This window comes from Malania oleifera, chromosome 6, assembly GCF_029873635.1.
Source record: "Malania oleifera isolate guangnan ecotype guangnan chromosome 6, ASM2987363v1, whole genome shotgun sequence".
NCBI classification, from domain to species: domain Eukaryota; kingdom Viridiplantae; phylum Streptophyta; class Magnoliopsida; order Santalales; family Ximeniaceae; genus Malania; species Malania oleifera.
Genome location: NC_080422.1, coordinates 87899798 through 87971886, shown reverse-complemented (window position 1 = coordinate 87971886; position 72089 = coordinate 87899798). Strand labels below are relative to the sequence as shown.

General features: G+C 34.8%; 1 long non-coding RNA gene and 1 other non-coding gene across 2 annotated transcripts; both read left to right on the top strand.

The window, feature by feature from the left end:
• The first annotated feature begins 33272 nt into the window (after window positions 1-33272).
• Window positions 33273-59685, top strand: LOC131157728 (uncharacterized). The gene is made up of 3 exons (XR_009137310.1): window positions 33273-33368; window positions 58111-58187; window positions 59388-59685. It is a non-coding gene; the product is annotated as an uncharacterized LOC131157728 (long non-coding RNA).
• Window positions 57892-57998, top strand: LOC131159072 (small nucleolar RNA Z278). The gene has a single exon (XR_009137685.1). It is a non-coding gene; the product is annotated as a small nucleolar RNA Z278 (small nucleolar RNA).
• Window positions 59686-72089: the final 12404 nt, after the last annotated feature.

Sequence of the window (72089 nt, the reverse complement as noted above, 5' to 3'; positions counted from 1 at the left end):
AAATTATCTCGGCCAATTTAAATCAATTCAGAATTGCAAGTTCAACAGCATTTGATTCACATCAAAAAATTAATTTATTCACAAGTCTATCTAAGCATTCACAATATCCTCAAATCAATCTCAGCATCCAACAATACCTAACTGAATTTTAAATCATTCAAAGAGGATAAATATCAATATATAAGTACGAGAAATTAAAAGACAAGAGAAAAAAGAACACCGAGATTTTTTACAAGGTTCAAGGGCTTGCCTACATCCTTGCCTCAAGCAACCCATTGTGAGGATTTCCTTTACCCACTTTGTTAACCAGGTGAAACAACCCTATCTTCGTTCAAGGTGGACATGCCTCTCTAATGAGAACAATCCTCTCGCTAGGCAATGATTCTATCCTCGAACCGTTAAGTTACAATACAAGTAACAGTAGATTTTGGTACAGTAGAAACTCTCTCAAAAGATCGGATTTGTACACATTAAATGCACTAGGGTACTCTCAAAATAAATTTTATATGAAGCACAAGAGATTTCTAGGTTTTCTAGATTGGCAAACTATAAACTTGAAGTGTAAAAACCAGAAAAACGTTTAAGAAAAAGGGAACGATGTACAGTGGTAGGCTTGCCAAGGCTTGGGTCCTTAACTACAAAAAATAATATTTATACTACCTAACAATCCCAAGTTTAGTAGAAAGTGGGGAAGTTGGGTGTCAATCCACAGGTATTAAACCGTGCAGTTATAAACCTTCTCTTAATTAGTCTATTGTTGCCTCATGTAAAAGAAAGTGAAAATGATGGTATTTTGCAATGAGTGTTTTCTACCAACTACTGGAAAAAATATAAAATCTCAATTAACCCAACTCCTACAAAGTAATGCTTAGATATGAATCAACCGCTGGACATCATGCCTCTGACTATGCTTAACTAGCTATACATAAGAGTACTAACCCAAGAATCCTAGGCCAAGCGGGAGATGGTCATTCGAGGGCACAGGGTAGCAAAGGTGCACCAACCTTCTAGAGCACGATCGAGAACCAGAGTATACCCTATCTCAACAATCACACGAGCACTTCTGTGGTTCCATAGCCAACTACTTCTAACTAATTGAGGCTATAGTAGTGCTTATCTTTTCATGCAAGACTTCATCAACATCAAAGCAGTAAATCAAAGCATGTAAATTGAATGCATGTAAAGAAAAGCAAGAAAAATGGTTTCTTATTGCAAATGAATTCGTCTGTCACTGACGATTAGAAATACAAAAGAGAACCACAATAAGAATGTAAAGGAAAGCAAGTAAATCTACTCTATGGTGGTTCTCAATGGTGTTCTAGGTCTATCATTAACCCAGAATTGGCCAAAGAGGAACCCCAAGTTCATGTTCGTAGTGAATATTTATAGGCTCTAGGGTTTACAAGGTTTGATTTTCAGTTTAGGAAATTTTGTAGCAAATCTCACGCAGAAGATCATTGTTGTTGACCAAGTCGCTCCCATGCTTCCCTTGTTTGCGCCTTGGTCAAGACTCGCGGGAAATCAGGGGTTTGAATCTTCAGTACTTTTGACTAAGTCGTTCCATAGGGTCTTGCTAGTCGGGTTGATGGTCAAGACTTGTAGTATCTCAAACTTCAGTAAATCTCAGGAACTTGACTTAGTCGCCCCTCATGGTCACTCTAGTCGAACACTTCGTCGATACTCTCGGTAGTTTTGGCTTCAGCATGCTTCAGTATCTCGACTTGAGAGTCACTTGATCAAAGACTTGGTCGATCCTTGCAGCAATTCTTATTCAATCTGAAACCTTGGAGTCTACAGATGATAACTTAGTCGCCCTTTGTGTTGCACACCACTTGGTCGAACATAGTATTCTTTTCTCTTGGTGACCTGAGGCTTTAGGAACTTGGTTGAACATCTGAACTGAGCTTTGTGGACTCCAAATTCTATTTTAGCTTCTTATATGCCTAACTCCTTGGTTTTAACCTGTTTTCCTTGAAAATACCAATAAACCTTGCATAGCTCCAAACAATGATAAAAATGGGTGATTACATAATAAAGGATAAACAAAGGTAGATGAGGGTCTAAAATCATGCATTTTAGGGACACATCATACAGCAGCGTTTAAAAGATAAAATCAATGTTCTTTGATGCTATTTGGTTGCCTTAAAACATTTAGGATTAGCCTTTTATAGCTAGGTTTGAAATATGACCATTTAGGCATTTTTTTTGTTAACATTATCTTTCAAAAATAGAAATATTTTAGGCCATTCGCGAGATTTATCGCACCCTTCAGTCACCTGAACTCTTTAAAAATAGAGCATAAGAAAGTCGGTAGTAGGCCAATCGCCTGACCACGATGGTTTAGTTGTCTGATCTTATTCAGTCGACTGAACTAGGAGTTTAGTCGCCTAAACTGCTAGGAAATTTCAATTTTGAGCACCCTTCAGTATTGTGGGAATAACTTTCTCTAAAAAAAACTTCAAATAAGGCGATCTTGGTATCAAAAGAATTCTAAGTAAAAATGACACAACTTTTGTGTTGAACATTTTTGAAGATAGGAAGTCACTGATAGAGAAAATCGCACATCAATGCAGTTATATAAAAAAGAAGGGAATTCGGGAATCCTATTTTGGGGCTTTTCATTCCAAAAATAATTTTAACCTTTTTGAAATAACTTTTGACCTTATAAAAATATTTTCCAAATATTTTAAAAGGTATCTAGGTCCAATTTATTAACCTAAGAGCTTCATAAACAAACCTAAGTTTGAGAAGTACTTAAATGAGACTGATATTACATTATGCATGAAAGATTAACTAGGTCTTCATGTCTTGAAGCTTGATCTTCTTCCGAGTTCTAGCCATTCTTCATTTTGCTTGTTTTCTTAATGGATTTTAAGCTTAAATAAGGTCCATTGTGCTTGTAAGATATAATTCTTGTAAATTCACTTGAAAGCACAATTAGATACCTTGGTTTGTCATTATCAAAACGAGATTAAGCCCTATTATGCCAACAATCTCCCCCTTTTTGATGATGACAAATAAGGAGCAAAATGAGGTAGCCTTGATAAGGCTTCTCCTCACAATAAGCATAAATATAAAATAAGCAATGTAACATGATTCATTTAAGCTTAATTGTGATTTAAATTCTCCCCTTTGACAAAAAGTTGTTCGCCTTTCAACTTAGAATTCAAAAGGTATTTTTGCATTTTGCTAAAAAATTCTCCCCCATTTTGACATTAGCAAAAAGGTTCAATAGAGATCTGCATACAAGTATATTTTTACATTTTGGTAAAAAATTCTCCCCCTTTTAACATCAGCAAAATGTTCAACAGAAATCAGCATACAAGTATATTTCTACATTTTGCTCAATATATTCCCATTGAAAATTCATATATATATATATATATATATATATATATATATATATATATATATATACTTAGCTATTTTAGTTTTATCAACCAAGAATTTCTCATAGCCAAACAAAAGCAATTCACAATCAAAATTCATCATCCAATAATCCCAAGGATAAGTATTTATCAGCCAGCATGCATTCAGCAATCAGCATGCATAAGCATTAATCAGTACGAGCAGAACCATGCATGAATCAGAGCATCAACTGGCAGGCATATGCAAGTTTCAGCCAGCAAGGATTACAAATGGACAGCAAAAGCAAAACATAGGTTAGCCAATAACCAGTATGCAGTTCACAAGCAGTTAGCATTACTAGCATAGAACGCAAAGTGGTTGCAAACATACATGAATCATCATAGATGATTTTGCCAACATTCATCAAGTCATAAGTATAATCCATCAAGGATAACCATGGATATAGAATATATAACACTTAATACCAAGCTATATGTATAGTGTTCATCACTCCTTAATAACAATCCATATATATTGTTGACTTTATAGGTCATTCCTGGTTTTGATAATGACAAATACTCTTTGTATTTGATGGCTTTCAAGTTTGTGTGTAGGTTCTTATTGGCAAGTTCATATTTGATGGCACGTGAAAGCTTGAATCCTGAAGATCCTAAAGATTAGTTGATGTTGTAATTTATATTATCATTCAATTGGGGTCTATAATAGTAAATAGGAAAAGGGTCTGTAATATTTAATACATGTCATGCATATAGGAACTACAAGCTCAAGACCTTAAAATGACCTTAGGGCATGGTCGATTGACGACTAATTTTTGGGACTATCTCAACCTTAGGGCATGGTCGATCGACGACTAATTTTTGGGACTATCTCAAAACGGCCTTAGAAAAGACCCTAGGTCTTGCACAATTACTTAAGTAAGTCTCTAATTTCACTCTCTATATCAGGGGAAATTAAGTAGGAAAAATTTGGATCTTAATTGAAAATCATGAGAGAGGTCGGACGACTAAACCAAGCCGTATAAAAAGGCTCAGGTGACCGAACAAGTCAGCATGTTGACTTCATGTTTTGAGCACTCGAACTTATATTGAGCGTATCTCCCTCGGGCACCCGAACCTGTGTCAGGCTCCTTTTCAACTACTTGGGCACCCGAACGATCACGTTCAAAATGGGCTCGGGCAACCGAATTGGCTGGTTTGGTTAACCGAACTTAGAACTGGGCACCCAAACCTCGGACATTTGGCTATTGACTTTGGTTCAGCCACTCGAACATAATTTTGGGCACCCAAACCTTTTAAAATGATTTTCTGGCTAAGTCTAGTCGGGCGGCCAAACTTAAGTTCAGTCACCCGAATCTCTCAGGTAAAATTATTTTGTTAAAAGGTAAATGGGGTTAATTTTTTCTAAATATGTTTTAAACTTTTCTAATTATTCCCATTGGGTCCCCAACGGTCAAAAATCCTTCCTTGCCTATAAATAAATGTTCATTCGTAACAATTAGTAAGGATTAGCAAAATTGATTAGGGTCAAGCTCTCTCAAATTCAAAAATCCTTCTTTAGCCTATAATACTCCAAAACACTTATACACATCATCCTTCTTGATCTTGCAAGTGTTGTGAGTATATTTTGTGTGCTTGTGCTTCATTCATACTTGCTAATACTCTCATTAGATTATATTGATTGTTTTATTTCATTGAGAGTAAAAGCATCAAGTTCTTCCACTGATTTAACTTGATAAATCTTGTGTGGGAAGACTTGGTAGGTTGTGGTTCTTGCATAATCATTGCAAGTTACCTAAGCCTACATTTTTATGTGCAAAAATCATTTTCAAAGTTTGTTTTCAAACAACTCTTGTGCTTGCTACATTGAAGAAAATATTTTTGAATTTGTTTGAATAGTACTGCTAACATCTTTGAAACTCTAATCTGACATTGAGATTTAGTTTATCTGGTTTTAAAAGAATAGCTTGTTTGATACACTATTGTACTTGATTGTTTATAAACATAACCTTCAGTGTTGATTGCATACATAGAGCACTGAGCATATAGTTCTTACATCATTGAGGTGCATTGATTATATTGTACTTAATCGGTACATATCAGCTTGTGTAAGAAGCATTTGTTTGTACAAAAATTTTCATATTCGTTGTATTTCAGACATGGGCCTAAAGAGGGAGACTAACCCTGTTGAATAGTCCCGAATTGGTTTAGACTCGGTTAGGAAAGGTAGGTGCACCATCCTGGTAAGGTGTAGGTTGAGGTCAGTCCTGCTAATTGACCTGGTTGTAACTAGTGCCACTCCACCCATTAAATGAGTACTAGTGGAATCCTTAGGCTTGGGAGCTAAAGGCGGGGATGTAGGCAGTATTGGCTGAACCTCGATAACATATTATACGTGTACTTTATATTTTCGCAATCTATTTTCTGAACTTTCATTTGTAGCACATGTATGTTTTATGTTTAATTCATTATATGTTGTACATGTGTTGATTGGGTTTATGATTATAATAGAAAGACGCTAGGTTTGTGTAATACTGCTGTTGGTTAATTAGACCTAGGAGATAAATTTTTAAATACCCAATTCACCCCCCTCCCTTTTGGGAATACACCAAAGCTAACAATTGGTATCAGAGCCTCGTGGCATTGACTTAAACATTTTTGCTAAAAGATCGAGATGACTCGTATTGGTGTATCCCCATTCAAAGAGAGACAATCACCTACTAGTCCTCCATTATTTTGTGGTGTCAATTACACCACCTGGAAAATTAGAATGGCCATATTTTTAAAAATTGATGGACTAGAGAGTCTGACTTGTGACTGCTAAAGGAAGATGTGCATAAATAAATGAAAATGATTTTAACATGATTAATTCTAATGCCATGGATATATTATACTGTGCTTTAGAGTCTAATATTTTTCTTGAGATTTTGGCATGTGTAAGTGCAAGTGCAAAGGATATCTGGGATGAACTTGAAAGAAAATATGGAGAGACCCAGGAAAAAGATCACTCCTTCGGATGCTCCAAGTTCAAATAATTAGGAGGAGGTAAATCATGTGCATGTAGCATTTATAGTCAGTGAGGTATATGAATCTCACTCTATCTCTTTTGATGACCCCTATTGCGAATGCTGCTATATAACATGTACTGAATCTAAAGATAAATCGATTGATGATTACTGTGCTGAATGCTATGTTGTGTCACATGTTGAATCATCTATTGAACATAATGATAATTCTGTTAATATTTCATGTGATGATTCATCTTTTGATTCCTATAATATATTTTGTGATGAATCTTCAAATGTTTCTTGTGATGATGATGGTATGAATGCATGCAATGATTCATGTGTTATTCCGTTTGATAAATCCTGGGATGAATCATTTGATGAGATGTCTTCATGTGGAAAACTAGAAAAGACTTCATTTAAAATGCATAGAATTCTAGTTGAGATATCAAAGAAGAAAACATTTTTGAAAAATGAAAATGAAAAGGTGGCAAAGCACTTACATGATTTGAAAGAATATCAAGCCACCCTAGAAAGGAGAAAAATTAAGAAGGCCTTGAAAATCATTTGCTTAGAAAGAAAAATTAAAAATTATCCTAAAATATTTTTCAAATCCTCAAGTGAGAAAGATAACCTAAACAACCCCTTCAGACTTAAAAATAAAATTCTTTTCAAAAAGGTTTCAAGTTGTTTGCATAAAACCAATAGTCTGGCCTCATTGAGCAAAAATAGAATAAATAAGCACAATCTTTTATGTATATTCAATACCTGCTTATTTTGTAAAACTATGTGGCATGTATGGTTTAATTGTTTACTCAGAAGAGCCAGAGGCTTAGAAAAGGAAATGAAATGGATAATCAGCAAAGCAAACCTCGAAAGACTTGAGGAAAAACGGATTCAAATTGAATTTATCTTCTAGTTAATTTTTCATTGGTTTCTAGGTTTAGGGGTTGTGATGACTATAGGTTTAGAAAGTGGTATGTGCTTAAAATATCAAAACTTGGTACATGCATTCATTATATAATACCACTTTACTATGAATTATTAGAGAATCACACCAATGTGGAAATACATGTAATATATCAAATCTGAACCTAATACATATATATATATATATATATATATATATATATATATATATATATCATTTAATCCTAAACTCACTTGTTTGTCTTAAAAGCCTTAAATGCCTAATGAAATGTTTAGTCATCACTCTAGGCTTATAGCACTGTTGATCATAAATGACTAATATATATTGAGTGCTCATCATAAGACATCCCTTCTACACACTAGTTGTATCCTAGCTTCATAATTATAATTATATCTAAAGGATACATACCACTGTCCAAAGAGTTGTTTTTTCAAAATTCATACTCTCTTAGACGCTCTTTGCACATACCTAGACATCATTACTAAGCACGAAAATATTTTTGAAAATGTCCACTCATAATGAATGCTCTTCGAACTTAACATAAATTTTAATGCTTGAGAGTATTTAATCCTATGCCTCTCACACGTATCGAAATTCACATCAATAGAGGCAACATTGGCTTAGTTCACTTATAGAAATATCTATTGTGACTTTTTGGTCCTTTAAGCCTAAAGCATTCACGCCAAGATTAAACCATTGAAAATCTTATAAACTCTTAGCTAAAGAACTTAAACTATAAGAAAAGGCATAAAATGATTAAGTGCATGACTCAAGAGAAGCATCTTTCTTTGATTGGTATATTAACTAAATGCTTTCATAATCATACTACATGTTTGAATGCCTAAATGAATATCAATATTGCACTGAACTCATTCTATCCTCTGTTCTTTACTGTGCATATTCTTTGATGGATATATTATGTTTTATGAATTGTTGATTACTACTGGAAAGCATGCTTGTGTTGAAAGCCTCCTGCATGGCGAATGCAGTTGATGTGTTTTGCATGCTGGTAGTGGATATAGGTTCTCGTGTGCCTTGAACTGAGTTATAAATTGCTTAGTTGGACCTATCAAGTACAAGTTTTATGAGAAAATGTCCAATTTATAGATGGTATGCTGCCAAAATTTCGACATGACTTTTCCCAAAGTAAAACCTTGTACAAAGATGATTATAATGAAATTAATATTAAAATCTTTTTTAAAGGATGAGTGAAAACTGAGCATATTAAACTTCATCCTGGCGTAATCATCAAATGATTAGAAAGGCTTAGATCCATCCCTATAGAAAGAACATAAATGACTTATATGTTTTACGTTTAATTCATTATACGTTGTATATGTGTTGATTGGGTTTATGATTATAATAGAAAGACCCTAGGTTTGTGTAATACTGCTCATGGTTAATTAGACCTAGGAGATAAATTTTTAAATACCCAATTCACCCCCCCCCCCCCCTCTTTGGAATACACCAAAGCTAACATATATTCATAAAATCTTAAAGTTTCAGACCATATATGATGTTTATCATTTCATAAGAAACTCAATTAAATTTCTTCCCTTAAAATTAACCATTCTGCATTTTTGCTATATATGCTCCCAAAAAAAAAATTATAAGCATTAATACATTTTCAATTAAGCATATATCCAACCAGCATTTCAAAGCCAATATAGAAGCATAACTCAACCAGCGTGATTTTGCCACTAGAAACACACCAACACGCAACATAATTTTGCCAATATATAGATATCAATTAGAATAACATTCCCAATAAGCATTAATCACCACAACCATTCATATAATCATAGTAATCCATATATATTAAAAATTGAAGTCATACATATTAAAAAGAATGTTTTCAAAACAAAATATATTCATAAGTTCTCCCCCTAAACTTAAGCTATCCCTCAATCTAGTCTTCATCGATTGCATCTTCTTCTTTAAATTAAGCTCATTCTCCTCTTAAGATTAAGTTCTCGTTCTTTTTACATTTTGCTTTACTATCTCCCAATTTTTTTTTTTTATCTTAAATCATTTATTTTGCATATGAATAGCCAAATTTCAAATGGCTTTTCAAATTAGCTTTTAGTGCATAGGTTTCTTTGAATTCAATGCTTTCATCTTAATTGAAACCTTGTGCAATCCAACCTTGCTTGGTTGTAGCCAACAATGCCATTTTCATATTCATTTAGTTCCAATACTTATGTCATCAATAGGCCTAGGAACTAATCTCCAATATTGTCTTAACCCATTTCAACTTTGATTTGCACAAGATAAATATTTTGGGTTCTAAGGGCAGAATAATTATCTATGTTTTAGAGTGAAGAGCCAATATTTGCCCTATATAGAATTTTACCAAGTGTTTGATAAAAAGTTGAGGGTTGAATGGGGAGTATGGAATTTTGCCAAAAATAAGCCTAATATCTTCATGCTTGTGGATTAAGCATGAAAAGCACGTTATAATCATTTAGGCAATGAGCACTTAGGAGTGTCTGAATTTTTCTTGATTAATGCTTTTGTATTTAAAAATGACTAAGGAATTTTGATAGATCGAGTAAAGAAGAATCTTCTACTTTGAGTTAATGAAAATTTGAATTCCTTAGTATAAGCTTTCAATATGATCAAGGATTGAAAGCTTTTAAGGGATTTTGAATGGCTCACTTAATAATAAGTTCAGAAGAGTATTTATAGCATTTTTCTTTTTGAATCAACCATATCTTGTGAGTGTTCAAAACCAATTGCATCGCACTAGCACTTCATGGTTGAGTGTGGGTTTGTTAGATAAGCATGATTGTTCATTTAGAGAACCCATTAGCGTCTTGAGACGATGATAAGATGAATATCTTGTTTATTCAATATTTGGCACGCTAAATTATTGATTTTTCATTTTGATTGTCTTTCAATTTTGATTAATCATTCAGGAATCAAGATGAGTTTAGGATTTGATGGTACACACCACTAAAGCTATTATGATTTACTCCCCTAAATCTCAATTCTGTGCAATGGATAATATATGTTATGCTTTAGAAATTCAACCTTAAGCATACATAAATTATTTATAATTATTCAACTAAGGTAGACACCTTTGTCCATAGGAAGTGGATTTTCTAGGGCATGCTATCTCATCCCTTGAGTTATAGCCAATACTTTCATATATTAACTAATCACAATGATATACAAGTTAAGAGATCATATTGGATATATCCTTTGAATTTCTCATATTGGCATAATTCTCTAAAGTCCTTAATAATGTAGATGCATATATTATGATTTGATATCTTAATTGTTATCCACTATCAAGGCATTGCTATACCTTTTCATTTAGGTATGATTGAATCTATTTAACCCTAAATGGATATTCAATCCTAAGATCTAAGGAAGAGTTATTTTTCAAAGGTATGGTGTATTCCCAAGAGGGGGGTGAATTAGGTATTAAAAAATATTCCTTTGGTTAAATTCAAATTACATATAGTATTTCGCAACCTAGGGTCTTTCTAAGCAGTTACCAATTTCTCCGAATAAATAAATATGCAAATATTTAAGAACAGATATGACATTCACAACAAGTTAAATATTAGCATACAAGTGCAGAAATTAAATAGTGCAGGGAAAGAGAAAGCGTAACACAAAATTTGATATCGGAGTTCGGCCAATCCTTCCTATGTCCCCCCCCCCCCTTAAGCCAACAGCTCAAGGATTCACTAAGTGCTCACTTTAACTGGGCGCAGCGACACCACTTACAACTCTCCTAATGGGGCGGAGACTCCCCAACTCAATTACAGGACTGGGCCACAACCAATTCTATTTTATGAGGCAGAGACACCTCAACTCAATTATCAGGCTGAGCCAAACTGTACACACTTTACATGATGGTGCAAATCCTAACTCACCTAACCAGGTTCCAGCCAAACCAGGACTCCTTATAGGGCGAGTCTCCCTCTTCAGGCCACACCTAGAATACAAAGATATGAAATATTTTTTGTACAAACAAAATGCTTCTTAAAAAAGTAGGGATGTACATATTGAAGCACAATACACTCACATAAGTTATGAATTTAAGTTCAAGTACGTGTATTTTTCACTTAAAAAATATTTTTGTAATCTTTGAATAAAGTATATATATACTAAGCTCTTCAAAGATTTAAACCCGAACAAATATTTCTCCCAAAATATTTTTCAATAAAAGTAGAGGAAAACCTAGGACTAGGCGAAGATCAATACAAAAAGCTTTCCAAGCAATGAATATATCAATAGATATGTGCTCAAAGCCTTCTTGAATGATACTCAATATTTCTCCACGGAAAATGATTTACACAATATAAGTGTAGGAGATATTGAGATTTAGCATAAAATAAATTTTGTAATAAAGAACAAGATGAGCTTATGAATGTTCAAATGGAGATGCAAACAAACTCACGAGCTATAGAAAGTTTTCTGCCAAAAATATTTATCAAGACAAAATATGTGGGAGAAACTATAATCTTACTCTCAATAATGATTTTGAAAAGAAAAAAATGAATAAGAGTACATGATTTTTTATATGAAAAATATTTGCCCAAATGAATGCTCACTTAAAAAATTTTCAATATGATAAGTATAAGAGAGTATAAAAGAATAAAATTCAAAATTATTTTTAGAGGATTTTCAATTTAAGCATTAGTTAAAAAATGAGTTATGAAGGGGTATTTATAGACTTTTTGAAAATCTGAACATTTGGGGACATGGAGAATATTTTAAATTTGTTTAATCAAAAATTAATTGTGTTTAAGTGATGAAATTTTGAGCAACCCGAGAGGGTCGGTCAACTGAGCAATGTGTCGGTCGACTGGCCTCAATTAAAAATTTAAATTTTTGTGATGCTCGATCTATTGAGGAAGTGGTCGATTGGCTGAGTGAACAATGCCGATCGGCTTAGGCTTTTATGAACTGAAATGGCCGATTGGCTGAGGGTTCAAAACCAAGCCAAAATACATTGGTCGGTCAATCGAGGATTTCATGTGTTAATTTGGTCGGTCGACCAAGCTTCGTATTTCTTTGATTTTTGGCCTAAGGCATGGTCGATCGACTGACCTAGTTTTAACTAGTGAGGGTCAATCGATCGAGGTCATTTAACACCTAAGATTAGCCCTGATTTTGACCCCAAAGATATTTCAAAAACCTTTATTTGATTTTAGATTTTATAAAAAGGATTTTTTATTAAGTTTAGGTCCCTTATGGTCAGTCTATGGTCGTTTAAGCTTTTAAAATATCATGCAAGTCATGCATTATTACAGAACAAATATAAAAACTAAATGTATTACAATTTAAAATATATATATATATATATATATATATATATATATATGTCTTCTTCTTCTTCTTTACTCTTCTAATTCTTCATGGAATATGTCAAGTTGTATGTGTGTTAAGATCTGTCTTGACTTCCATTTACCAGTATCTTATGTCTGTGTTGAAATGTAAACCTATTCAAGCACTTAAAAAACACATAATGTAACGCCTCAACCTGGGTCTGCCAAGGAGCACTGTGTCTCTCCTCCTCCACCTAGACCAGACAATAGGGGGCGGGCCTTATCGGACTAATGGCTGGCCCCACAAATCAACACGTGTCCTTTTCAGCGTGTTTTGTCCTCACTCACACACTTCCTGAGAAAACTTCCCAAGATGTCACCCATTCCAAGATTGCTCCAAGCCAAACACGCTTAACTATGAAGTTCTTATAGGAAGGCTCCCGAAAAGAAAGGTGCACCTTGTTGATATGGCTAGTAACATCTAATCTTTTTAAGTCTTTCATCCATGAGGTATCACACATAAGATACTTGTGCATTGTTAGTATCAAAATAGAGATTGGACTCAAAAAGTCAACAATCTCCTCTTTTTTGATGATGATAAATACATGAGAGCAAAATGGGTTAAGCCTGAAAAGGCTCCCCCTAACAATATGCATAACTTAAAAGATAAGTAGTGTAGCTCAAGCATATCAAAAGACAGAAGACATTTTAAATAACCATGCATTTAGTTTTAGAATTAAAGCACATTAAAGCTCAGAAATTTACCCCATTTTAAAGTATTTTCCTTTAAAAGATTTTCCCTAAAAAAAATTCTCCCCTTTTTGGTATAAAGGCATTTATCATTTTGATTATAAAATTCTCCCCCTTTTAGTATCAGCAAAAGGGCTAAGCTAATTTTAAGAGAACCCCCCCCCCCCCTTCTTTTTGATGAATTTTACTATTGATTTGAAAAATTTGCAATAAAACACACACAACAATATGACTGGTCATGTAAGTTTAAAATGACATGACAAACATGGTTAGACCAGAATTATCCTCAAACCATTGTAGTTCAAACTATATATAAGACCCGCAAAAAAATAGAGTTCAGAACATGCGGCATATGATAGCAAAGAGTAGGTTTGAGCATGATTTTAGTCTAACTAGTTCGCATGTATTTTTATGTATAATCAATGAGCCAGTTGTGCAATATATATATATAATATGGTAAGATATAAAGAATTTTAGTTTTGAAAATATTTCTTGCCATAAGATAAATATCCCCTTCGAGATTTTAAAAGGTACCGGGGTTAATTCTTGTAGAAAAAGAAATTTAACATAAAGAAAAAGCAAGCAAAGTTTTTATGGATAAGCATTTAAGAGCAATTTGAAAAAACCAGAAAAATACAACCATATGAATCCTAAATAATAGAACATTCAATACCAGATTATATGGTAAGTTCAAAGACATTGTGGCTAATCAAAATATTTTATTTTAAGATATTCAAGAAAAACCATTCATGCTTTAAACACACAAGCCACGGAAAACTTTTAATTTGAAATCTAAGTTCAATATGTGGGTGAACACACAAGATACAAAATTTAAATTTAAAAGCTCCCCCTACGAAATTAAACACTTGCTTAGACGCTTTTAAGTGCTTATACTTATCAAGGATAAAACAAGTCAAGTAGTATAAGCAATCAGTATACTGGATAAAGATTAATTCATTCTATTATGCAACTAGTATAATTATCCCTACAAACTACACATGCATCACAAAATACATATTAAGGTAAAATATAGCGCACATAACCAAGAATAGCCCATATCTATTCATAGAGCTTTAAGAGCTAGATATGATGTTCAGGGTTTTCAGAAGAGCTTTAATATTCAAAAAGCAAGACATAATGCACATGAGTCTTTTATGCTCTTTCTCTAGGGATGGAACTCAGCTCCCCTATATATGTTCTTATGCATGCATTATCAATTTAGGATGAAGATTAGATTTTCATTTAACATTCACTCATCCTTTTAAAAATATTTTAGCATGCATTTTATCAAAATAATCTTAGCACATGGTTTATGGACCTTAAATATTTTGGAAAAAATCAAACGAAATTTTGGCAGCATGTCGTTTGTAAATGGAACATTTTCCCAAACCTGTATATCAAAAACACATGCACCAGATAACCTAGGAGTTTCTACAACATGCAATTCACAAGTCATTGCATCAACCATGCAGGTGGCATTCAGTTCAATTAGCATGCACTCCTAAAATCAACTACCAGCATGAATTTCACAATACTACATCAGTCATGCAGTTGGCGTTCCAGATTAAGCATGCAAGCAGGTAGCTCGAATAACAGTTCATACAAAATATAAACCATCCATTAAAGAGATTTAATCGTTGAGTACATTACGGATAGTAATTTTGCAATGCAGTTCTCATAAAGGCATATAGGCATAAAAGATATAAGATTATGAGAGCATTTTAATTTATATGGCCATGAGAGATATATGCTCCCCCTAAGTTGTGCACTGTTGCTCATCACCATTTTATGTCTTTATCTTTTAATTCTTAGCCAAGTGCTTTAAGTTTTCAATGATTTAAACTTGGCTTTAAGTGCCTAGGCTTAGAGGACCAAAAAGTCACAATGAATACCTCTGTAGATGTACTAAGCCTATGTAGCCTCTTTTCTTGTGAATCTCAATACGTGAGAGGCTCAAATTCAAATGACTTTTAATTTTAACTGCTCATGCATAGGTTTCTCTAGACATTTGCATTTTCATATAGATTGAAACCTACAGCAATCATTTTAGCCATTTAACTTATTTTAAGAAGATAAAGATCTAAATGATTTGATTTTTATCTAAGAAGTTATGAAGGAAGTGTGAATAAATACTCTTAAAAGTTAATGCACTAATAAATTCAGAAGAGTATTCAGTGAAGCAGAACAATATACAGGATAAGCAAGTGATTACGCGCTTAAATTGCGTAATTAGGTGCTTTAATTCATGCACTGCAAATGATATTTTGTATTTAAATGCCTAATTACTCTCAATATTCTAACATTGTGTTCTATTTATAAAATTTGGGTTTTATTGAGTAATGTATGAAATTTTGGTGTTTTTTATTGTAGAGCAACTGTTGGAAGCTAAAAAAAACCGACAGTACTTTGCAATCTGTGCGTAACTCTCTCATCTAACCTTTGATTCAGATGATTCAAGATGCCATAGAAAGATAAGAAAACAATCTACAATTTTTGTGTTTTGTGTTTTGCAAAATACTGGCAGCATCAAGGCCGAAATCAGACGTGAAGTTAGCATACGCCGTTTTATGGATTTTTTCGACAATTCTTCGTAATCTTGGCGTAACTTTCTCATACAAGCTCCGATTGAGATGATTCAAAATTTTGGGAAAATATGAAAAAGAGCTCTACATCTTTTATGTTTTAAGCTTTGAGAGTTACAAGCTATAAGAGGGTCGAAAGTGGGCTTGAAATAGGAGGGCAGTTCATGTACCTTTGAAAAAAAAAAAGAAAATCAAAAAATCAAAAAATGAGATGTGACCCAGCCATGCAGCCGGGTCATCTCATAAGGGCAGTGTGCTCTGGGTACATACAAAGGAAAGACAAAAGAATGGAAAGAAAAAAAGAAAGGAAAGAAAAGCAAAGAAAGAAAGGATAAAAGGAAAGGATGGAAAAGTCAACAAGGGAGGGTTTCCTTGGGAGAGTGCCGTGTGCAAGAAGAGAGGGGGAGAGAGCAGCGTGCGCTGGGGGGCTAGAGTGAGAGAGGCCGCACCATATAAAAAAAAAAGGATTTTTCTTGGGGGAGTTTTCTTGCGGCTTTCTTTTGGGGGGTGCTGCGAAGATACACACATAGCCAGCAAGGGAGAGTTGGAAGCACGTGAAAATACTATCTTTTCATAATCAAAAGGCGGTGAACAACGGCGGTGTTCGGGGTGTTCGTGACGCGCGACGGCGGTGCGGCGAGTGTTGATCTTTTCCGTACGCTCCAAATTGAAGAAAATATGGTGAAATCTGTTATGTTGGATTTAATTTTCGGAATGAACTAAATTTTTGAATTCTAGGAAAACGATGTAGCCAGTTTTGAACTATGCTTGCTCTTTGATGCTAATCTGAAATAGTTTTCATTAATGTTTGTTTGAGTTATTCTGTGCCTAATGCTTTTAATTAACTGGCCATTAATTAAATGATTTTAGTCTTGTGATTTGCTACCGAAAGGGGGGATTATAGGATAGATCTTGGATAATTCAGCGTAGGTAAATATAGAGATCGAAAGACTTATATGAACCGACGAAGCATTAAAAATCGAGGGTCTTACTGCGTTCTTGCGTTATTAATTTGCATACTCTTATGTTAAATAATAAACAAGAATAGGTTCCGATTGACTATCGAAAGAGGCTTTTGGAAAAATTGGTGATTTGCTAACAAACAGAGAAAACGAAGTTAAATTAGCTAAATGAGTAAAGCATAGTGAGGAACTAGGTGAAATCGGTTTCCTAGAAGTTTTCACCATCATCAATTTGACACGCGGTATCCAGTTTTAAATTCTTCTGAATAGTTTATTTAAAGTAGCTTTGTTTAAATTTCGCAGTCTAAAATTATTAATTTTTCTAAATAAAATCAAGGTTAGTAAAATTTCGGTACTTGGTAAAATTAAGACATCAATCCCTGAGGACGATACTCTACACATCATTATATTATAAAACTACGATACTGTGCACTTGCAATTTGCACCGGTCAGCAAGCTAGAGAGTATGTCCTAACTCATTTTGGCGAAGAGCATTATGGTGTATACGTTGTCTTTTTTTTTTTTTTTTTTTTTAAGAAAACTCTTTGGAGAATGGAAAGTATCCTTGAAATATGATCATAACTTAGGGTAAGGATACAAGCCAAGGAATAGATAGGATCTTTACCAGATATGATTGTGATTTGGTAATGAATTCCTACGGAAGAGAAGGTGGACCAAAATTCGAGAGTTTTTACATGTAAAGCTCAAATGGAATGTTTTTATTTAGCAATAAAATTTGAATCCCTTAGTGGTTGCTTCTAATTTTGATTATGAAGGATGTCTATTAGTTAGCACTAGTAGAAAAGACATTTATGTTCATTAGTGCTTAAGCCTAGAGTGATGACTAATATTTTGCCAATGCTCTTATGTTTAAAGATGAGCATAGGGATAAATGAGATATAACAAGAGATTGATTCTCTAAAGCCAAATTCTGTGCAATCGACATAGTACGCTTAACTTCAAGATTTACATAAAGTGAGAGATAAGCATTAAGAATTATTTTCCAAGCAATGATGCTTCGTCCATTTGGAAGTGGATTTTAACTCAAGCATGCTTCTGAGATATTCTCTGAGATTTTCGTTAACCATCTCAGAGACAAAATGTTCTTAGAATTTTAGCCAGATAAGCCCTTAACCTTTGCTTTGAACAATGTTATGACATGTGTGAAAGCTTATTCCTTTTTAGTTCAAAGTTGGCATGCAATAGCCAATTTTTCATATTTAACCAATCATGATGATATATTTGTTAAATGACAAGATTGAATAAATTACTTAAATATAAATATATATTGGCTTGATTTTCTCTAAGATTTTTAGTATAATAAAATGTAATGAATACGTATACTAAGATTTTTCATTTTAAACACACACCACTTCCCAAACCTTTTAGTTATCACTACCCCTAGACCTAATCCTAAGATCTAAGGAAGAATTTAAATAATTATGTAATTCTAATTGGGCTCAGATCTGCCTTTTGTCCTAAGGGGTTTGCCTTCATGATCACCCATATAATCCTTTTATCCAAGCCTCTGGCACTTTTAAATAGATGTTTAAACTAGACGTTCCCTTTCATTTTGTAATATAAGCAGCTTTTATGTGCATGTGAAAGAATTTTCTTAGTTGTTCCATTTTTACTCAACGAGGCATGACTATAGGTTTGATAAGCTTAATATGAACCCCTTTTGAAAATGTTTTTCTTTTTAACTCTAAAGGGTTTATCGAAGTTATCTTTTTCACTCATGGATTTGATAATCATTTCAGAGTAATTTTCAGTTTTTCTTTGTAATAAAATGATTTTCAAAACTTTCACAATCTTTTTCTTTTCTAAGGTGGCATAATATTCTCTTAGATTTTCTAATTGTGTTGCCCACCTTTTATTCACATTTCTTAGAGATGTTTTTTGTTTAGACATCCTAACTAGAAACTTTTGAACATTGATGAATTTCTTTCGTGGTTTCCCATATGATGTTTTACTTTCAATATTAGATGCACATGATTCACTACAGGATTTAATACAAACATTATCATATGGATTAGTGCATGCGTTACTAACAGACACATCACATGAGCTATCAGATGATTGAATGCAAGATATATGACAATATTTGTCATTAGAATCATTAATTGAGGTAGGATGAGAATCATATACCTCTTCGTCGATCGATATTACTAGCCCATGAATTACCTCCTCCTGATCATTTGATCTTGGAGCGTTTGGAAGAGTGGTCTCCTTCTCTTTGGTCTCTCCATATTTCTTTTCTAGCTCATCCCAAATTTTTCTCACACATTTACATGTCATGATCTCATGAAAAATATTAGAACTTAAAGCACAGTATAACATCCATGGCATTTGAGTTTGCATGCATCAAATTTATATCGTTTTCATTCACAGACATACAACTTTCTTTAACAATAACTTGCCAGACCCTCCAGTCCATAAATTTTATAAATATGCTCATCCTTAACTTCTAGGTAGTGTAATTGACACAACAAAATGATGGAGCCTTGGTAAGAGATTGTCCCTCACTGATTAGGAATACACCGAATTAAGCCATTGCGATCTTTAGCATAAGCGGTTAAACTTTTTGCAACAAGACTCTGATACCAATTGAAAGGAATGGTGTATTTCCAAGAGGGGGGTGAATTGGATATTAAAAAATATTCATTTGGTTAAATTCAAATTACATACAGTAGTTTGCAACCTAGTATCTTTCTATGAAGTTACCAATTTTCTTGAATAAATAAATATGCAAATATTTAAGAACATATATGACATTCACAAGAAGTTAAATATTAGCATACAAGTGCAGAAATTAAATAGTGCAAGGAAAGAGAAAGTGTAACAATAAATTTGTTATTGGGGTTCGGCCAATCCTGCCTACATCCCTGCGTTAAGCCAGCAGCTCAAGGATTTACTAAGTGCTCACTTTAACCAAGCGGAGTGACGCCACTTACAACTCTCTTTACAAGGCGAAGACTCTCCAGTTCAATTATGGGGCTGAGCCATAACCAATTCTCCTTACGAGACGGAGACACCTCAGCTCAATTACCAGGCTGAGCCAAACTATGCACATTTTATAGGATGGTGTAAATCCTAGCTCACCAAACCGAGTTCGAGCCAAACCGGGACTCTTTACAGGGCGAGCCTCCCTCTTCAGGCCATGCCTGGAATACAAAGATATGAAATATTTTTCGTACAAACAAAATGCTTCTTAAATAAGCATGGATGTACAAATTGAACTACAATGCACTCACACAAGATATAAATTTAAGCTTAAGGGAGTATGTGTATTTTTCACTTAAAAAAAATTTTTGAAATCTTTGAATAAAGTGTATATATACTAAGCTCTTCAAAGATTTATACCCAAACAAATATTTCTCCAAAAATATTTTTCAATAAAAGTGCAGGAGAACCTAGGACTAGGCAAAGATCAATTTAAGAAGCTTTCCAAGCAATGAATATATCAATAGATATGTGCTCAAAGCCTTCTTGAATGATACTCAATATTTCTCCAAGGAAAATGATTTACGCAATATAAGTGTAGGAGATATTGAGATTTAGCATAAAATAAATTTTGCACTAAAGAACAAGATGAGCTTATCAATCTTGCAATGAAGATGCAAACAAACTCACAAGCTATAGAAAGTTTTCTCCCAAAAATATTTATCAAGACAAAATATGTGGTAGAAAATATAACCTTACTTTCAAGAATGATTTTAAAAAGAAAAAAATGAATGAGAGTATATAATTTTTTAAACGAGAAATATTTGCCCAAATGAATGCTCTCTTAAAAAATTTTCAATATGATAAGAGAGTATAAAAGAATAAAACTCAAACATATTTTGAGAGGATTTTCAATCTAAACATTAGCTAAAAAATGAGTTATGAAGGAGTGTGTAATAACCCAAAAAAATAAATAAATAAATAAATAATAATAATAATAATAATGGTCATTTAGTTAGTATCAAAATGAAAGTGTTTCTCTGTTAGGATCCTTGATTTCATGTTTGATGTCTAAGAAAGACCTTGTCTAAGCGAGTGCTTGGAGACCATTGCGGCTCAGTCGCTCCTTGGAGATCGGCCTAGTCAAAATGGAATTTCATAGGATAAAACAGAGTAGACACTATTTATATACATAAATAAGTACATAAAATAATATTTTGACTGACATAATTTGCAGAAATATATGATAAAATAATAATAATATAAGTATTCTATGCGGGGCCCACAAGATTGTGTGAGGCCCACATGAGTCTCGAAGCCGTGTGGAGGTTTACATGAGTCTCGAAGCTGTGTAGGGTTCATAAAATCGTATGAGGATTATTGGAGTTATGTAGGATCCATTTGGGTCTCGAAGTTGTGTGGGGCCCACAAGACCATGTGGGGCTCCACATGAGTTTTCAAAATTTAAATTTAATTTTTGTTCAAAAATAAAAAATAAAATAAAGAAATACTAAAAATAGTTTAAAAGTAATAACAATGATAATAATAATGATTAAGAAAAATAATAAAATAATAAAATAATTAATTAACTAATTGATTAATTAATTAGGTAAGTGATTAATTAAAAATTTATTTAATGGGAATGGTGGCAAGCATTCCCACATGGCCTCCATCCTCATCCCATACTCAACTCATACTTTGCCCATCTCTTGTCTATTCTTTAATTTTTAAAAATTATAATTTCACCCATCTCCCCACACTTTTATAAATTTCATTTCTTTACCAAAATTTTCCTATAAATAGGAAACTCTCACCCTTCATTTTTCACAATAATTTTTCCAAGGAAAAGAAAGATTAGTGAGTGAAAGAATTTGTGATGGAGGGAGAATTTTTAAGTAAGTTCTCACTCACCCACTCTTTCCGATCTCATTTCTTAGAGATAGTTATTGTGTTTGTAGCACAAGGTAAAAGAAGAATGTAAGTAAAATTTGATTTTGTTAGTTTTTTTTTTTATTTAAAATTCATACCCAAGTTTATTTTGTAAGTAAATTTCAATTATGTTAGTTAGTTCCATAAAATTTTCATGAGTTTATTTTTACATATATTTAATTATATCAGTTCTATCTTTAATATACTTGCATTTATTTTTGGGTTAAGAAATGTTCTAATCTCCTCGGGTAAATTTTCAGCATTTCTTTTTATTTAAAAAAAATTATATATATTTTTAACACAAAAATTGTGTGGCATGAGTTTATTTTTACGTTGCATTTTCATGAAAATATAAGTAAAGATGAGATTTTCACGAGATTATTTTAAATTACATAAATTATAATAAGATGATTTTAAAACCCTTTATGGCAACGAAAGTTCAAAGTTACAGATGTTCGGTACCGTTGTTTAAAGTTTAAACGGATCAGAGTGCACCCACACTATTTACAGAGTGGTTATTTATGTTAGTAGATTTCTCCCTAGTGCACACCTGGTTCCGAACCATGACTTAATAAAGAAAATCTCACTTAAAGTTTACGCACGTTAATTTAATTTGGTCGGTCAGCCAACTAAGTCCAGTCTTTGGACTGCACAACCCAGTTATGAGGGTAAACATGACTTACGGCAAATAGGCCTAAGGGTGGTTTTTACAATATATGTTTATACATATTTAATTACGTGTACAAAGTTACTGATGATTTAAAGGAAAAGTGTAAGTTTACATGGAAAGGATCATTCTGGTACTTAAATGACGATCTAAGGAAAACGTATAAGGAAAAGTATATGTATGTTTATCATTAAATATTTTTTTTCAGTGTTAAAGTTAAAAGTTTAATTTAATAGTTATAGTATATGATTATAAGATTTTACTGTTGTAATTGATGGTTAAAGTTTTATGTAGAAATTTTTTTAAGTTATATTTATTCTAGAAGCAGTTTTGAAGTTGTAGTATTAAACATTGTTTTACAAAATTTTTAAAAAAGCTTATTTTGGCCACACACTAATAATAATCTTATTTACTTACTGAGCGTTGTCTCACTCCAATCATATTTTTATTTCAGATAACTCTGAAGAGCATGTCGGAAATCAGGCTTAGCAACTATGTGGGTGGGGATAGAAAAATAAAGATTGTTTACAAATATTAGTATGATGCCAGATATTTATGTTTGTGTAATTTTTCTTCTTTTGAAATAAATGATTGTAATGTGGATAATTAGCGCTCTGGTTTAATAATAATTGAGTTTATTTACTTCCGCTGTAAATCAAGAGTAAAAAGTAAATATCCTAGACCCTTCGGGGTTGGGGTGTTACATTTGGTATCAGAGCAATAGGTTATAGATTCTGTAGACTTTAAGAAATAATTTTACCAGAGCATAGGCATAACCATGATGTGGGTAAGAACGGGTAAATTAGGATGTTTTTGTTTTGCCTATAAATTTGATTAAATTTTAAAAATAAGGTTATGATTTTAAAATAACTCTAGTCCTTTCCCTCAGAATGGACCCAAGGAACAACAACGTAAGTGTTAAAGGAAACGAGAATAATAGGAGTACTTGCAATGGAGAAGACATCAATGCTACTACAGTGTTGCATGATGTGGCACAAGTCATGAAGGAATTTCTGCGGAACTCCAAGGATCGGAATGATCCACCAACCCATGAAGGTTGTACGGTTCAATAGTTCAATCGAATGCGCCCTCCGACTTTTGAGGGAAAAGCTAATCCAATTGCTGCAGAAGATTGGATGCAAGCAATGGAAGAAATATTACGAGTCCTTCATTGTACGGACGAACAGAAGGTGCTATATGCTGCTTATAAAATGATTGGTGAGGCAAAACGCTGGTGGAACTCGAAAAAGTTACTCCTGGAGGAAGGACCAAATACAACCGTCCTTACGTGGGAGCGTTTTAAGGAAGTATTCTTTGAACGATTTTTCCCCACAGCCACCAAAGATGCAAAGGCGAGGGAGTTTTTGGATTTAAAACAGGGAAATATGAACGTACAACAATATGCAGCAAAATTCATTGAATTATCCCGGTTTGCACCATATTTGGTTTCGGATGAATCAAAGAAGGCCCAAAATTTTGAAGAAGGCTTGAACTCAAGGATTTATGAGATGGTAACAGTATTCGAGCTCGAAGACTTCTCCAAGTTGGTAAACAAAGCAACGAAGGCAGAAGAAAGTCTACAAAGGAGTGTGGAGATATCTGAGCAGAGAAAGAGGCCCATGCCACAAAGGTTTCACTCTGGTAGAAATCAAGGACCTTGGAAAAGGAGCAACAACAACAACAACAATAACAACAACAACAACAGCAGCAATGTGGGGCGAGGGCAAATAGCAAGAAACCCAAACAATGCACAAGGCACCCCTTGTCCAAAATGCAACAAATTACATGGGGGAGAGTGTCGAGCCGGATTAGGGGTCTGTTATCGGTGCGGTAAACCTAGTCACATGCAACGAGAATTCCCACAAAACAACTACAACCCAAATCAACAAAAAGGAGGCAACAAGGCACCTCGAAGCAACAATCAATAGAACACCACTCAGGCACGTGTCTATGCCCTCACTCCAGGAGATGCCGAAAATACTAGTGATGTGGTGACAGGTATTATTCCCATATTCTCAAAGAAAGTAGTAGTAATATTTGATTTTGGAGCCACACAGTCCTTTATATCTACAACTTATGTTAAAATATGTGGGGTAGAGACTCAGCCATTAGAAACTGAGTTATCTATGGGTACACCAACGGGAACCTCAGTAGTATGTAAAAAAATACTTAAAGGCTACCCAATTTGTATTGAGGAAAGAATACTACCGGCTAACTTGGTAGTATTTAGTATGCATGGGTTTGACGTAATTGGGATGGACTGGCTAGCTTCTAGTTATGCTAGTATAAATTGCTATAATAAGGAGGTGGTGTTTAGACCTCCTGGAGAGCAAGAATACAAGTTCAATGGAACTCGTGTATGCCCTTCACCAAAAATATTGTTGGCTATCCAGGCAAAGAGGTTACTCTTTAATGGATGTCAAGGGTACCTAGCATGCGTAGTGGAGGCACCAAAGGAAGAATTGAAGCTCGAGGATATCCCAATAGTAAGGGAATTCTCGGATGTATTCCCTAAGGATTTACCTGGGCTACCTCCTAACCGCGAAATCGAGTTTGTTATAGACCTACTACTAGGGACGACACCAATATCTAAAGCTCCATATAAAATGACACCGATAGAATTGAAAGAACTGAAGGAACAATTACAAGAGTTGCTGGACAAAGGATTCATCAGACCCAGCGTGTCACCATGGGGAGCACCGGTACTATTCGTTAAAAAGAAAGATGGATCGATGAGATTGTGTATTGATTATCAGGAAATAAATAAAGTGACCATTAAGAACAAGTACCCAATACCTCGCATAGATGACTTGTTTGATCAACTCCAAGGAACACAAGTCTTCTCTAAAATTGACCTCTGATCAGGGTACCATCAAGTGAAAATCAAATCAGAAGATGTTCCAAAGACTACATTCCGAACGAGATATGGTCACTATGAATTTTAGTCATGCCATTTGGACTGACCAATGCTCCTACTGCCTTTATGGACCTTATGAATAGGGTTTTTCATGAATATCTAGATCAATTTGTGGTGGTCTTCATTGATGATATTTTGATTTATTCAAAAAGCCCTCAGGAACATGAGAACCATTTGAGGCTAGTACTCAAAATACTAAGAGAAAAGAAACTCTATGCCAAACTTACGAAATGTGACTTCTGGCTAGAAAGAGTTGCATTCTTAGGGCACGTGATATCTAAGGATGGTATTTCTATGGACCCAAATAAAATAAAGGCAGTAGTGGATTGGGCGAGACCGAAGAATGTTCATGAGATCAGGAGTTTCTTAGGTCTGGCAGGATATTATCGTCGATTTGTGGAAGGATTTTCTAAAATATCTGGTCCTCTGACAAGATTGACAAGAAAGAATGTGAAGTATGAATGGACTGATGAATGTGAACAAAACTTTCAAGAATTAAAGCAACGACTCATCACTACCCCGATGCAAACAATTCCATCAGGAGAAGATGGTTTTGTGATCTATAGTGATGCATCTCGGAAAGGGCTCGGGTGTGTATTAATGCAACAGGGGAAGGTCATTGCATATGCTTCTCGACAACTCAAGGAGTACGAGAAGAATTATCCCACACACAATTTGGAACTAGCAGTTGTGGTATTCACACTAAAGATCTGGAGACACTATCTCTATGGTGAAAGGTATGAGATTTTCACAGACCATAAAAGTCTCAAATACTTTTTCACACAAAAAGAATTAAACATGAGACAAAGAAGATGGTTAGAATTAATCAAAGATTATGATTGTGCCATCAACTATCACCCGGGAAAACCTAACGTGGTAGCAGATGCATTAAGTCGAAAGTCAATGAATGCGTCAGTCTCGACAATGGTGACCCAACATCAAATTATGATAGACCTGGAAAGATTTGGTGTGGAAATAGTGGAAGAAAATCATCAAGCTCTCATTGCTAATCTGGTAATCCAACAGACTTTACCAGAAAAGATTAAGGCTGCACAGATGGAAGATGCAGATCTAGTGAAGATTATGGGTAAGGTACAGAGTGGACTGAAGGGAGACTTTAACATCTCTGACGATGGAGTTTTGAGATTCCAAACTAGATTGTGTGTGCCCAATGACAAAGATATCAAAAGAACAATCTTGGAAGAAGCTCATCGATCTATTTATACAGTGCATCCGGGAAGCAGGAAGATATATAGGGATTTGAGAGAGTCTTTTTGGTGGAATAACATGAAGAGGGAGATTGCACAATTTGTGGAACAGTGTCTTACTTGTTAGCAAGTAAAGACTAAGCACCAGAGACCAGCAGGACCACTGCAACCACTCCACATTCCTGAATGGAAATGGGAGCACATCTCCATGGATTTTGTAACTGGGCTACCTCTAGCACTCCATGGACAGAAAGCCATTTGGGTGGTTGTTGATCGTCTAACGAAGACAGCTCACTTTATTCCAATCAAAGTTAACTACTCTATGACCAAGCTTGCAGAGTTATATGTTCAAGAGATAGTTAGACTACATGGCGTGCCCGTGTCTATTGTATCAGATCGAGATCCACGATTCACATCACAATTCTGAAAGAGTTTGTAAAGAGCCTTGGGATCACGACTTACTTTTAGCACATCATTTCATCCTCAAATTGATGGACAGTCGGAGAGAACCATTCAGATATTGGAGGATATGTTGAGAGCTTGTGTACTGGATTTCAAAGGAAGTTGGATTCAGTATCTACCTTTAGTTGAGTTCACCTATAACAACAGTTATCATTCCAGCATAGAGATGGCACCGTATGAAGCGTTATATGGTCGAAAGTGTCGATCCCCGTTATTTTGGGATGAGGTTGGCGAACGACGGAATTTAGGTCCTGAGATTATACAACAGACCTCTGAGAAAATTAAGCTCATTCGGGACAAAATAAAAACCGCTCAAAGTCAACAAAGGAGCTATGCGAATACCCAATGGCGTGAGTTGGAGTTTTAAGTGGGGGATAATATATTTTTAAAAGTCGCTCCAATGAAAAGAATCATGAGGTTTGGGAAGAAGGGTAAACTAAGCCCTAGGTATATTGGACCATTCGAGGTATTGGAGAAGATTGGTCCAGTCGCTTGCAGAATTGCCTTACCGCCTGCACTATCGAGAATTCATGATGTATTCCATGTCTTAATGTTAAAGAAGTATGTTCCAAACCCTTCTCATGTGATAAGTTATGAGTTGTTAGAAGTTAGTGACACTCTATCATATGAAGAAGTACCAATCCAGATTTTAGACAAGAAAGATCAAGAGTTGCGCACAAAGAAGATTTCACTGGTAAAAGTGCTCTGGCACAACCATGACATTGAGGAAGCATCATGGGAACTAGAAGTAGAAATATGCCAGAAATACCCACATCTTTTTGACAACAGGATCGGATAAAAGTACAACATTATACAAGGTACTCATTTAAATTTTTGTAAATTTCGAGGACGAAATTTTTATAAGGAAGGGAGGATGTAATAACCAAAAAAAAATAAATAATAATAATAATAATAATAATAATAATAATAATGGTCATTTAGTTAGTATCAAAATGAAAGTGTTTCTCTGTTAGAATCCTTGATTCCATGTTTGATGCTTAAGAAAAACCTTGTCTAAGCGAGTGCTCAGAGACCATTGCGGCTCAGTCGCTCCCTAGAGGTCAGCTTGGTCAAAATGGAATTTCATAGGATAAAATAGAGTAAACACTGTTTATATTCGTAAATAAGTACATAAAATAATATTTTGACTGACATAATTTGTAAAAATATATGATAAAATAATAATAATATAAGTATCCTATGCGGGGCCCACATGAGTCTCGAAGCCGTGTGGAGGTTTACATAAGTCTCGAAGCTGTATAGGGCTCATAAAATCGTATGAGGATTATTGGAATTACGTAGGATCCATTTGGGTCTCGAAGTTGTGTGGGACCCACAAGACCATGTGGGGCCCACATGAGTTTTCAAAATTTAAATTTAATTTTTGTTCAAAAAATAATAATAAAATAAAGAAAAACTAAAAATAGTTTAAAAGTAATAACAATGATAATAATGATTAAGAAAAATAATAAAATAATAAAATAATTAATTAACTAATTTATTAATTAATTAGGTAAGTGATTAATTAAAAATTTATTTAATGGGAATGGTGGCAAGCACTTTCACATGGCCTCCATCTCCATCCCATACTCAACTCATACCTTACCCATCCCTTGCCCATTCTTTAATTTTTAAAAACTTATAATTTCACCCATCTCCCCACACTTTTATAAATTTCATTTCTTCACCAAAATTTTCTTATAAATAGGAAGCTCTCAACCTTCATTTTTCACGATAACTTTTCCAAGGAAGAGAAAGATTAGTGAGTGAAAGAATTTGTGATGGAGGGAGAATTTTTAAGTAAGTTCTTACTCACCCACTCTTTCCGATCTCATTTCTTAGAGATAGTTATTGTGTTCGTAGCACAAGGTAAAAGAAGAAGGTAAGTAAAATTTGATTATGTTAGTTTTTTTTTTATTTAAAATTCATACCCGAGTTTATTTTGTAAGTAAATTTCAATTATGTTAGTTAGTTCCATAAAATTTTCATGAGTTTATTTTTGCGTATATTTAATTATATCAGTTCTATCTTTAATATACTTGCATTTATTTTTGGATTAAGAAATGTTCTAATCTCCTTGGGTAAATTTTCAGCATTTCTTTTTATTAAAAAAAAATTATATATATTTTTAACACAAAAATTGTGTGGCATGAGTTTATTTTTACGTTACATTTTTCATGAAAATATAAGTAAAGATGAGATTTTCACGAGATTATTTTAAATTACATAAATTATAATAAGATGATTTTAAAACCCCTTTATGGCAACGAAAGTTCAAAGTTACAGATGTTCGGTACCGCAGTTTAAAATTTAAACGGATCAGAGTGCACCCACACTATTTACAGAGTGGTTATTTATGTTAGTAGATTTCTCCCTAGTGCACACCTGGTTCCGAACCATGACTTAATAAGGAAAATCTCACTTAAAGTTTACGTACGTTGATTTAGTTTGGTCGGCCAGCCAGCTAAGTCTAATCTTCGGACCGCACAACCCAGTTATGAGGGTAAACATGACTTACGGCAAATAGGCCTAAGGGTGGTTTTTACAATATATGTTTATACATATTTAATTACGTGTACAAAGTTACTGATGATTTAAAGGAAAAGTGTAAGTTTACATGGAAAGAATCATTATGGTACTTAAATGACGATCTAAGAAAAACGTATAAGGAAAAGTATATGTATGTTTATCATTAAATATTTTTTTTCAGTATTAAAGTTAAAAGTTTAATTTACTAGTTATAGTATATGATTATAAAATTTTACTGTTGTAATTGAAGGTAAAAGTTTTATGTACAAATTTTTTTAATTTATATTATTCTCGAAGCAGTTTTGAAGTTGTAGTATTAAACGTTATTTTACAAAATTTTTAAAAAAGCTTATTTTGGCCACACACTAATAATAATCTTATTTACTTACTGAGCATTGTCTCACTCCAATCATATTTTTATTTCAGATAACTCTAAAGAGCATGTCAGAAATCAGCCTTAGCAACTATGCGGGTGGGGATAGAAAAATAAAGATTGTTTAGAAATATTAGTATGATGCCAGATATTTATGTTTGTGTAATTTTTCTTCTTTTGAAATAAATGATTGTATTATGGATAATTAGCGCTCTGGTTTAATAATAATTGAGTTTATTTACTTCCGCTGTAAATCAAGAATAAAAAGTAAATATCCTAGACCCTTCGGGGTTGGGGTGTTACATTTGGTATCAGAGCAATAGGTTCTATAGATTTTAAGAAATAATTTTACCAGAGCATAGGCATAACCATGATGTGGGTAAGAACGGGTAAATTAGGATGTTTTTGTTTTGCCTATAAATTTGATTAAATTTTAAACATAAGGTTATGTTTTGCCTATGTATGTTAGGCACTTGATTAGGATTTGAGTGATTCAAAATAGGTTCGAAATGCACACATTGTGCACTTTCGGTCAACCGACCAAGGCAGTTCGTTCTGCCCCAGTTGACTGAGATAGGTCTGGGTCAGCAGTTGACAAGGTCCTGGTCAACCGAACCAGTGTAGTTCAAAACTCCTGGTCGACCGAAACCTCCTAAGGTCAACATATTGACTATCTGGTCGATCGAGCCAAATTTGTACACCAACTACTTGGTTGACCGAGGGTCCTCGGGAGAAATCTCAACTGTCTGGTTGATTAGAACCATTCAGTTCAAAAAGACATGGTCGATCGAACCTCGGTAAAATGGGAAATCGCCCACTTTCGGTCGACCGAGTCTTCAGTTCAAAAATGCCCTGGTCGACCGAACCATATGACTCTGGTCAACCGAAATTGTTCTGGTCGATTAGACCTCTCGGGTCGCCCTGATTTTTACCGCAGTTAAACATTTTTTAAACAGGGTTAAAATATTTGGGACTCGGTTAGGAAAGTTAGGTGCGTCATCCTATTAAGGCGTGTCGGTTGAGGTCAGCCCCTTGAATTGACCTAGTTGTATTAGGTGCTGCTCCACTCGTTTAAGTGAGCATTATAGTGGTAATCCTTGTGCTAGTGTGGCCAAGGCGGGGACGTAGGTACAGTTGGCTGAACCCCGATAACATATCGTGCGTGTTCTTTACATTTCAACAATTTACATTTACTGCACGTGTATGTTTGTTTGATGATTACATAGACTGACCCTACACTAAATTACATTGTTGTTAAAATTTGTAGACCTAGGTAACAAATTTTTAAATACCCAATTCACCCCCCTTTTTGGGGTTGCACCATAACTATCACCCCCAACATTTGTTTTTTCCTTTCCTCTATATATATCCATTCATTTGAGAAAATTAAGCATGAATTAGCAATTAAGATTAAGCTAAAATTCTCTCTATTTTCAAAACCCTATTTTGCTCATACTACTCCCATACACTCTCCTAAATCGATTTTCTTGATTAAACCCGTTTAGTGAAAGTGCCTTGAGTGTTAGAGATCCATTCTATATTGTTTAATACTTTGAACATTATGTTTTATTGTTTGTTAATTTTTGAGAGTTAAGCAAAGAGTTATCCCACATATTTTATTTGATAAATCTATTGTTGGGAAAAACTCACTAACTTAAGGATCTTTGCATTGCATTGCAAGATTCCTTTAGCTATACTTTTGGTATGCAAATATTTTATAAGCTATATTATTTTTCAAACAACTCTTGAGCGTATTTCATTGAAGAAAATATTTTTTGAGTTGATTTGAATATTGTTGCAACATTTTTTAAATCCTGATTTATTATTGAAATTTGAATATCTTGTTTCAAAGAAATAGCTTGTTTATATACTCTTGAGCATACTTGTGATTATATTTTGTTTAGTGTTGCTTGTACAAAAATCACATCACTGAGTTTACTGTTCTTATATCATTGATGTGCATTGATTGATGTTAGTGGTACATATTAGTTTGTATAAGAAGCATTTCTGTATACGTAAATTTTTATACATTTATTGTATTCTTGGCATGAGTCTGAAGAGGGAGACTAACCCTATTGAATAATCTCAGATTGACTTAGACCCGATTAGAAAAGTTAGGTACACCATCCTAGTAAGGTATATGTTGTGGTCAGCCCCGCTAATTGACCTAATTACAAACGGTACCACTCCACCCGTTAAGTGAATCATAGTGGAATCCTTGTGTTGGTGAGTCAAGGCGGGGATGTAGGTAGTATTCGCCAAACCTTGATAACATACTGTGTATGTTCTTTATATTTCCGCACTTTATTTACTGCTCGTGTATGTTTCATTGTAAATAATTGAGTTTATAATTGTATAGACAAACCCTAGGTTGCACAATATTGCGGAAATGGTTTAACTTAGGACGAAATATTTTAAATACCCAATTCACCACTCCTCTTGGGAATACACCAAAATTAACACTTTTTTCCATCATAAGGGACTCACACACCCATATGCATATGCACATGCAAAACGAGAAATAGAAATGCAAGCTACCATGCAAATTTAATGCAAAAATGAAATAATAAAGCATAAAAATAATGGAAAATGGGTTCTAGCGGGTTAAGAAATTTTTTTTCTTAGATATTTATATATTTTTAGGATTCTTCACTACTTTTCAAGATTTTTATGTTTTTTTTTTAAATTTTTGTGATTTTTGAACTTTTATTTTTTTTGGTATTTTAAAAATTGTTCCATATTTTTTGATATTTTTATCCCTCCTTTTTATTTTCCATGATTTTTTTTCGAAAATTTTAATGAGTTTTCCATTCTTAGTTGATTTTATGGAAAACAAATATTTCAGCTAAAATTATTAAAATAGTATTTTTAATTTTATTTTTAAAAATAATTTTCTGAATTTTCAATATTTTTTCACATTTTTTTAGAATGCTCCAATTTTTACTAGGTTTTGAACACATAAAAATATAAAAAAAAAAAAATAAAATAATTTGAACCCCCCCCCCCCCACCCGGGATTCCAGTTGATTGTGTAATCCCAAAAATGGAAAAAAAAAAAAACCAAAAGAATTTTGAAAAGTCAAAATTGATATTTAATGCTAACCCTAATTCTTCTTCTTCCCCCCCCCCCTCGTTTTTTTTTTCTTCATCAGCCGCCACTCTGCTGTTTCTCTCTCTAACCTGGCTCCATCTCTTTCTCTCTTACCTCCATCTCTCCCTCTCTCTCTCTCTCTCTCTCGCACGCGCGCGCGGCCACGAGGATCCAAACCGCAGCCGCCTGTCACAGCCACCACCATTCCAACCAGTCACGGCCACCGCCTCCTATCATGGCTCTTAAAGATATCAATGATATCAATCCCGTCCTTCCTAGAAAATAGTTAGGAAGTACGGAATTGATATCCTTCATATCCTTAACAATGGCCACCATCGCCGACTCTCGCAATCGTCTATTCTCTGCACAGGTACGACCTCTTCTACTCCTCCTAATTTCTCCTCTTTTTGCAATTTTTGATTTCAACAATTTTACCTCAACCGTGATTTTCCACTGTAAATTAGATTTTTGGTTCTCAAATTTTTAAACTGCAAACCAGATTTTTAGTTCCGAACTTTTTAAAATTGCAAACCAGATTTTTGAGTCCAAAATTTATAAATTTCAAACCGGGATTTCGATTCCAAAAAATGTTTAACTGCAAACCAGATGTTCGATTCCAACAGTTTTTTTTAACTTATTTCATATTCAAAACAATTTTATAACTGAATGTCAGTCTCAGTTACCAGTTAAATCCACAAATTAAAGCTGATTTTCAATTTGCTTTCAATTTGTTTTCATAATGTAGACTATAGAGAGAGCAAACATGCATAATCTAAGATTGAGATGAGATCAACACCTGTTATTTCCCCGGTGGAATGAACACCTTGATCACGGCTAGGCAACCTCATTTCGTCTGAATTTCTTTTTGAAGCTTTAAGCAATTCAGCTTCTTTTCCAACTCAACAGAGTTCCCTTCCTTTTTCCACCAGCTGTAGCTCACTCTTAAACTCCATAGAGTAATCTTTCTCCATCTCACTCACCAATAGAACTCCATTACTCCATATTTTCCCCCAATATTCCAGCTCCATTTCTACTCCAATTGCTCCTTTTGTGCTTAAATTCTTGCAGAATTGCTCCTCTCTTCTGCTCCCGAGCTACTGGCCGTGAACCCATGCACAGTGCTCTATTATAGAGCAGCCTCCCTCGAATTCTTGCTCAATTTAATTTCTAAATTATGGATTTTATGCTAGCTAACTGAAATATTCCATGTGAACGGTTGGTTAAAGGGGGAATCCTTTGGGTTATTAGGGGTTGCCGTGTGGCCGTTTTGCAAAGAAAATTAAATTGTATCTTTTGTTCTTTTATTTTTGTTATTATTATTTTTGTGTTCTCAAACAAAATGTGTGAGCATAAACCCATGTATGGGAAATTGATGGATTGAATTTGCATGGGCTCCAATCAAAGCACGGACCCACACTGGATCTCAATTAGGACACAAGACCAAAATTCGGATTCAATCAAAGCATGAGCCTCAACTAGGGCAAAAGCCCAAAATTAGGCTTCTATTATAACACAAGCCCAAAATTGGGCTTCAATCAAAGCATGAGCCCACATTGGGTCCCAATTAAAATGCAAGCCTAAAATTGGGCTATGATCATGATCTAGTCTCTAATATACTCTCCCTTCTTTGTGCAAGTGATGATGACATAAAGATGGAGAGGGTAGAAAGAGAGGGGGCACCCATCAAAGACCTCTAAAATGTTAGGAAAGACCTTAGATGGTATCTAAAAAAGATGAGTGTAAGAATGCTAATTAACACCTATTAAGACCCAAAATTTGAATATTTGACAAAATAAAAGAAAAATGATTGAAAGAGGTAATTTTGTTATATAATGACCCGCACAAAATGGGATATCTACAAGTCCAACATTGCTTTATGGATTAGAATATTCGGCAACTAAGAAATTACATGTTAAAGTGAATGAGTAGATAAAAGATAAAAGTAAAGAAAGAGCATATCCGCAACAAACTAGGCATAATATTGGTCAAAGACAAAATGTGGGAGGGATGACTTAGATGGCTTAGGCTTTTAAAATGATTTTCAAGCTTGTGAAGAAGAGTGAGTTAGTTATTGTTTGGTTTTAAAAAAAGTAGGAGTGTACCTAAAATAACAATAAATGAGATAGTGAGTAAGGACTTAATAACTCTCAAGTTAGTGGAGGAAAATGCTCTCAATTGAGTGAATTGGTAGAAAAAGATTCATATAGCCAACTCCACTAGTGGAACTTAAAACTTATTGTTGTTGTTGTATATTCGATACTTATGAATGTTCGATGTTTTAATGTTGATTGTGTTTGGATGTTTGTGACTTGTATTTGGATAATTTTGAAAATTTTGAATTGAATTAGTTTTGTACTAAAGTGCAAAGTATGCAAGCATGAAGCATGTCAATTTTCACTAAGTAGTTTGATAGTTTAGTTTTAGTTATTTATTAATTCTATTTGTTTGTTTACTTATATTTTTCTAAGTTGAATATTTGGGAAAATGGTGCTTGATGGATCAAATTATTTGCATTTTTTATTTGTGTTAGAGAAATTGAGATGATAAGATGAGATGGGGATGCTTAAAAAAAAAAAAAAGAATAGCCTGATGTGCAAAACTTCGGTATATGCATGGTTTGGGGAAGGATCAAACCACAATAGCTCTATAGCGTGCAATCATAGGTAGAAATTTCTTTAAATTACACTCGCATGAAATTGAAGTCACAATTAAATGTGAAGATAAAACATTGAAGATTGAATGCATACAAATTTAAACTACCTAGCATCCTCTTTTTCATAGATAATAAAAAAATATTGTTATCCTTTTTCAAGTTAAGTAAGCATTACTAGATTATAGGTGATATACCTTAAATATATCAACCACTGAGTCAAAAGGTCATCACTCAAGTCAACTGATGGACAGAGCAATTGGCTCCCAACTCAATAACGACTAGAGTGATCTGCGCAGATGTTGTAATGGCCAGAGTGATCCACGCCGGGTGCCATAATGGTGAATCCCAACATCGCCACTATAAAAGGGGGTATTGCTAAGAGACAAAGGTATCTCATTCTTAACCCATCTTTACTGTTGCATAAACCTCTCAAGAGCAGTCTCTTACTTAGGCATCGAAGTGATCCCCGGAGTACACCCCGGATCCTCCAAGCCACTCATTTCTTTCTTTTTCAGGCGATTGAGATCGGAAGGTTCATCGGAGGTCCTTCGACTTTTTATCCCGCAACAGTTGGTTGGTGTAGACACCCTATTTTTGCCCTAACCAAATAGAACAAGGGGTCCTTTCTCATTGTATTATTATTATTATTATTATTATTATTATTTCCTTATTTTTATTATTATTATTTTATTATCACTATTATTATTATTATTATTATTATTACTATGATTTTTATTGTTGTTATTTATATCATTATTATTATTTTTATTTTCACTATTATTATTATTATTAATTATTTTCCTATATTGATATAAGTAATTTATTATTATTACTATTATTTTATTATTATTATTTGTTTTCCTATATTTTTATAAGTAATTTATTATTATGACTATTATTTATTTATTTATTTATTATTATTATTATTATTATTATTATTTTTATTTGTTATTTTTACCACTATATTTTTACCATTATTATTATTAATATTAATATTATTATTATTATTATTATATCATTATTATCATATTAGTATTATGCTTATATATATTATTACCATAAAGGTATAAAAGAAAAAATATAATAAAAAATAAAAAAAACCAAAAAGGAAAAGGAGACGAGCTAGGGTTTCTAAAATTTTTATAAAAGGGCACACACCCAAGGAGGGAGCCGGGGGGCGCGGAGACACACACACAAAAAACAACCATCTTCTTCTCTAGCCGCAGCTCTCCATCACACAGCACCACCCTTTATCTTCCTTTGCAGCCGTAGCACAACAACCACATAGCCTCTCCGATGCCCTCACAGCCTCACTCACGGTCACACAGCAGCCCTCACCTCCCCCTCCTTCGACTCCATCTCGCCACCGTTCCCACAGATCAGAATAGGCAAGCCACCACCACTCCTCTGCTCTCGGCAACAGCACCAGTCGAGAGCCACCAACCGACCTCGCCTGCAACTCCGGCCACGAGATTCTCCAGCCATCATCCTCAGCCATCACCCGCATAAACCATTGCTTCAGACCAACCTCCGTCCACACGGCAGCAGTGGCGCTGCCATTGCTCCCTGCAGATCCAGTCCAGCCCCTGCAACTCTCCACGACGACACCACCAGGGCCCCGAGCACTTCTCCAGCTGCTGGTCCTGCTGGAAATCGAGAGAAGCTCCCCAGCACCAGCAGCCGTCGCCGTTTCTCCATTGCCGCCACAAGCTCTTTGCCCCGCCGCCTTTCGCCGTCGCCGAGCCTAGCTCCGATCACCTTTGCTTGCTGTCCTCCACCGCCGTCGTCGTCTCTGGCAGCCCTTGCTGTCGTCGCCGCTCCCAGCCTCAATTCTCCGGCGATACCCCCCCTTTGTAAGCCTCTCTGCATAACTCACACACATTGACTCGCACACACACACTGACACACATACAATATACATATATACATATATATCTATATACATATATACATATATATGAGCGCGCGCGTGTGTGTATGTTAGTATTATTTTAATCCTTAAAGTTTAAGTTTTTAAATTTTGTTTCTTTTTTCTGTTCTTCTTTTATTTGCATGTGAGTATACTAATATAATATTTGTTATGGTATTTAGTGTGTGTACATTAATATGATATTTTTGTAGTGTTTAATTAATATAAGTGCTATGTATCTATGTATATTAATATACCATTTGTTGTGATATTTAGTTGTATATAGGCTATGTATATATGTAGGTTAATATATTATTTGTTGTAATATTTATATCCATGCTATTGATGTGTGTATATTAATACATTGTTTGTTGTAGCATTTAATTAATATTTGCTATGTATACATGTATATTAATATATTATTTGTTGTAATATTTAGGTAATATTTATATCTATGCTATGTATGTGTGTATATTAGTACATTGTTTGTTGTAGCATTTAATTAATAATTGTATCTATGTTGTTGTTGTATACTATCTTGTGGTATGTTATTTTAGTATATATTGTGTATTTAGGGTTTAAGTTATTACATGTTGTATCTAGGGTTTTAACGGTATATTTAGGGTTTTGTTCATCATATGCTTCATTTAGGGTTCGATTGGTCTCTCATATTTTCATGATATATTAATGGTAAGGTTTTAAAATTATGTCCATAATTATTGCCGCGTGTTTTATTTGTTAACTCTAGGGTTTAAATTGCTTCCCATAATATTACTTGTGTGATAGTTTCCATTATTATACATATTGCATGTGTATTATAGGTTAAATTTGTTTCCACATTGTTATTGTACATTAATTGTAAGGCTCTAATTATTTCCAAGCTATTATTATTATTATTATACATATTGCCTATTACATTTAGGGTTTTGATTGGTTTCCATGTTATTAATAATTTTAGAGTTTAATTGCCTCTATATAGATTGTTTATTAATGTTAGGATTATGAGTGTTTCCATATTGTTATCACATTTTAACTTTAGGGTTTCATATGTTTCCAAATTATCAGTACATATTTTTAGGGATTTTTGATTTATTTCCATATTATTGCACGTTTGATTATTTTCATATTATTGTATATTATTGCGGGTTGATTGACATTGTATATTTATTTTAGGGTTTGTCTGATTCCATAATTTCGTCTTATTTGTTTCCATGTCTGTTTATATTACCTTTAACTTTTAGGGTTTGATTTATTGTTATGTCTCCTTTATTGTTAATATTAGGGTTTTGTCAAGTGTTATGTCAAAGTTTTGATTATTTATAATTAGGGCTTTTGCCTGTATTTGTTAGGATATACTATTATCATATTGTATAGTTATTAAAATTGTGATATATGTGTATTATTAGCCTAGTAGTATTATTATGGTATAATATTAATATTTACGTGTTACGATATATATATAAATATTAAAGTGGTATTATAATATTGTATTAGTATTTATGTGTTATATATATGTTATTATTATAGTAGTATTATTATTACAGATAATGTATTATCATTGTAATATATTAGGGCTATTATTATCACATATTTCTAGAATTTTCAACTATATCCTATGTTTATACTTTATATTGAGATATCCATTATTTATAATATTTTGGTATTATTTTAGTAAGTATTTTTGTGTGGGTATATCCCTATGATTTTATTGCGGGACTATGAGCCTTCGGGCATCACGTACCTTGAGCTCTGAGGGAATATATATATGTATATATTATATTTATTTATTTATGTATTTTTCATGTGTATTTATAAATTCATAAAAAGGAGTAATTTAAAGACTTATTAGATTAACTTAGGGATAATTTCAAATTAATTAGGTACCGTTTGTAAGAACGGGCGCGTAGGGGGTGCTTGTACCTTCCCCTCGCGTAACCGAACTCCCGAACCTAACTCTGGTAACGTAGACTCATTCTACCCCTAACGGGGTAGTAATCATGTGTTTAATCACACTAAAAGGTTAGTGGCGACTCTGACATTCCATATTTTTCTTTAAAAATTAAAAATGATTTTTATTTCGCTGCTCGGGGCACACGCGCTCCCGAGACGTCGCGACAGTTGGGGCTGTTTGTGGGAACGCTTCTGAGAGGTGTTCATCTTACTTCCGATTTTGATTCTTAAATCATAACAACAACCACCAATTCAAGGTCAGATGCTGCTACGGGTGATCAATCGTCCCAGTCCGTTCACTGTACACTTGGAGACCATTCAGGGGTGACAAAGGAGGAATTCCTTATCTTCCAAAGGAGAATAAAGGACATGATAGCCTCCTAGAAGAAGATGGAGGACATGTTCAACATGCTCTTACAACAAAAGGGTCATGGAGAACTTGTTCCCCTCCAACAGCTAGTTGATCTTGATTCACTAGAGAAAGCAGAAAACCCGAAGGAGAGTAATGGAAAAACCAACCCCGCAAAAGAAGATGGAAGACGCCAACAGCGTGGGGGTCAATGAACAACGATCGAATGAACTGGAGGAAAAGATCAGGAAGATCGATCAAATAGAAAAGATGATGAAAGAGGGTCAAACTAACCCCTCTTATGGAGAGGCCTCATTGATGTCCTCAGATCCGCCTTTCACCAAAGAAGTGATGGAGGTCCCGCTGCCAAGCAAGTTGAAAATGGCGACCTTTGAAAGATACAAAGGATTGACCGACCCAGTTGATCACCTAGATACTTTCAAGGTATTGATGCAATTGTAAGGCGCACTTGATGTCATCATGTGTTGTGCATTTGCTGTTACCCTTAAAGGTAATGCCAATGTGTGGTATCAGACCCTAAAGCCTAGGTTGATAAGCTCATTTTTTGAGATGGAGCGACAGCTTACTAGCCATTTCTTTAGCAGCCGCAGGATAGCCAAAACCTCGGCCCATCTGATGAGCCTGGTCCAAGGAGAAAGAGAGACATTGAAAAAATTTATACATCGTTTCATCACAACAATCCTAGAGATCTGCAACCTAGATCACGGGGTAGCACTAGCAGCCCTAATCACGACCCTCCAACCTGGAGACTTCCTATACTCGTTGGGAAAGAGGCCCCTAGCTGACATGAGAGAACTTATGGCAAGGACAAAAAAATATATCAACTTAGAGGAAGTGATGGATACGAGGAGAGATCAGACCGAGTTGAAAAGAAAGGGTGCGAGAGACGTCGGTGAAGCTTCCAAAGCAGGAAAAAGATGGGAGAGCAGCAAGTTACAAAGCAGCTCCAGAGGGTCAAGACACATAAGTAAGTTTCAGTCCTATACTCCTCTAAATGCACCTCGAACTAACGTGCTAATGCATATGAGAGAAAAGGGATATGTTTCATGGCCTGAGTCTATGCGTACGCCCTCGCATAAGCGAAATATGTCGAAGTTCTGTCAATTCTATAGGGATCATAGACATGATACAAAGGAGTGCATCCACCTCAAAGATGAAATAGAGGCCCTGATAAAAAGAGGGCACCTGTCAGGGTTCGTGAAAAGGAGAGATCGCTGAAGGGAAGTCTGTGAACAGATAAAGCCTAAGGTTTCAGGGGAGCAGATCATCAGAGAGATTGCCGTAATCTTCGGTGGGCCTGCCAGCGGAGGTGCACGAAAGAGGTATGCCAAACAGGTGCTCTTAACACAGGGAAATGAGCAACAACAAGAAACAAAAGCAAGAAGATACCATCACCTTCAACAACGAAAACGAGGAGGGGTACAACAGCCCTATGATGATGCCCTGGTAGTGTCACTACTGGTAGCCAACTACAAGGTAAGAGGAGTGCTGAGAGACAATGGGAGCTCGACCAACATAATCTTTTGGTTAGTGCTACAAGAGATGAAAGTTGGCAGAGAACGCCTAAAATCTATTTCCACCTCGTTGATTGGATTTGGAGGTGATGTGGTCCATCCAATGGGTACAATAACACTCCCCGTGACGATGGGAACATCCCCACAACGAATCACCTTGATGACAAACTTCCTGGCGGTCGATCGGCCATCGGTTTACAACATCATATTAGGCTGCCCAACGCTGAATGCAGCCCGACCCATAACCTCCATCTATCACTGGATGGTGAAATTCCCCACCCTCCACGGGGCTGGGGTGATCAAAGGAGGCCAGACGGCAGCTCGAAATTGCTACGTAATGGCGTTGAAAGGCAAGAATGAGGCACGAGAGACCTTGATCGTCGAAGATCTGGAGGTAAGGGGAGAATATCCACAAATTAGCATGCTAGATGAAGACCTTATGGGCATCCCAATAAACGGAAATCAGGAGAAATGCGTACAGATTGGGATTCGCTTATTAGACGCTTTGAAAATAGAGCTGAGTTGGCTACTAAATGAGTATGCAGATATCTTTGCCTGGTCGGCCGATGATAAGTCATGGATTGACCTTGTGATTATAGAGCACATGTTACAGGTAGATCCTAACCATAAACTTGTAAAACAAAAGAAGATGAGTTTCGCGCTGGAGCGGGTCAAAGTGATAGATGAAGAGGTAACAAAACTAGTAAAGGCCAATTTTGTTAGTGAAGTCAGCTATCCGGAATGGCTCAACAATGTGGTCTTGGTAAAAAAGCCAAGCAGAAAGTGGCGGACCTGTATCGACTTCACGGATTTGAACAAGGCATGCCCAAAAGATAGCTTCCCCCTTCCACGGATCGACCGGCTAGTAAACTTGACATTTGGTCGCGAGCTCCTGAGCTTCATGGATGCATACTCGGGATATAACCAAATCCTATGCACCCTGGAGATGAGGAGAATGTGTCGTTCATCACCGAAAGGGGGCTCTACTGCTACAGGGTGATGCGGGAGCAACGTACCAAAGGCTAGTGAACATGATATTTTAAGATTTACTAGGAAAAACAATGGAGGCATATGTGGATAACATGCTTGTGAAAAGCCTGAAGGTGGAAGAGCATTGCAAAGATTTAAAAGAGGCATTCGAGCTGCTGCGCAGGTACCAAATGAAGTTAAATCTTGCTAAATGCGTATTTGGTGTCTTTGTAGGGAAATTTGTAGGGTTTATGGTGACACACAGGGGAATAGAAGCTAATCCTGACAAAATATGGGCATTGCTAGAAAAGAAAACCCCCCGAACAAAGAAGGAGATCAAGGTTCTGACCGGAAGGATTGCTTCACTTAGTAGGTTTGTCTCTTGCTCGGGAGGTAAGAGCCTACTGTTCTTCAAAGCGTTGCAAAAAACGGGAGGATTCGAGTGGAGAGAGGAATAAGGTAAGGCCTTTGAACAACTTAAACAGTACCTTGGTTCCCCACCACTAATGACAAAAGCGAAGAAAGGAGAAGATCTTTACTTGTATGTGGCATCCACCCTGCATATGGTTAGCTCGGTTCTGGTTAGAGAGGAGGGAAGGCAACACAAGCCCATCTACTACACGAGCAAAGTATTAAGTGGGGCTGAGATCAATTACACAACAGCGGAGAAGGCAGCCTTTGCCATCCTCTGTGCAACCCAAAAGTTAAGACCTTATTTTTAGGCGCACAAGGTAATTGTGCTGACCAACTTACCGCTAAGACAGATCCTCCAACGCCCGGAGACTTCGGGGAGAATGGTGAGGTGGTCAGTTGAGCTAGGGGAATTTGACATAGATTACAAGCCAAGGCCTGCTATCAAAGCTCAAGTGCTGGTTGATTTCATGGTAGAACAATCTTGCGAAAGAACAGAGGAGTCAAACGCTTGGGTACTACACGTGGACGGGTCGTCAAATGGAGTCGGGGGAGGAGCAGGGTTAATCCTTACGGCGCCAGACGGCTCGGAAATTTTGTATGCATTGAGGTTGGAGTTCGCAACAACTAACAACAATGCTGAATACGAAGCCTTGCTGGCTGGTCTACGCCTTGTAGAGTCGCTTGGGGTAGCTCGACTCCGAGTCTCAAAGCAATTCTCTGTTTGTTGTTGAACAGGTGAAGAGAGAATTTGAGGCTAAGGATAAGAAGATGAAGAAATACTTGGCAAAAGCACAAGAGTACATAAGAACATTCGCTCAGTTCGATATAGAGCACATACCACAAGCAGAGAGCGCGCAGGCTGATGCGTTGGCAAGATTGTCCTTAGCCTCAAAGTCAGATTGGGAAAACGCCATGTACTTGGAAAGAATTAGGAAGCCTTCTCCTTTCTTCGCTTTTGTCAATAGTGGTGGGGAACCAAGGTACTACTTAAGTTGTTTAAAGGCCTTACCTTGTTCCTCTCCCCACTCGAATCCTCTCATTTTCGCAACGCTTTGAAGAATGGTAGACTCTTTGTTCGCTTTACTGTGATCCCAAGAGGGGGGGTGAATTGGTACTTTTAAAATTAATCCTCTAGGTCAGTATCCTAACAGCAGTATATTCACAACCCTATGGTCAATCTAGTGCAAGTAAAGTAAATCAAGTATAATATGTACTAGAAAGCAGTAAAGAGAAGTGACACGCAGAAGTGTTATCGAGGTTCGGCAAATTGCCTACGTCTCCGTCTTGGCTAACAAGCACAAGGATTACCACTATAATGCTCACTTAAACGGGTGGAGCGGCACCTAAACAAATTAGGTCAATTAGCACATGGCTGACCTCAACCTTTACACTCAATCCTTATCGGGCTGGATTACCACCCCTTCAGGCCACACCTGGAAACACAACAGTATGTTGATAATAAAACGGTACAGTGATTATGCTTTCATGTAAAGCAGATACGTACCCAATATAATCAATCACATACACCACCAAATGATATAATGAAGTAAGCTCAATGTGGTCTAAGATGTATACTCTCAAATATTTATGCAAGTGTTGCAATTAGTGCGTGAGAGTGCAAATAATACGATCTTTGTATCACACAATATATTCAATCACAATGCTCAAACAAAGATACTTGCCACACTTCAGTTATCTCAACAAATGATTTTTCTCAACATATAAGCCTCAAGAGATGTATAGATTTTGTTTGCAAAAGGATTTGATCTCTGTGTTCAAAAATAATATTACTCAAGGAATATTACAACAAAGATCTTTAGAGCATAAACAAATATCTCTCCAAGAATTTTCCTCAAAATAAAACACACGAGATATTTGAAAATGATTTGAAAATATTTTTAGCAACTAAAATCGAATGAGAACTTCTTAAGATATTGCAATGATAGTGCAATACTCAAAAGCTCAAGTGAAGTCTTCTTAGGAAAGACTTATTAATAAAGTCTCCTAAGAAAACTTGAGGTCTTGCTTTCAAACAAAATAATATCAATCAATCAATCAATCACAAATTTGAGAGAGCAAACCTATAAGACAAGAACACTCAATTCACACTTACAAATGAATTTTTGGAAAAATGGCAAGTATGAGTGTAGGATGCTTGGAAGTGAGTAAGAAAGATTTTGGAATTCAGAGAATTTTCACTAATCAAGTTTGCTAATTTGATACTAATTATTCCAAATGAGGTGGTATATATAGACATCCCCTTGATTAAAGCCGTCCTGGACACATAGGGAATTATTATAAATGTTTTAAAACAATATAACCAAAATATCCCTATTTTATTATTTTAATCGTAGTAAAAATATTAGGGCAACTCGAGAGGACCGGTCGACCGAAGGCAAGGTTCAGTTGATCGAGTTGTGCAAGTTCGGTCGATCGGACATAGTGTCCCAAAGGCGATTTTTCTTTTCTGTGCGGTTCGGTCGACCATAAGATTTTGAATTAAGTAGTTTGGTCGACCAGAGCGTTGGATTCTCCCACGTGTGGGTATGGTCGACCAGGTTGTTGGCTTATGATTTGGGCTCGGTTGACCGTATGGTCAAATGGTTGACTCGGAGGAAGTTCGGTCGACTGGGTAGAATGAACTTGGCGTGGCTCGGTCGACCGGGCAGTGGTCAAAGTGTTGACCCGGTCGCCAGTTCGGTCAACCGACATATTTGTACTTGTGCATTACGGTCGACCAAACATGCATTTTAAGTCCATTTCGGTTCAATTTAATTATGTGATCACCCTTTCCACATAACCATATATATATGTGCATGAATGAGTGTCCTAGGGTCATTTAGGTATTTTTCATTTGAGCTTACTTATCATACCATGCAGGTGATGCATATAATTATTACAGCCTAGAACCTATTTACTATTATAGACCCATAATGAATAATGAATTTAAATACAACATAAATAAGGTCTTCAGGGCCTCCAACTTCTACTTCTTGTGCCATCATTTTGAGTTGCTAATTGTATACCTGCACATATCCTCAAACATCCATTAAATACAACAAGTATTTGTCATTATTAAAACTGAGTGTGACTTATAAGGTCAACATTCTCTCCCTTTTTGATGATGACAAATACATCATGCAAAAAATATGGGTATAGCCTTAGAAGGCTCCCCCTAACAATATGCATTAAGTGCAACCCAATTTCAACCCAATTTTTTGCCTCTTCATCTCTCCCTTTTTACAACAGCAAAAAGGGCCATAAAAATTACAAATTTAGGCAATGGGTAAAAATCATTTGTATACAAGAGAAGGTTGAGAATTTTTAAAAATTTCGGTAGCATGCCGTTTGAAAATAGGACATTTCCCAAAAAATTCCTATATAAAAATGACCTGTTTTGAGTTTATAAATCTTAACAATTTATCCACAATTACACAACTCAAGCAGTTCCAGTATGATCAATACAATAAAACTTAAGTACCATCATCATCATACAGTAGATATGAGAATTATGCATTGCAGACCATAATCAATTTTCACAATGTCTAAGCCAATAAAAGATATCAACAGTTATATTTATTAGACTTTTTAAGATTTATTTGAAAGCTCCCCCTGAATTTATGCAAACTATGAAATATCTAGGAGGCATCTCTACTATGCATCAGCCCTAATTCACGTCTAATTTGTATGACCTTATCTTCAGGAAGTGGTTTAGTGAAAATGTCCGCCCACTGCTCATTAGTGCATACAAACTCAAGAGCCATATCTACTTTCTGTACATGATCACGAAGGAAGTGATGTCTAATTTCAATGTGTTTAGTTCGTGAATGTGAGATAGGATTTTTAGAGATGTTGATTGTACTATTATTATCACATTTAATTGGTACTGTATCATAGTGCAATCCAAAATCCATAAGTTGTTATTTCATATAAAGAGTTTGAGCACAACAACTTCCAGCTACAATATATTTTGCTTCAGCTGTAGATAAGGCAACTGAGTTTTTTTTCTTGAAAAACCAAGAAACGAGAGATTGTCCTAAATAGTGACAAGTGCCGCTGGTACTCTTTCTATCAACCTTACTACCAGCAAAGTCAGCATCAGTATAATTCACAATCTCAAAGGTAGTATGCTTAGGGTACCATAAGCCTAACTCTATAGTTCCACTTAGATACCTAAGGATTCGTTTAACAGCTAATAGATGAGATTCCTTAGGAGCAACCTGAAACCTAGCACACATACACACACTAAACATAATATTAGGTCTACTAGCAGTGAGATATAGAAGACTCCCAATCATGCCACGATACAATTTCACGTCAACAGGGATTCCTTGTTCATCTTTATTAAGTTTAATAAAAGAACTCATAGGGGTATCAAGAATTTTAGAATCTTCCATGTTAAATTTCTTTAGCAAGTCCCTGACATATTTAGATTGACATATGAAAGTTCCATATTTTGCTTGTTTAATTTGCAGCCCTAAGAAAAAACTAAGTTCACCCATCATGCTCATTTCAAATTCACTTTGCATGCATTTGGTGAACTCATTACACAACTCATTATTAGTGGCTCCAAAAATGATATCGTCCATATAAATTTGAACAAGGAGCATATCATCATTTTTGGATTTGATGAAAAGTGTGGTGTCAATCTTGCCACGGGTAAACCCATTTTCTAGCAGAAAACCACTAAGCCTCTCATACCAAGCTCTAGGAGCTTGTTTCAATTCATACAAGGCCTTAGACAACCGGTAAATATGATCTGGATAGTTATGATTTTTAAAATCGGGTGGTTGTTCTACATATACTTCTTCATTAATATAGTCATTTAGAAAACCACTTTTAACATCAATTTGAAACAATTTAAAATTTTTAAAAGCAGCATAAGCAAGTAGCATACGAATGACTTCTAACCTAGCAATAGGAGCATATGTTTCATTAAAGTTGATCCTCTCCTCCCGATTATCTTGGGCAACTAGTTTAGCTTTATTTCTAGTTACTACCCCATTCTCATCTTTCTTATTTCTATATACCCATTTGGTTCTAATAATTGTATGATCATTAGGCATAGGAACTAGGGTCCACACTCTGCTTCTTTCAAATTAATTAAGTTCTTCTTGCATGGACATCACCCAATACTCATCTTCTATAGCTTCTTTAATATTTTTAGGTTCTTCTTGGGACAAGAAAGCAGAATGACTCACTAGGTTCTTCAAGGAGGATCTTGTGGCTACACCACGAGATGGTTCACCTATGATTTGATCTATAGGATGGTTCCTAATAAATTTCCAATCTCTAGGCAACTCCTGAATTTCATTTTCATTATCTTCGGATGATTTATCATTTACTTTTGAATTTTCACTTGCGTTGTTTTCAATAGATAATTTATCTAAGCATTTTCTAATATTAATATCATCTTCATCATCTTTCTTAGAAAATAGATTTGATTCATCAAACACAACATGGATAGATTCAATGACAGTCAATGTTCTTTTATTGAAAACCCTATATGCTTTACTATTAAGAGCATAGCCTAGGAAAATGCCTTCATCAGATTTAGAGTCAAATTTCCCTAGATGTTCATTATCCCTAAGCACAAAACATTTACAACCAAAAACATGAAAATAGGAAATATGAGGTTTATGGTTGTTCCACAATTCATAAGAGGTTTTATTAATTGACGGTCTAATCAACACCTTATTCATGACATAACAAGCAGTATTTATGGCCTCGGCCCCAAAATATTTAGGTAAGTTATATTCATTCAGCATAGTTCTACCCATTTTTTGTAATGACCTATTCTTTTTTTCTACCACACCGTTTTGTTGAGGGGTCCTAGGTGCAGAGAAGTTATGTGATATGCCCTCTGAGTCACAATAATTTTCTATGCCTTCATTCTTAAGTTCAGTGCCTCTATCACTTCTTATATGGGTTATCTTATAGACTTTTTCATTTTGAATTCTCTTACAAAGTTTGGTAAACTGTTCACATGATTCGTTTTTATGTGAAAGAAATAACACCCATGTGAATCTAGAAAAGTCATCAACAATGACAAAAGTATATGATTTACCACCAAGACTTTAAACAGAATCAGGACCAAACAAATCCAAGTGAAGCATTTCATGTGGTCTAATAGTGGATATGAATTTCTTTTTCTTAAAACTAGATTTTGTTTGCTTACCCATTTGACATGCATTACAGATTTTGTCTTTCACAAATGACATTTTAGGCAAACCTTTTACTAATTCCTTTCTTACTAGTTTTGACAATAAGTCCATGCTAGCGTGTTCCAAGCGCCTATGCCATAACCAACTAACTTCATTTATTGCAGAAAAACAAGTTACTTGTTGTAAAGTTAAGTTATCAAAAGTGGTAGTGTAAACATTTTCATAGCGATCTGCAGTAAAGAGCACCTTGTGGTCTGATTTATTTTCAACTATGCATTTATCATTTTCAAATGATACGTTATATCCTTTATCACACAATTGACTTATGCTCAACAAATTATGCTTCAGCCCATCAACTAATAAAACATTATCAATAACAAGGGAAGAATCCTTACCAACCTTACCTACGCCAATAATGCGCCCTTTTGCATTGTTGCCGAACGTCACATATCCTCCATCCTTGGGAATGATTGACGCGAATTTTCCCTTATCGCCGATCATGTGCTGTGAGCACCCGCTATCCAGGTACCACCTGTCCTTGGAGGAGGACGATCTTAAACAAACTTGCAAAATAGATTAAGTAACTGATGCTGGTCCCCAAATTTTGTTGGGTTCACGGGGGTTAGTCATTGGATCACCCTTAACAACTCAATACTCTTCTAATTTTCACATGCTTATTCCTAAGTGGACAATCAAATTGAATATGCTCGATTTGCTTGCATTTAAAACATTTCATTCTATACTTAGGATCTTTAGGTGGGACTTGAGATTTTGATTCATGTGTGAAATGTCCCAAGTAAAGATTAGGTCGTCTAACATTTTCAATGCCATTAAAACCTAGACCCTCTTTACTTAGAGAATTTCTTTGAGTACCAAGTAATTTTTCAAAATTACGTTTGCCCTCGGTGAATTTAAAAATAATTTTGGAGCTGTCCTCCAATTTCCTCTCAAACTCAACAATAGTCACATCTTTTTCTTTTAAGATCGAAGCATGAGAGGTTTTTGCAATACCAAACAATTTTGACCAATTTTCACATTTCTTTTTCAAATCATCATTTTCTTTGGTCATTTTACTCAACAGTTTAGATACATGAATGTATTCACATTGTAATTCTCTAAACGTAGGCATGCAGTCAGAATCACAATCATCAGATGAATAATATGAAGATAATGAACAAGAGGACGATACCTCATCACCGTGTGCCATCAAGCATAGATTAGCGATTTCTGAGTCGCTGTGGTCTAATTTTGAGCCACTGTTGCTTAATTTATCCTACGAGGTCCTTGCCTTCATGACTTTCTTCTTTTTCTTGGCCTCCTTTTTCAGTAGTGGGCAGTTCGGCTTGATGTGCCTGACTTTGTTGCAATTGTAACACGTGAGAGCATTTGATTTTTCTTTTCTTTTGCTGGACTCTCCCTTCTCAGATGCAAGCTCCCTATATCTTTTGTATGACTTTCTATTCTTCCTGAAGAATCTGCTAAATTTTCTAGTTAGCATGGCGATATCATCTTCAGTGTCAGGTTCGCTGCATTCACTAGATGTGTTAGTGGAGGTTTTCAATGCAGTCACTTTCTTCACCCTATTGTGTTCATTAACTCTTTCATTAATAGCTAATTCATAGGTGATCAGGGAACCTATCAATTCATCTAGAGTCATGACCTTAAGATCTCTACCCTCAGAAATGGCCGTAGCCTTGGTTTCCCAAACAGGAGGCAAGCCTCTAAGAATCTTCTTAATCATCTCATATGTGGGATAGGTCTTCCCTAATGCATGCAGTGAGTTTATGATGTGTGTGAATCTAGTGTACATGCTCTGAATGGACTCACCTACATTCATCCTAAAGGCCTCATATTCACTGGTTAACATATCTATCCTACTATCTTTCACATTCCTAGTACCCTCATATGTGACTTCTAACTTATTCCAGATTTCTTTTGCAGTAGCACATGCCATAATTCTATTAAACTCATTTGCATCAAGACTACAATACAGAATGTTCATAGCAGTGACATTTAAACTAACAACTTTCATATCCTCATCATCATATTCTTCCTTAGTTTTAGGAACTCTAGTTATACCATCTGTTTTCATAGGAATATAATTTCCCTTAGAGACGATCCTCCACACCTTCCAATCAGTATTTTGGAGATAGATGTGCATCCTCTGTCTCTAGAAGGTGTAATTAACACCACTGAAAATCGGAGGTCGTGTGGAAGATGGTCCCTCAGGGAAAGGGGTTACGGAGCTATGAGCCATATAAGATCTTTTGCAAAATAACTACTAGTCTATGCTACGTGGCTCTGATACCAATTATTAGCTTTATCGTGATCCCAAGAGGGAGGGTGAATTGATACTTTTAAAATTAATCCCCTAGGTCAGTATTTTAACAGCAGTATATTCACAACCCTATGGTCAATCTAGTGCAAGTAAAGTAAATCAAGTATAATATGTACTAGAAAGCAGTAAAGAGAAGTGACACGCAGAAGTGTTATCGAGGTTTGGCAAATTGCCTACGTCCCTGCCTTGGCTAACAAGCACAAGGATTACCACTATAATGCTCACTTAAACAGGTGGAGCGGCACCTAAACAAATTAGGTCAATTAGCACAGGACTGATCTCAACCTTTACACTCAATCCTTACCGGGCTGGATTACCGCCCCCTCAAGCCACGCCTGGAAACACAACAGTATGTTCACAATAAAACGGTACAGTGATTATGCTTTCTTGTAAAGCAGATATGTACGCAATATAATTAATCACATACACCTCCAAATGATATAATGAAATAAGCTCAATGTGGTCTAAGATGTCTACTCTCAAATATTTATGCAAGTGTTGCAATTAGTGCGTGAGAGTGCAAATATTATGATCTTTGTATCATACAATATATTCAATCACAATGCTCAAACAAAGATACTTGCCACACTTCAGATATCTCAACAAATGATTTTCTCAACATATAAGCCTCAAGAGATGTATAGATTTTGTTTGCAAAAGGATTTGATCTTTGTGTTCAAAAATAATATTACTCAAGGAATATTGCAACAAAAATCTTTAGAACATAAACAAATATCTCTCCAAGAATTTTCCTCAAAATAAAACACACGAGATATTTGAAAATAATTTGAAAATATTTTTAGCAACCAAAATCGAATGAGAACTTCTTAAGATATTGCAATGATAGTGCAATACTCAGAAGCTCAAGTGAAGTCTTCTTAGGAAAGACTTATTAATAAAGTCTCCTAAAAAAACTTGAGGTCTTGCTCTCAAACAAAATAATATGAATCAATCACAAATTTGAGAGCGCAAACCTATAAGACAAGAACACTCAATTCACATTTACAAACGAATTTTTGGCAATATGGTAAGGTAAGTATGAGCGTAGGATGCTTGGAAGTGAGTAAGAAAGATTTTGGAATTCAGAGAATTTTCACTAATTAAGTTTGCTAATTTGATACTAATTATTCCAAATAAGGGGTTATATATAGACATCCCCTTGATTAAAGCCGTCTAGGACACATAGGGAATTTTTATAAATGTTTTAAAACAATTTAACCAAATTATCTCTATTTTATTATTTTAACCGAAGTAAAAATATTAGGGCAACCTGAGAGCACCGGTCGACCGAAGGCAAGGTTTGATTGACCGAGTTGTGCAAGTTCAGTCGTGCAAGTTCAGTCGACTGAGCAAGTTTTGAACTAAAAGTTCGGTCGACCAGACATAGTGTCCCAAAGGTGATTTTTCTTTTCTGCGCAGTTCGGTCGGCCATGAGGTTTTGAATGAAGTAGTTCAGTCGACTGGAGCATTGGATTCTCCCACGTGTGGGTACGGTCGACTAGGTTGTTGGCTTATGATTTGGGCTCGGTCGATTGTATGGTCAAATGGTTGACTCAGAGGAAGTTCGATTGACTGGGTAGAATGAACTGGGCATGGCTCGGTCGACCGGGAAGTGGTCAAAGTGTTGACCCGGTCACCAGTTCGGTCAACCGACATATTTGTACTTGTGCAGTACGGTCGACCAAACATGCATTTTAAGTCCATTTCGGTTCAATTTAATTATGTGATCACCCTTTCCACATATCCATATATATATGTGCCTGAATGAGTGTCCTAGGGTCATTTAGGTATTTTTCGTTTGAGCTTACCTATCATACCATGCAGGTGATACATATAATTATTACAGCCTAGAACCTATTTACTATTACAGACCCATAATGAATAATGAATTTAAATACAACATAAATAAGGCCTTCAGGGCCTCCAACTTCTACTTCTTGTGCCATCATTTTGAGTTGCCAATTGTATATCTGCACATGTCCTCAAACATCCATTAAATACAACAAGTATTTGTCATTATCAAAACCGGGTGTGACCTATAAGGTCAACACTTTTATCTTCCGAGCAAGAGACAAACCTACTGAGTGAAGCAATCCTTTCGGTCAGGGCCTGGATCTCCTTCTTTGTTGGAGGATTTTCTTTTCTAGCAGCGCCCGTATTTTGTCAGGATTAGCTTCTATTCCCCTGTGTGTCACCATGAATCCTAGAAATTTTCCTATAAAGACACCAAATATGCATTTAGCAGGATTTAACTTCATTTGGTACCTGTGCAGTAGCTCGAATGCCCCCTTTAAATCTTTGTAATGCTCTTCTGACTTCAGGCTTTTCACAAGGATGTTATCCATATATGACTCCATTGTTTTTCCTAGTAAATATTTAAATATCCTGTTCACCAGCCTCTGGTACGTTGCTCGTGCATTTTGTAGCCTGAAGTGCATCACCATGAAGCAGTAGAGCCCCCTTTTGGTGATGAACGATGTCTTCTCCTCATCTCTAGGGTGCATACCGATTTGGTTATATCCCAAGTATGCATCTATGAAGCTCAGGAGCTCGTGACCAGATGTCGAGCCTACTAGCTGGTCAATCCGCGGAAGGAAGAAGTTATCTTTTGGGCACGCCTTGTTCAAATTCGCGAAGTCAATGCAGGTCCGCCACTTTCCGTTTGACTTTTTTACCAAGATCACATTGCTGAGCCATTTTGGATAGCTGACTTCCCTAACAAAATAGGTCTTTACTAGTTTTGTTACCTCTTCGACTGTCAGGGTCTCTTGTGCCTCATTCTTGCCTTTCAACGCCATTACGTAGCAATTTCGAGTTGTCGTCTGGTCTCCTTTAATTACCCCAGCCCCGTGGGGGGTTGGGGAATTTCACCTTCAAGTGATAGGTGGAGGTTATGGCTCGAGCTGCGTTGAGCGTTGGGCGGCCTAATATGATGTTGTAAACCGATGACCAATTGACCACGAGGAAGTCCGTCATCAAGGTGATTTGTTGTGGGGATGTTCCCATCATCACGGGGAGTGTTATTGTACCCATTGGATGGACCACGTCTCCTCCAAATCCAACCAATGGGGTGGAAATAGATTTTAGGCATTCTCTGCCAATTTTCATCTCTTGTTGCACTGACCAGAAGATTATGTTGGCCGAGCTCCTATTGTCTATCAGCACTCTTCTTACCTTGTAGTTGGCTACCACTAGCGACACCACCGGGGCATCATCATGGGGCTGTTGTACCCCCTTCTCGTCTTCGCAATTGAAGGTGATGGTATCCTTTGGCTTTTGTTTCTTGCCGTTCAGCTCCTTTCCTTGTGTTAAGAGCACCTGTTTGGCATACCTCTTCCGTGCACCTTCTCTATCTTCACCGCTGGCGGGCCCGTCGAAGATTACGACAATCTCTTTGACGATTTGCTCCCCCTTCTCTTCTACCTCATGCTTTATCTATTCACGGACTTCCCTTCGGCGATCTCCCCTTTTCACGAACCCTGACAGGTGCCCTCTTTTTATCAGGGCCTCGATTTCATTTTTGAGGTGGATGCACTCCTTTGTATCATGCCTGTGATCCCTATGGAATTGACAGAACTTAGATATATTTCTTATGCGAGGGTGTACGTATAGACTTAAGCTATGAAACATATGCCTTTTCTCTTATATGCATTAGCATGTTAGTTGGAGGTGCATTTAGAGGAGTATAGGATTGAAACTTACTTGTGTGTCCTGACCCTTTGGAGCTGCTTTGTAACTTGCTGCTCCCCTATCTTTGTCCTGTTCTGGAAGCTTCGCCGACGTCTCTTGTACCCTTTCTTTTCAACTCGGTCCAACCTCTCCTCATATCCATCACTTCCCCAAGTTGATATATTTTTGTGCCCTTGACATAAGTTCTCCCATGTCGGTTGGGGCCCTCTTTCCCAACGACTATAGGAAGTCTCCAGGTTGGAGGGCCATGGTTAGGGCCACCAGTGCTACCCCATGATCTAGGTTGCGGATCTCTAAGGTTGCCGTGACGAAATGATGTATAAATTTTTTCAATGTCTCTCTTTCTCCTTGGACCAGGCTCATCAGATGGGCCGAGGTTTTGGCTATTCTGTGGTTGCTGATGAAATGGCCAATAAACTGTCGCTCCATCTCAAAGAAAGAGCTGATCGACCCAAGCTTCAGGGTCCAGTACCACGCCCTGGCATTACCTTTAAGGGTAGCAGCAAATGCACGACACATGATGGTATCTGTGCGCCTTGCAATTGCATCAATACCTTGAAGGTATCTAGGTGATCAATTGGGTCGGTCGATCCTTCGTATCTTTCAAAAGGTTGGCATTTTGAACTTACTTGGTAGCGGGACCTCCATCACTTCTTTGGTGAATGGCAGATCTGAGGACATCAACGAGGCCTCTCCAGAAGAGGGGTTGGTTTGACCCTTTTTCATCATCTTTTCTATTTGATCAATCTTCTTGATCTTTTCCTCCAGCTCGTTTGATCGTTGTTCATTGACCCCCATGCTGTTGGTGTCTTTCACCTTCTTTGCGGGGTTGGTTTTTCAATTGTTCTCCTTTGGGTTTTCTGCTTTCTCCTGTGAATCAATTGGCAACTGGCTGCTACCGGGGAACAAGATCTCCATGTCCCTTTTGTTGTAAGAGCATGTTGAACATGTCCTTCATCTTCTTTTGGGAGGCTGCCATGTCCTCCATTCTCCTTTGGAAGATAAGGAATTCCTCCCTTGTCACCCCCGAACGGTCCCTGGGTGTAGAGTGAACGAACTGGGGTGATTGATCACCCGCAACAGGATCTGACCTTGAATTGGTGGTTGTTGCCATGATTCAAGAATCGAAGATCGGAAGTAAGATGAACACCTCTCAAAAGCATTCCCATAGACAGCGCCAACTATTGCGGGATAAAAAGTCGAAGGACCTTCGATGAACCTTTCGATCTCGATCACTTGAAAAAGAAAGAAATGAGTGGCTTGGAGGACCTGGGGTGTACTCTGGGGGATCACTCTGATGTCTAAGTAAGTGACTGCTCTTGAGAGGTTTATGCAACAGTAAAGATGGGTTAAGAATGAGATATCTTTGTTTCTTAGCAATACCCCCTTTTATAGTGGCGAGATTTGACCCTTGAGGGATTCACCATTATGGCCCCGGCGTGGATCACTCTGATCATTATAGCATCGGCGTGGATCACCCTAGTCGTTATTGAGTTGGAGCCAATTGCTCTGTCCATCAATTGACTTGAGTGATGACCGCCCTCATCAATGCTGGGCATTAACTTCCTTTTGACTCAGTGGTTGATATATTTTAGGTATATCAACACTCAATAGTTTAACAATGCAATGTCCGCTCATCCGATTTTCCAACCAACATTTTGGATTTCTTCTTCCCGAATACTGGTTTCCTTGGAAGAAAACAACAGCCAAGGATTTCTAAGCTCCTAATTTCATCTCTCAGGTCAGTCAAAAACTATATTTACAATGCTTTAAACGACCCCATTTAACCCCCCATTGCGTTCTATAATTTGATCCCATAAGAAAATAATCCACAATGATGCACGTGATGTGTTTGATAAAATGCTTATGAGAATTTTATATGAACTTTCTAATTATTTGACTCATTTGAATATGAGAATATGAGCCTTTTTGAAGATGTCAACACAGCTCCAAGGCTATATGGGGAAAGATGTAGATTGATTGGTTTGTGACTATGCCCTTTTCCCCTTTATATTTTCATGGCTTGCTTTTAGTTTTGACTTTGGGGATGTGGTAAATGGATAATGATGCCAATAGGGTAGATTTGAGCAATGAATGCAATCCTTGGGAGTTTAGTGGTAGCATTAATAGAGACACTATGAACAAAGATTTGCGTGGTTTAAGGCTTTGGTTGCAAATACCTTGATGCCCATGGAAGTACGAGCATGAACATTCATCTTATGCCAATTCTGCTTTAGAAAATTCTTGATTGATACAAATGTTATGTATTCTGAGCCCCTTGCTAAAGTTTTAGAGAATGTTATAAAATAAAATTCTCGATTGGTAGATCCTGTATTTGTTCTTGCCCTTGTATTAAAATTTCAAAGAACTTTGTTGAATTAATACAAAATCTGACACTTTGATCGTAGAACTTGATTTAGATGAGGTGAAGTGTTGTGGCATTTTAGGATGGATGTTTCTAGTGTTGGATAAAAAAACTGTCTTAATTATATCTTGATTTCGAGTGGCAATGCTAATACACGACCTGTTAATATTTGGATAAAATTTATTTCTGGGATTGTTCCCTTTCGAAAACACACAGAAATACCTCGTATAGTACCACAATCTGTTCTACATACAACACAAGCTTGCTTTTTTGTACTGTTGTTTGATTGACCTACAATTGTGCTGGGTCATTTTATGTTAATGATAGATTCCAGTGATGATATATCCATGTTTTTTGAGATGTAACTAGCTTCAAGTCCCTGTTTATAGGGAGAACCTATTCTTGTTTGAAATTCCTAGATTTTTCTGAGCTATACCTTAATTTCCTTCTTATTTCTGATGTTTCATTTTTTATTGCTTGGATGTTTTGGGTTTTGGTTAGTGCTTTGAACTGTAAAATATTGTTTTTTTGTAATGTTATCAACATGCCTGTGATGATCTAATGATGACATATCCATGTTTTTTGATATGTAGCTAGCTTCAAGTCCATGTTTTTATGGAGAACCTACTTGGAGTTGCTACATTCTTGTTTGAAATGCTGGAGTTTTCTGAGCTATACCTTAATTTCGTTCTTATTACTGATGTTTCATGTTTTATTGCTTGGATGTTTTGTATTTTGGTTACTATTTGAACATATTGTTTGTTTAATGTTATCAGCATGCCTGTGATGATCCAATCCATGTTTTTGAGGTGTACTGAGGCCAAGTCCCTGTTTTGCAAGGAGAACCAACTTGGTGAAGCTAAATTTCTTAACATTTCTTCTTCTTTTGCTTTTTTGATGTCATCCACTCCTTTTGAAATTTTTTTTCTGCTTACGAGTAACCTCTAAATCCTTCAAGAAATATATTTGTCATTGGTAACAATTGTCAACTACAAGATCATCATCATTATGGCCACTAAAATATTTAAAAAAAATACTCGACTGTGCGGAAATTTTCTAATCTAAGACCAGCTCTACACAAGCTTGTATTTGAAATTTATATTGTGAAATTTCATTCAACTCTGCTTTAATAGCTGCAGCGTGCTTAAAGAAGAGAAAATAGAAACCTAAAAAGAAAAGCTACAACACAGTTCATTTCATCCCATTTTTTTACCTGTAGTTGAAAACCATATGGTTCATTACCATTACAATGTTGTAATCAAAAAAGCCTTTTTTTTTTTTTGGTGAGCATCAAACTGTTAAGCTGGACAGAGTCACAAACTGAATCCCACAAAATGAAGTTGTTTGTAACTATAGAAGAGTGATGCCTCTGGGTAAGTTTCTACTAATTACAAGGCGATGCAAAATGGTCTTGTGAATCAAAGAAATATATATATATATATATATATATATATATATCATCTTATTTATGTTTGGATTTTTGCTCTTGGCAAGTTTAGTTGCCTCCTTCACCCTATCTTCAGTGTCAATTTGGTGAAACTGGAACATGGATGAGTTTTCTTTTTTGGTTCTGTTTTGCCTGATTCTGCTTGTTATTGTGTATTATAACAGGGGGGGAAAAGAAAAGTAAAAAAAAAAGAAAGGAGTTGTTTGTGGTGACTTTTCTGTTTTTCATGTATGAATATCTTCTTGTTTTGCTAGCCAAAATGGTTGTTTTGCTGTATTTTCCTCTTTTCTATTTTTTTTTTTTTGTTTGCAGGTAATCCTGCTGCAGAGAGAAATAAAGTCAGCAAGTTTTGTTTAACCTGCATTGTGCTGTTTGGGCTTACCTTCTTATTTTGTTTTAGATCACCTATTTCTAGGGTGTTTAGTAGCATGAAAATTCTTGTACATTGCTCGTTAGCATTTTTAGATGGGTTGGAAGATATTGGGGGTTTACATTTCTGAATTTTACTCATGTGTGTGCGCGCGTGTGTTTTTTTTAATGAATTTTAGTGATTCATTTATGAATTTTAGTGATTCAATATTTCCCTTTTTCGACTGAACAATCTAGGTCCTCATTCACAATCCAAGCTCTTCAAGTTATTACCATTTATTGGAAGAACGTCGATGGATGCAAGGTAAACATGGAAATTGATGCGCCTATTTCTGTTACTATTACTAAAAATGTTACTCTAATGGTGAGGCAGTTCGCCATTGAATGCCTTCTGTCATATGTAAAGGTGTGTGAATGCCTATGATGAATATATATATTCCCTTTTCCCTCCATTAAGGTGCATTATGCTCCACCGTAGCTTATATAGACAAACCTAAGCAGTGTTTTAGTTTGGAATAGATCATCCATAAGCATATATGCATGGATTTCACTTCTAATTCTATACCTGATCTTTTTCAATGACACTGGGGGGTGGAAGTAGGGAAGGAGGTTGGGTTGATTTGGATAGTGTAGAGGTCTTAATAATTCTCATTGATTTGATCATTTGGAGCGGGGACGTCAATATATTCTTGATTTAGCTGCTACTTTTGAAATTTTTTTTTTTGCTTCATTCTAGTATATGAAGTGTTAAAATTTGAAACTTGAAAAGCTAGGAGTCTAAAAGCTAGCAGAAGAGGGGTCTCATTTGGAAGTTAAATTTTGGATTTTAGGCACATGTATTCTATGAGAGAGAGAGAGAGAGAGAGAGAGAGAGAGAAGTTTCATCCGAAGAATTGGGCCACGACACAATTTTGGTTCTTTTGGTCTTTTCAATAGTGAATGGCCCAATGTTTCATCCTCCAATTTTGGGTTTCCTTTATATTAGTGAAACGGAGACTGGGAGCTAGGGTGAGTATAATTCAGTTGAGTAAATTTGATTGATTGGTTAAAAGTTTATTTGGTTTGATTTGATTTGGTTTGGTTTTTCATTGAATTCTGGTTTTCGATTTTTGGTTCGACTTTTGAGTTCGATTAATTCGGTTAGCTAAATTAACCGAATAGTATAAATTAATAATAAATAGTTATATATATATATATATATATATAATATTTATATATTACAATATTTTAGATATTATATATAAACTAAAATTATATATATATATATATATATATTTATATATTTTATATGCTAAAATATTAAATTGGTTTAAATCGGTTAATTCATTTAACTGAAATTCGATTAGGTTGATTTTGAGTTTGGTTGATATGGAATTTTGGTTGGATTCGGTTAATAAAGTTTTTTAATAAAAATTTTCAATTAATTCTATTAATTAACTGAATTAATTGAATTGATTGAGTGCTCACCCATGATTCAATATAAGAATGGATAGGACATTGAGATGTGGTTGCATCTCTAGGCTGAAGTGGCCCAATAATTCCAAGTATGTAGTTACTAAGGTCAATTTCTATAAAAATTATTAGATAAATTAAATTTATTATGTTAAAAATTATTAGATAAATTAAATTTATTATGTTATTCATAAACTAATCTAATGGAAATTATAGAATGGTGACAATTCAAAAAAAAATAAAATTTGTTTTTAAAAAATAATTATGATTTATTTATTAGTAGTTGTTATTATTTTATTGGATTAGTCTATGGGTGAAGCGATAGACTTGATTGATTTACTTAATAATTGCATGCTTTACTCATTATCAACTGATTATAACGTGAGGAAATCCTTGCAAGACTATGCCTGGTCTTGTTAGATGTTAGCGCCTCTCATCCATATAAATATACTAGTGGAGACCCAGGCTGAGATATAATTTTTAAAGCAAAATTTTAGTATTATATTATATTTTATTCTTGAAAATGATTATTTTGTGAATGAACGTAATCTAAATGTAATAATTTTGCCCAACTTGAATAAAGTATTAATTATATAATTGAACTCACAAAAAATTGACCAAAGAACTTTTAAATTGAAATTAAAATTTGAATATATTATTGGACTAATAGGAAAAGTTAAAATGTGATATTTTTAAGAAAAAAAATGTACCATCATTTTGATTTTGTTTTGGTTTTCAACTTTTTTTTTTTATTTGTATATGCTTTGCCTGGCTTTATGCATATTGAATTGGTGATACATTATTATTGTCAAATGCTAAAAAGGGATTTAAGGTGAATATCACAAATAATATCTAAAGTAAAATTATTTCAATAATATACCAATTATTGTCCTCTCTCTCTCTCTCTCTCTCTCTCTCTCTCTCTCTCTCTCTCATTAAGAAACTTGAGATTTCAAAACAGTCAATTCTTTCTCTAATGACTCATTCCTGCTTTTCAGTCTCTTAATTTTCAAATTAAATTCTCTTTCGGCAATAACCTTTGAGTCACATTCTTTAATGTATGCATCATACTTGTTTTTCAGCATAGAAAATTTCTTATTCGATTTAACAAATAACTTATGAGTCCTAATGTATTCAATTTGCAGTTCTTCATAAGTAGGTATGCTCTCACTATTACTACTTTCATATGATTCACAATCACACACATCATTCAGATCAGCATATTAATCATTTTCAAATTTGTGTACTAAAGCATAAGGAATAGAGATAACCTCATCATCAGTTAAAGCAATAAAACACTGGTTACCTCCCTTAAGATCAGTGGAGCTTGAGTCGCATGGAGAGATGACTTCCTTTTGTGTGGATGCACCATATCTCCTCTCAAGTTCATCCTAGATCTGCTAAGCATTACTACACACCATAATCTCACATAAAACATTAGAATCTAAAGCATGCAGTAAGGTATTCATGACATCAAAATTTACCTGCATTAAGTTCCTATCATGATCGTTCAGTTCACACTAAGATTTAGGAACATTAGTATACCCAGTAGATTTCATAGGCACACAATCACCCTGATCAATGACTTTCCAAAATTTTTAATTTAAGGCTTTCATATACACAGTCATTTTGAATTTCCATACAACATAGTTATCACCATATAATACTGGTGGGTGTGTGACCAATCTTCCCTCACATGAAGGGGATGCACTAACACGAGCCATCATGATCTTTTACTAAGTGACGTCTAAGTCTAAGTAACCTGACTTTAATACCAATTGTTAGTTTTGGTGCAACCTCAAGAGGGGGGTGAATTTGGTGTTTAAAATTTATCGCCTAAGTCTATGATTTTAAGAACAGTATAACACAGCCTAGGGTCAATCTATGCAATTTAGAAATTAAGCATACACTTGCAGAAAAGTAAGGTATGGAAAAGTAAACAATACACGTGATATGTTATCGGGGTTCGCCAAATTGCCTATGTCCCCGTCTTGGCTACACCAGTACAAGGATTCCACTATTGCCCACTTAACGGGCTGAGCGACACTGGTTACAACCAGGTCCATTCAAGGGACTGATCTTAACCAACATGCCTTATCAGGATAGCGCACCTAACTTTCCTAACAGGGTCTAAGCCAGTCTGAGACTATTCAACAGGACTAGTCTCCCTCTTCAGGCCCGCGCCTTGAATACAACCAATGTGTATAAAATTTGTACACGGAAATATGCTTCTACACAAGCAGATATGTGTGAAATGAAGAATAGCTTCCCAAGAGGGGGGGTGAATTGGAAATCTTTTTAATTTTATTTGATTTTTAAGTTTTCTAATTTTAATAATCCAGCAAAATTCAATATATAACAACACTTAAGAAAACTGGAATTTAAAATAATAATTCAATCAATGTAATCAATCAATCAATAACATTTAGGCTTCCGTTGCTTTCCCTGTAACATTTTATTATTCACTTTATTTGATTAAGATTTTCGCAAATTAATCAACGTACTCCCTTTTTGGGTTTTCGCAAAAGATTAATCAAAACGTACTTTTTATTGATCAAGAACTTAATTTAAATCCTGTAACCTGCACTTATAAATTTTATAACAAAAGCTAATAAAGTATGTAAATTAAAGTAGAGAGAAGGTGACAAGAATTTTTACAAGGTTCGGCTTCAACACAGCCTATGTCCTCACCTTTGGCAAAAACACCAAAGGATTTCACAATCTCAGTTCCTTTACCTGGTGGAACAATACCAACTTACAATGCACTCCTTCAATTAGGCTAGAGCCCGCCTCTCCAAATAACAACCCCCTTATTTGATTCAACGATTCAATAATTCAGAATCGTTTAAGAAAGATAACGAAAGAATATGTGTGTACAAAAGAGAACTCTCACAGTAGAGTGAATTAATACACCAATCAGCTCACTTTATACCTCAAAGTAATTTAAATATAAGAAATTTCAAGCTCAATTACTTGGTATAGATTATCAAATAAATTTTCAAAGAAGATAAAAATTTTGATGTTTGGAAAATTTAATTTCAGAATGTAAATCGATTTCAGATCAGAGAGTTTATCTTAAAAGAATTTCAGATCCTTTGAAAAAAAAATATTTAATACTTGAAGATTAGTTGATCTAAAACCTTTAAAAAAAAAAAACTTACTTTGATCTAAAAACCTTTGAATATCTCTGGATCAGAAAAGTTGTTGAAAAACACTTGATCTGGAAACTTTAGAGGATTTCTCAATTTCAAAATTCTTTTGAATATTTCATCAAAGTTCTTTCTCTTTCTTTGTTCTTTCTTTTCTAATTTAAAATGTTTGAGATTAGAACTATTTATAGAGTTTTTTTGAAATCATCCATTACTCCCAAAGATTCCTAAAATTCATTTCCAAATATTTTGAAATAAATATGTTTAAAAACATGGTTTAAAAAATCTTTTCTTTTTCAGCCCTTTTTATTTATTAAAAAAAAAACTTTTTAGAGTATATATGTTTAAAAAAAATATTTTTGATTTTCCAAATATTTTGAAATAAATATGTTTAAAAACTTCATTATTTCAAAAAATTTTTTTTTCTTAAACCTTTTCTTTTTATGGATTTAAGAAACATTCTTTAGAGTATATATATAAAAACATATTTTTGAATTTTTATGAGCTTCAAATTTCTTTATACTTAAGATTTACTTTGAAGTACTTACATTTGAGAATATCCTTAAAAGTATAATCTAGTCTTCAAAACTTGTTTTTCCACCATCTTTGTAGTTGCATTCTTTCTTTTGAGCTTTTCACAATATGACTTCATTCTTCATGCTCTTTGTAATCCATGAACTTTCTTATACTTGAAACATATTAAATATATCATTTGATTTGTTATCATCAAAATAAGAATTGTAAGTCTTATTAGGCCAACATTCTCTCCCTTTTTGATGATGACAAATCGAGAGCAAAAATAATAAGCTTTTAAAATTCATGACTCCCTTTATCAATAAGTATGATATATTTTCATGACTTCCCCTATCAAAAAGCATGGTATACTTTATAGAAAAAAAAAAAAAAAAAACTTCATTTAAAGTTACAAACATACTTCATATTTTTGCACTACAACTTTCTCTCCCCCTTTGGACATCTATAAAAAAGGAGGGAAGGAGAAAAACAAAGATAATACTTCAAGTCAAAATGCTAGTTCTAGAACACCAAAAGTTGCATAGCCGATAAAAACTTGAATACATAGAAACACAAGAAAAATCAGTCATAACTAGTGGCAAAAATTCTTGTGGTGTAAAACCTTGAGCCATAATCCATTGCTTCTCAATGATATGAATCTTGAAATCCCCTGGCTTAATTCAAAGGATCTTTCCCAAAGATATGGAATTTAGTTGATTCTCTTTCCCAAGCATATTTGTTTGATTCCATTTTCACATTGCTCCATATTTGCATAGAAAATACGTACAACATTAAGATAATACCCTTTAGCTTGGTAGGTGCTGAAGCAATTTGATTTTGGTAGAGGTGCTTGGCGTGTGGAGTGACCAACCATTTCTCCACTTCATCGTTATTGATTCTTGTGGAAGAGGAACATCTTTTAACACCAACGGATTTTGTTCTAGGCATGGTTAGATGAAGAAGAAAATCAAGGAAACTCGAAGCTAATGCTCAGTTTTTGTGTGTAAGAAGGATTTGATGCTAGATTTCTAGATGTTTTTGAGCAAGATTTTTGTATAAAAAGTGATGGAGACGAAGGGTTTCTGAAGGAAAATGAATGGTTAGGCACCTGGAGGGTTTTAAAATGACTTAGAATAGGGTTTTAGAACCCAACCCGCCGCGAGGCAGTCGCCTGCTTCAATGTGGCAGGTGCCTGTCTTTGTGAAATTTTAAAAGACAGTGGCCAGGCAGTCGCCTGCCAACCAGAACAACTCCTAAATAACTTCCTGATTATGAAGCATGCCCAATTCTCTTCTTATAAATATAAATCTTTCTTCTGACAAAGGTTTTGTGAAAATATCTGCTAATTGATCATGTGTATTCACAAACTCCAATACTATATCTTCATTTTGTACATGATCTCTCAAAAAATGATGCCCTATATCAATGTGTTTTGTTTTTGAGTGAGATACTGGATTTTTTGAGATATTAATAGCACTTGTGTTATCACATTTGATAGGGATAGTTTGATATTGTATTTGAAAATCTTTTAACTGTTGTTTCATAAATAATGTTTGAGCACAACAGCTTCCTGCAGCAATGTATTCTGCTTCTGCTGTGGATAATGCTACAGAATTTTGTTTCTTTGAAGACCATGAAACTAGAGAATGTCCTAGAAAATGACACGTTCCACTTGTGCTTTTTCTATCTATTTTACATCCAGCAAAGTTTGCATCTGAATAACTAATCATTTCAAATCCAGATTCCTTTGGATACCATAAACTTAGTTCAAGTGTACCTAGGAGATACCTAAGAATTCTTTTTACTGCTGTTTGATGTGATTCTTTTGGGACTGATTGAAATCTTGCACACATACATACGCTGAACATAATATCTGGTCTACTTGTTGTTAAATAGAGTAGACTTCCTATCATTCCTCGATAATGCTTTGTATCAACTTGTTTCCCTTTTTCATTTCTTTCAAGACTAGTTGAAGTACTCATAGGAGTTCCTATGGGTTTACTTTCTTCCATATAAAACTTTTTAACATGTCTTTAATGTATTAGGTTTGATTTATAAAGATTCTATTTCTTGCTTGTTTGATTTGTAATCCAAGAAAGTAATTTAATTCTCCCATCATACTCATCTCAAACTCTTTTTGTATACATGTGGCAAATTCTTTACATAGATCTTTATTTGTTGCTCCAAATATAATATCATCCACATATATTTGAACTAGTAACAAATCTTTGTTTTTAGTTTTAATGAATAAGGTACTATCAACTTTTCATCTTGTAAATTCATTTTTGAGTAAGAACTTACTTAATCTCTCATACCAAGCTCTTGGAGCTTGTTTCAAACCATAAAGAGCTTTTGTCAATTTGAATACATGGTTTAGATGTTTAGAATTTTCAAACCCTGGGGGTTGTTTGACATATACTTTTTCGTTTATATATCCATTAAGAAATGCACTCTTTACATCCATTTGATATAACTTAAAGTAATTATGGGCAGCATAGGCTAAGAGCATCCTAATAGCTTCCATTCTTGCTACAGGTGCAGAAGTTTCATCATAATCTATTCCCTCTTCTTGATTATATCCTTGTGCCACTAACCTGGCTTTATTTCTTACAACAATTCCGTTTTTATCTTTCTTATTTCTTAAGACCCATTTTGTTCCTATAATCGATTTATCTTTGGGTTTTGGTATTAGTTCCCATACTTGACTTCTTTCGAATTGATTTAATTCCTCTTGTATAGCAATAATCCAAGAGTCATCATTTAAGGCATCTTCAATATTTTTTAGTTCATATTGAGATAAGAAGGCACAATAATTGCAAATATTTTTTAGTAAGGCTCTAGTAGTTATTCCTTGTGATGTTTCACCTAAAATTTGTTCTTTTGGGTGATTTTTGTCATATTTCCACTCTTTAGGAAGTTTAAGTTTTTTTGAAAGGTTTTCATTTAATGTATCATTATCCTTTTCTTCCTTTATTTCAAGAACTTCTTCTTTTTGTGAAGTAACTTCTTTTTCATCATTCATATTTTTTATATTATAACAATTTGATTCATCAAAGGTTATATGAATTGATTCCATAATTGTAGAAGTTCTTTTATTATAAATCCTATAGACTTTACTATTTGTAGAATAGCCTAAGAAAATACTTTCATCTGACTTTGCATCAAATTTTCCTAGGTCATTTTTAGTATTTAAAATAAAATATTTGCAACCAAATACATGAAAGTAGGATATATTTGGTTTTCTATCTTTCCAAATTTCATATGGTGTTTTATCTATTTTCGATCTTATAGATACCCTATTTACAATGTAACATGCTGTATTTACAGCTTCTGCTAAAAAATATTTAGGTAAACTATTTTCATTGAGCATTGTTCTTGCCATTTCTTGCAAAGTTCTTTTTCTTTTCAATAACTCCATTTTGCTGTGGAGTTCTAGATGCTGAAAAATTGTGAGTTATTCCATGTTCATTACAAAATTTTTCTACTTCTTTATTTTTAAACTCTCTTCCTTGGTACTTCTAAAGATTGTTACATTATAACCTTTCTCATTTTGTAGTTTCTTGCATAAGGTTATTAGTTTATTGCAAGCTTCATTTTTGTTTGCTAAGAATATTACCCAAGTAAATCTTGAAAAATCATCTACTATTACAAAAACATATTGTTTTCCACCTAAGCTTAGGGTTCTAGTTGGACCAAATAAGTCTAAGTGTAGGAGTTCTAGGGGTCTTTTGGTGGATATTAATTTTTTCTTTTTAAAACTTGTTTTTACTTGTTTTCCCTTTTGACAAGCATCACATATCTTGTCTTTTACATACTTAATATTTGGTAATCCTTTTACAAGGTTTTTCTTAGTTAATTTAGATAGTAGGTCCATGCTAGCATGTCCTAGTTTCCTATGCCATAACCAACTTACTTCATTCATAGCTGCTAAATAAGTTATGTTTTGATTTGTTATTTTCTCAAGATTTATACGATAAGCATTATTTATTCTATGAGCCATAAACACGGTTTCTTTATTTTTGGGATTCTTGATGACACATTTTTCTTTCATGAACATTACCTTGAACCCTTTATCACTTAATTGACTAATACTTAAAAGATTATGTTTTAGTCCTTCTAATAATAACACATTATCTATAGTAAGTGAAGGTTCCTTACCAATTTTACCTATACCAACAATTTTTCCTTTGGCATTGTCGCCGAAGGTGTTATCCCCTATCTTTTTGTGTTAAGGTTGTAAACTTGGTCTTGTCACCAGTCATATGCCTTGAGCATCCGCTATCCAAGTACCATTTGTCTGTTGTCGTTGTTGTCCTAAGGCAAACCTATAATAAGGGACGCTAAGTGTTAGTTTTTGGAACCCAAATTCTTTTAACTTTTATTGTTTTACTATTAGTTCCACTATTTGTCTACCATTCTCCTTGGATTTTAACATATTTTCTCTTTAATGGACAATTAAACATTATATGACCTTTAGTCTTACACATATAGCAAGTGGTGTGTTCATGTTTTTTATTTGATGAAGTGCTAGCATAGAACATAGCTTCCTTGTTAAAGTATCACATGTATAGCTTTTTATTCTTTTTTTTGTTTTACCATTGTAACCTATTCCTTCTTTGTTTCCATGAAGCCTTTGCTGTCAGATCATTTTTTCAAAGTTCTCTTTACCTCTAGTAAAGTTATAGATAATCTTTTCTTTGTCCTCAACTATCTTTTTGAGTTGATTTATTTCAAAATCTTTCTTATTCAACCCATCTGTATGAGTTTTATCTAATTCTTATTTTATTTCGTCTTCCAGCTTCTTAATATAAATATTTTTTTCTTCTTCAATAACTTTGAATGATTCTAGTTGCTTTACCAGTTCTTCATTCTGATTCTTCAAAGTTATATTTCTTTTAGACACTTTTATAAACCTTTTATGTAGTAAAAATAATTCAGTTTGTAATTCCTTATAAGGAGGCAAACTGTCACATGATTCATCACAAGACACATTTTGAGATTCTGTTGAAGAGTAATAAGAATTTACCTCTTCATCGTTTGCCATGAAGCATATATTTGCCATCTCTTGCTCACTTGATTTAGTTTCAGTTTCGTTAGAGCTTGAATCATCCCAAGTAGCTTTCATTGCTTCCTTCTTTTTCTTCTTGTCTTTCTTGAGTAGTGGACACTCTGGTTTAATATGCCCTGATTTTTTGCAATGATAACAAATTGGTTCATTCTTACCTTATTTTCTTTCCTACTTGTTTCTCCTTTTTCAGTTTTCTTTTTATAAAATTTTCTAGGAAACCTTATATTTCTTCTATAGAATTTTCCTAATCTTTTAGTAATGAATGCCAATTCATCTTGATCAAGGTCACTTGTTTCACTTTCTTCTTCACTGGAACTATGGTTAGATGCTTTTAGAGCTATGGATTTTTTATTTTTAGGTTCAGGATTCCTTTCTTTCAGTGCCATTTCATACGTAAGAAGTGAGCCTATAAGTTTATCCAAAGAAGTAGTTTTAAGATTTCTACCTTCCGTGATTGCTGTGGCCTTTGGTTCCCAAATAGGAGGTAGACCTCTTAGAATTTTCCTGATCATTTCATATGTAGTATAGGTTTTTCCTAAGGCACTTAAAGAGTTTATTATGTGAGTAAATCTGGTATACATGCTTGATATTGTTTCTTCAGAATTCATTTTAAAAGCTTCGTATTCACTTGTCAGCATGTCTATCCTATTGTCTCTAACATCAACCGTTCCTTCATAAGTTACCTCTAGTTTATCCCAAATTTCCTTAGCGATTTTGCAGGCCATGACCGATTAAACTCGTTTGCATCAAGTGCACAATATAATGCGTTTATAGCGCTTGCATTAATTTGAAGCATTTTATAATCTGAGTCGGTCATGTCTTTCTTTTCTTTTGGAATATGTTTTCCATAAACTAACTTATAAGGAATAAGGTTTCCATCCATGACAACCTCTCAAGCTTTCCAATCCATGTGTTGGAGATATATTTCCATTTTCTTTTTTCAAAAAGTGTAGTTGTGTCCACGAAAGATTGGTGGACGGGTTGAGGATTGTCCTTCACCAAAGGGTGCTACTCCGATATTTGCCATTTGATCTTTTTATAGTTTCTTATTAGGAATTTCTATAACTAGGCTCTAATACCAAATGAAATGAAGAATAGCTTCCCAAGAAGGGGGGGGAGGGGGAGGGTGAATTGGAAATCTTTTTAATTTTATTTGATTTTTAAGTTTTCTAATTTTAATAACCCAGCAAAATACAATATATAACAACACTTAAGAAAACTGGAATTTAAAATAATAATTCAATCAATGTAATCAATCAATTAATAACATTTAGGCTTCCGTTGCTTTCCCTGTAACCTTTTATTATTCACTTTACTTGATTAAGATTTCCGCAAATTAATCAACGTACTCCCCTTTTGGGTTTCCGCAAAAGATTAATTAAAACGTACTTTCTATTGATCAAAAACTTAATTTAAATCTTGCAACCTGCACTTATAAATTTTATAAAAAAAGTTAATAAAGTATGTAAATTAGAGTAGAGAGAAGGAGACAAGAGTTTTTACGAGGTTCGGCTTCAACACAGCCTACGTCCTCGCCTTTGGCAAAAACACCAAAGGATTTCACTATCTCAGTTCCTTTACCTGGTGGAACAATACCAACGTACAATGCACTCCTTCAATTAGGCTAGAGCCCGCATCTCCAAATAACAACCCCTTATTTGGTTCAACGATTCAACAACTCAGAATCATTTAAGAAAGATAACGAAGGAATATGTGTACAAAAGAGGACTCTCACAGTAGAGTGAATTAATACACCAATCAGCTCACTTTATACCTCAAAGTAATTTAAATATAAGAAATTTCAAGCTCAATTATTTGGTATGGATTATCAAATAAATTTCCAAAGAAGATAAAAATTTTGATCGTTGGAAAACTTAATTTCAGAATGTAAATCGATTTCAGATCAGAGAGTTTATCTTAAAAGAATTTCAGATCCTTTGAAAAAAAAATATTTAATACTTGAAGATTAGTTGATCTAAAACCTTTAAAAAAAAAAACTTACTTTAATCTAAAAGCCTTTGAATATCTCTGGATCAGAAAAGTTGTTGAAAAACACTTGATCTGGAAACTTTAGAGGATTTCTCAATTTCAAAATTCTTTTGAATATTTCATCAAAGTTCTTTCTCTTTCTTTGTTCTTTCTTTTCTAATTTAAAATGTTTGAGATTAGAACTATTTATAGAGTTTTTTTGAAATCATCCATTACTCCCAAAGATTCCTAAAATTCATTTCCAAATATTTTGAAATAAATATGTTTAAAAACATGGTTTAAAAAATCTTTTCTTTTTAAGCCCTTTTTATTTATTAAAAAAAAACTTTTTAGAGTATATATGTTTAAAAAAAATATTTTTGATTTTCCAAATATTTTGAAATAAATATGTTTAAAAACTTCATTATTTCAAAAAATTTTCTTTTCTTAAACCTTTTCTTTTTATGGCTTTAAGAAACATTCTTTAGAGTATATATATAAAAACATATTTTTGAATTTTTATGAGCTTCAAATTTCTTTATACTTAAGATTTACTTTGAAGTACTTACATTTGAGAATATCCTTAAAAGTATAATCTAGTCTTCAAAACTTGTTTTTCCACCATCTTTGTAGTTGCATTCTTTCTTTTGAGTTTTTCACAATATGACTTCATTCTTCATGCTCTTTGTAATCCATGAACTTTCTTATACACTTGAGCTTTGTTATTTTCCTGAACACTTTTACTTGAAACATATTAAATATATCATTTGATTTGTTATCATCAAAATA